Source organism: Silene latifolia, chromosome 4, assembly GCF_048544455.1.
Source record: "Silene latifolia isolate original U9 population chromosome 4, ASM4854445v1, whole genome shotgun sequence".
Lineage (NCBI taxonomy): Eukaryota > Viridiplantae > Streptophyta > Magnoliopsida > Caryophyllales > Caryophyllaceae > Silene > Silene latifolia.
The window spans coordinates 14,279,081-14,351,169 of NC_133529.1; the positions used below are offsets into that span (position 1 = coordinate 14,279,081).

Below are 72,089 nucleotides of genomic sequence, written 5' to 3' on the forward strand. Positions count from 1 at the left end.
AATCATAAACAATGAATGGATGTTGTCAGTAATGGTGCACAAATATTATGTTGCGTATAATTGTTTTTACGAGCCGAGAATTTGGTAGGGCTTTAATGAAATACTAAAATAGTATAAGTGGGATATTGGATGCACAATACTATATGTTAGTTTTGAAGATTACGGCTGTAATCTAATCGGGGTTAATTACATAGGAAAGTAATAATGAAAAAGAAGCAACTACATTGAAATTGAAACGTATGAATCTATCTATGACTCTACCACCATGTTAATTTGAGTTTGCAGGCCACGATGGAATTTTCCGTCTGTTAAGAAGATGGAATTTTTTGTCCGTTAAGCAGATGGAATTTTTCATCTATTAACCTGAGTTTCGGTCTTCGAGTTTCTTATGACCTTTTGCTCCTCATCTACTGACACGTATTCTTCTGTGCAATTTACTGAGCTATTACTTTCAATGTATAGTATCTTTTAGTTAGTATGTAAGAATGTTGAAATTACATAAAAGATGTAGAGCTGTTGTATAAAGATTACGAGTTTTCATACAAAGATTTTCAGTTTACAATTTAATACTACAAACTAGTTTTGTGTTACTTTTATATCCTAATTGGTTTTGTCTATTCTTTTTATTAGACCTTTGAAAAGGTCAAAAAAATGATGAAGAAGAACACACTAACGACGACAGTGATATGGAAATGTTCCCTCGCTTAGAGACAAGGATGTCTCCGGCAAAAGTAGTGAAACTGATCAACAATTTATCTCTCACTCAAAAAGAAAGTTTGTCGGCTACACCTTTTAGTCATTTCCTAAATTTAAAGCTGGCCCAGATACCCACCAAATTAGCTCACTATGTAGTGGCTAATTACAACTTCAGAGACGGGAAATTATCACCATTGGATGGGAGGACTAATTGTAAGGCTATGGTGTACTTTAGACATAAATGGGTTTTTATGTCGTCACATACTAAGAATCTATCATTGTAATTGTGTTGACGAGATACCTAATGTTTATGGTCTTAAGCGTTGGACGAAGGATGCAAAACCAAAAGATGATGTCATTGAAGGGTCTAAAGGAAAGGTTGCAGGCCCTGTGTGGAGATTGGATATGCAACGCCATTTTCATAAGCTCATTATTGCTAGCAGTGAAAATGAGATCACAAGGGGCATTGTTAATGATTACTTTGAGAAGGTAAGGAAAGAGGTTGAGGCTGTATTAAGTGGCATCCAATTCTCGGACGTTGAAGTTGACGATGTTGATATAATACAAAATCCAAAGGGGAGGACAAAGAAGGGGGAAAGGTTTACTAGGAAGAGGAGTTTGATAGATATCCAAGCTAGTCGAGCTCGTGGGAAATTCAAAGCCGCTAAGACTCGTGCACGTAAAAAGGCAGCAAATGATGTAGAGAAAGAGGGAGATAGAGTTGGAGGTGTGCCTCCTACTAGTAATCTTGGTACTAGTCACATAGGTTTTAGGGATATTTTGATGACTTCGGAGAATTATAATGTATAGTTTTCTTAACATTGTAAATTAGCACTCTACTTGCTTATGTAGTAGTTCTGGTTTAATTTGAAACTAGTGTAGAGCCCGTGCGAATGCACGGTATTTTAGATGGTCATGTGTAGAGAACTTAATAATTAGAGCTAATAATAGTATATAAATTAACTTTGAATTTTATTTTTAATTATCTACAATTGTTAATGTGCAAAATACTAAGAATTAAAATAGAGAGAATCTTAAAATTCATTGTTAGTTTAAGGTCTAGGGTTTCCTAGGGCTCCGTCTGAATTTTCTTTGCGCTCTCCTCCTCTTCGAGGCTCTTCTCACGTCTACGTGAGATTGGGCTATCTAGGTTTCTCTGTTCGTTTCCTTTGATTTTCTTTTGTTCTCTTTGTTGTGCAGGTGCTGATGGAAGACGGACCTCTGGGGCCACGCCGGGACGGGAAGGAGCCAATGGGGGGTGATGAGGGACTCTTCGATTGGGATGATGATGGTCAGACGTCGGCGGAAGGAGGCAAAATTCTTCTTGTTGGGAAATTATGGGCTTCTAGGGCTATTAATGTTAAAGCGGCGGTGGATACGATGGTTAAATTGTGGAATCCGTCGAAACCAATCCTGGGTAATGTGGTGGACACGAAAGAGAAGACATTCATCTTTCGATTTGAGTCTGAGAGGGATAGGGCTAAGGTTTTGGAGGGCCAACCATGGCATTTTGAGAAATTTCTATGGTGCTTCGACGAACCAAATCAATCAGGTAAGGTCACGGATACCTCGCTATTTCGATTTCCTATTTGGACAAGAATATACGACCTCCCTATATCAGGAAGAACTAGTTCATCGAATGCCAAGAGATTAGGGGATAGCCTGGGTTCATTCATCCAGTTTGAGCACGGGCCAAATCCTGAACTTGATAGAGCAGTTCGAGTTCGAGTATTGTATGATATCCGCATGCCTCTGAAAACTTCGATCCCTATCCGGATGAAGGATGGGAGAACCGTTAATTTTAGCGTGAAATATGAGCGGCTACCGACCTTTTGCTATGGGTGTGGATTGATTGGGCATGGCGAAAAGGATTGTGATGACGGACCATATGAAGATGAGGATTTGAACTTTGGGGACTGGTTGCGGGCCTCACCGTGGAAGGTCGTGAAAACAGTGAAAGAGGGGTCAATGAAGGCTGCTCGGGACCTTAGAGCGAGATTTGATGAGGTTAATAAAGCTGAAACTGAGGAATGTATTTCGAGAATGATTGATAAACTCCAAAATATTGCACTAGACCTCCGGAAAAAGAAGATATGGACTAACTCTATGGGTCGAAGTGAAGAGGATAATCAAGGTAGCAGCGTGGGGGGAGAGCATGTTTGGAGGGAGAATGGGGATGAAGTCAGTAACGGTAATGGGAGTAAGGTAGGGGGTGAAGGGAGCAGGGAGGAGAATAATGGTGGGAAGGGCAGGAGAAGTGAGGTGGGGGAAGAGGGAGTGCTTACATCCATGGCAGTTCTGAGTGCGGGAGTGGAAGGGAGGCAGTCGGTGGAGAGAAATGATGATGGTGGTAAGCATGGGGTGGTGGCAGGAGGACAGAGTAGGCACTGGAAGAAAGTGGCGAGGGCGGTGGGAAAGGAGATGGGGCAGGTACGGGTCAGGGAGATGGAGCTCTGTACCGGTAAGAGGGGGAGGGAGGAGGGGTCTGCTTGTGAGGGCCAGAAAAAATTAAAAACAAATGTAGACGGGGGCGTCTTAATACCCGAGGCGGAGGTTGACGGTGGTCAACCCCGCCGGGCTCAATGAATCTCCTAAGCATTAACTGTCGGGGCTTGGGCAACCCCGATACAGTTTGTTCTCTCCGAGCTCTGGTTCGGAGAGAGGCCCCGGCCATACTTTTTCTTTGTGAAACGAAATTGTGTGGTCGTGAGATGAGGAGGGTGAGGGAGAGGTTTGATGGTTATTTTGGGATCGAGGTGGATAGTGTTGGGAGGTCGGGAGGATTAGCTATGTTATGGAGAAAGGAGATCGATTGCACTTTTGTTTCGGCCTCTGTACACCACATGGACTTCACGGTCCGAGGAGAGAGTGGGGAGTGGAGGTTGACGGGTTTCTATGGGTGGCCGGCAGTGGCAGATAGACGCCTTTCGTGGGAGCTTCTTAGGTTACTTAATGGACAGTCTTCCCTACCTTGGGTTTGTATAGGAGATTTCAACGAAATCCTCTTATCTACGGAGATGAAGGGGGGTAGCCGTCCACAATGGCAGATGAATAATTTTCGAGCTGCTGTTGATGATTGTGGGTTGCGGGATGTTCCTTGGGAGGGCTATAACTTCTCCTTCGACAACGGCCAAATTGGTGAGGCAAATAGGCAATGTATGTTAGACCGGGCACTTTGTACGTCGACATGGACTGATATTTTCCCCTATGCTCGGCTAATATATCTGAATAGAGAATGGTCGGACCACGCGCCTATTAAACTTATTCTCAACAGACATGATAATATCGAGAGACGGCAACGTGGGTTTAAGTTTGAGCAGGTGTGGGTTGGTGAAGTGGGCTGTTGCGAAGCTATTGAGCGAGGTATGGAGAAGGGAGGGGGTAGGCTGGTTGCGGTGCTTGAGGAGTGTGCGAGGGAGCTTAGAGCGTGGAAGGGCTCAAATATTTCCAAGATAGGCCGGAGTATTGGGCAAAAATTAAAACAATTGGGCAAGCTAAATACTAGTGAGAGGACGGAAGGAAATGTGCAGAGGAGACGAAAGCTGGTTGCGGAATTGGGTTCTTTGAGGCGTCAGGAGGAACAGTATTGGCGCCAACGATCACGGGCTCTTTGGCTTAAAGATGGGGATAAGAACACAAAATTTTTCCATACACGGGCTGCTGACAGGAAACAAAAGAATCACATTGCGAAACTGGTTGATGATGATGGGATTACTCGCCAAGGGGATGAAGGTGTGGCTATAGTGGCTAATTCCTATTTCCAACATTTGTTCTCGACTTCGAACCCGACCATTCCGGATGATATCCTTACGGGAGTTGAGCAGCGTGTTACAGGGGAGATGAATGCCGGCTTGCGGGCTGATTATACGGGTGAAGAAGTCCTAGAAGCTCTCCAACAAATGCATCCTCTTAAGGCGCCGGGGCCAGACGGTATGAATGGTTTATTTTACCAGACATACTGGAGTTCTGTGGGACCGATGGTGGTGGATAATGTGTTGGCTATTCTTCGTGGAGAGGCCTCACCGAGGGAACTCAATACGACAAACATTGTGTTGATCCCCAAGAAGAAGGCACCTGACAAAATTAGAGACTTTCGCCCAATAAGCCTTTGCAACGTGGCTTACAAACTCGTCTCTAAAGTCCTTGCTAATCGGCTTAAACGCTTCCTCGGCGATATCGTGTCGGATAACCAAAGTGCTTTTACTCCCGGGCGTGCTATTTCTGATAACGTGATGATTGCTTTTGAGGTATTCCATTATATGAAGATGTCGAGAACTAGTGATGGATATATGGCTATAAAACTTGATATGGCGAAGGCCTATGATAGAGTTGAGTGGAGCTTTCTGGAACGGGTTTTGCTTGCTATGGGCTTCGATTGTGGGTGGGTAAATAGGGTCATGGCTTGTGTGACCACTGTCTCGTTTGCAGTCCTGATCAATGGGAATCCATCAGAAGAATTTCGACCGACTAGAGGTATTCGGCAAGGCGATCCCCTGTCACCTTACTTATTCATTCTTTGTGCGGAAGTCTTGTCGAGTTTGCTAAAACGGGCTGTTGAGATAAATAGCCTACATGGAATTCGCATAACACCGACTGCACCTGTAATCTCTCATTTGCTTTTCGCCGATGATAGTATTGTTTTTGTGAGAGCAAGTATGGAAGAGGCAGCGGAGGTTATGAATGTTTTGAGGAGGTATGAAAATGCTTCGGGTCAGCTAGTTAATCTTGACAAAACGACTGTTTCTTTTAGCAAAGGGATACCGATACAGAAGCGCAGCAATCTGGCTACTAGGTTGGGGATTGTGGAAGTGGCGGAGCAGGAGCGTTATCTTGGGCTTCCTACGGTTATAGGCAGATCGAAGAAGGTGCTCACGGATATTCTTCGGGATAAATTAAGCAAAAGGCTCAGTGGCTGGCGCGGAAAAATCTGGTCTAGAGCGGGTAAGGAGGTATTAATAAAGGCAATTGCCAATTCACTCCCTACCTATGTTATGAGCATTTTTAAAATTCCCGGCAATTTTTGCGATGAACTCCGAAGTATGATATCCAAGTTTTGGTGGGGACATGACGAGAATAGAAGAGGTATTAGCTGGGTTTCGTGGAGGAAACTATGTCGACCCAAAGGGCGGGGTGGTATTGGCTTTCGGGATTTCCACCTTTTTAACATGGCCTTAGTTGGGAAGCAGGTGTGGCGTCTTATGACGGTGACGGGAGGTTTGTGGGCTCGGCTTATGAAGGCTCGGTATTACTCGGATGGGAATGTGATGTCGGCTAGATTGGGGAACTGCCCGAGCTATGTGTGGAGGGGAATTGTGGAAGCTAGGGAGGTTCTGCGAGGAGGGTGGAGGCGGAGGATAGGAGACGGGTTAACAACCAAGGTGTGGCACGATGCGTGGGTACCGGGTACGCAGTTGGGTCGGGTCATCTCGCCTCCTCTTCAGGGACATGAGGAAATGGTTGTGGCTGATCTCATTAATCCGAATGGGGATGGGTGAAATAACGATTTACTGAATATGTTGTTCCTACCCTTCGAACGCGAGCGCATAGCTAATATCCGCCTAAGCGCCAATAGACCGAGTGACATGTGGTATTGGGTTGCGGAGAAGGATTGACTTTATACTGTGAAATCGGCCTATAGACGTCTTGCGGGGGAGAAGGAGGACTTGGAAGTGAGGGGATCTTCGAGCTGGGAGCGCGAAAAATGGCTGTGGAGCAGGCTCTGGAAAGTCCCGGTATGGCCCCGAGTGAAGCTCTTCTTTTGGCAGCTGTGCAGCGAGGCGTTGGCAACGAAAGCGAACATTGCGACCCGGATACGAGGTGAGTGTGATTTTTGCCCTTTATGTAATTCCAACTTTGAGTCGAGTCGTCATTTGTTTTGTGATTGTGTTCTTGCTAAACGGGTATGGGAGGAGTTGGGCTTGGCCGAGGAGGAGAGTGTGGAGGGTGGGAGTGTTCGGGACTGGGTTGAAGCCAAGTGGAGGGTATCGCTGGAACGGGAGCAGGTCTGGAAGGTGTTAAGGAAGCTGCGAGGAGAGGCCATGATAAGGTCATCCTGGAGAGCGATTGTCTCACAGTCATTGAAGCGTTAAAGAAGGATTCCACGGGAAGAAAGAGTTTTTCTTTAGTTGTAGATGATATTTTAGCTTTTCGTTCTGCTTTTAATTCTATTTCTTGGTCATACACTCGTCGTACAAACAATAGTGTGGCGCACGCTTTAGCTCATATTTCGCCTAGATTAGTTGGTCGTGTTGTATGGTCGGATGGGTTACCTCCGGCTGCGGATAGTTTGGTTGCTTTTGATTTAATCTCAATGCAGTAAGCCTTCGGGCTTTCTTTTTCAAAAAAAAAAAATAGAGAGAATCTTTTATTTTTACTTGGAATAAGTTTATGATTAAAAAAATAAGATTATTTACAAAACTTATGCTTATTTTTACGTATTTGAAGCATATAACTATTTTTGTAATTTTTGTTACTACATACGGAGTAACAATTTAAACGGAGTAAAAAATTTAAAGAATAAAAAAGTGAAAAGCACACACTGATTTTAATAAAATGATTAAAATCTGCATACGTTTTAAATATAATATTTACGACATTTAAGAAAGATATATTGGACAAATGAGATAATAATCAATAAAACACATTTAGCCCAACTATAAAAGTTGCGGTGTTTGATAAGATACTCTGAGTCTGTGACACATAAAGGCCACATATTAGGTCCAATACATATCTAGATAAAGTTAGGCCCAAATTCTAGCTAATAGCATTTAGGCGGGAAAATTTTCAATTTTCTTATTCTCTTAGTATAAGGGGGGATTTTTTACATATAGGTTATCAAGGCTTATTGCAATTTTATCGTTATTTTTTACAAGCAGCTGGAGATTTCCTAGCTCGGGAAATATCATAATAAGCTCGGAAAGTTTACTGCGTAGCTCGGAATATAGCCTTGACTACCTAAATATATCTGTAAAAGCTCGGAACCTTTACTTACAAAAGCAAGAAAAGAAAAACAAGGCAAAGAAAATTATGGAACTCGGGAAGTTTACTCGATAGCTCAAACTCTATCACAAAAAACTCGAAAGCTATAAAGCGTAAAAAAAATGTATCGACATATTACATTTTGATAGAATTACCGTTCATCGTCTATTTACGATACTAACGAATTATGATTTACTGAGCTATCAAATAAATTTTCCGAGCTAAGTCCAAAATTATGTACGCAAAACAATTCGAGCAATACAAATAACTTACCGAGCTGTTCAAATAATGTATTGAGCAAACCAAAATTTATTGATAAGAAGCTCGGAAAGTTTACTTCGTAGCTCGGAATGTATCTGTAAAAGCTCGGAACCCTTGCTTACGAAAGCAGAAAGAGAAATACAAGGCTAAGAAAATTATGGAACTTGGGAAGTTTACTCGATAGCTCAAAATGTATCATAAAAACTCGAAAGCTAAAAAGTGTCCAAAAATACACCATAGCCTTACAATTAATCCTCCCATCCAACTTTGTATATTTTACCCACGATTCCCTTATCAGACTTAGTACCTTGTTTGCAACAACAAAATTCTTTCCCAATAATATCAACATTGGTAGCTCTCCTTATGGTAGAATGTCTAACACCAAAACACTTAACAAACGAATATCTAAGATAAGCTTCGTAAGCATCATCCTCTGAATCAAATACACGTCCAATCAACTCCGATTGTTCAGCTTCAACACAAGAAAAAGAATTGTTCGCACCTGGAAAAAAAAAATATCAACAACATATTACATTTTGATAAAATTACCGTTCATCGTCCATTTATGATACTAACAAATTATGATTTAATGAGCTATCATTTAATTTTCCGAGCAATGTTAAAAATAAATAGTTGTACGCAAAACAATTCGAGCAAGACAAATAACTTATTGAGCTGCTCAATAAAAGTATTGAGCAAAACAACATATTACATTTTGATAAAATTACCGTTCCTCGTCTATTTACGATACTAACTAATAGGAATATTTATAATAGTTGTGCCTCAAGCATCACCTTAAGGTTTTGGTTGAGATGGTTCATCTATCATGGTATCTCAACCATTATAAATATTACTATTACTAACAAATTATGATTTACTGAGCTATCATTTAAATTTTCCGAGCAATGTTAAAAATAAATAGTTGTACGCAAAACAATTCGAGCAAGACAGATAACTTATTGAGCTGTTCAGTAAAATTATTGAGCAAAACAACATATTACATTTTGATAAAATTACCGTTCATCGTCTATTTACGATACTAACAAATTATGATTTGATGAGCTATCATTTCAATTTTCCGAGCAAAGTTACAAATAATTATTTGTACGCAAAACAATTCGAGCAACACAAATAACTTATTGAGCTGTTCAATAAAAGTATTGAGCAAACAAACAATTATTGATTTTTACCTTTATGAGGAGCTATAACTTTATGTTGTTTCTCTGGATTCGTTGATATCGACTCCAACAATACGATTTCCATTGACGTATTAATTCCCTTAGAAGTCTCGTGACGTTGGTGATGCTAAATCTATTGTTTCATCTACCAAAAAATATTCGTCCACAACTGATTCTTGAGGATACAAGATGCAAAAACAGTGAGAATTACTATATCTTATTCAATGTTTGATGCAAAAACTATGAAACCAGTTGCAATAACCACCAACCCACTGAGTTATCGTGTAATTTTCCCGAGCAAAAGGAAAATCGTCATGTACACAAAAAAACAGGAGCACAACTTTTAACTTATTGAGTTGTTGTGTAAATTTTTCGAGCAAAGGTAAAATCGGCATGTATATAAACAATCAAGATCACAACTAGTAACTTATCGAGCTATCATGTAAATTTTCCGAGCAAAAGTAATAGCGTCATTTATATCAATAAATCAGGAGCACAACTAGTAACTTAATGAGTTGTGGTGTAAATTTTCCGAGCAAAAGTAAAATCTCCATGTATATCAAACAATCAGAGCACAACTACTAACCTATTGAGCTGTCATGTAAATTTTCCGAGCAAAATTAAATTTAAATGTATAACAGAGAAATGGAGCAAAACTCATAATCTTTATGAGCTATACAACAGGCTTATCGAGCCACATATATTCAAAGTCAGAAAATAACAAGCCTTGTAACATGGACGAAAAGCATGTCTTATATAACAAAATATTGCCAAAATTGATGACTTTACCAATGAAAATTATATCTTCCAGAATACATTGATGTAGTCATGTAACACATAAAACTAACAATAATTACCTTGACAAGGATATTTTTCATCTCGTTGTCTTTCCAAACTCATTGATACTTGATTAAATGCAACAATTTCCATTGACGTTCCAATTCCCTTAGAAACTCCATCGCCCATTGCTGATGATAAATTTGTAACATTCGTTGTAGAAGCTTCATCATCCATAGATTGTAATTCTTATATAGATTTTTGATTCTGATTAAAGATTATGCTTTAATGAAGATGAAAAAATAATATTGAAGGAATAGCAAATTGAGAAACTGCATAATTGTTAATCAGTTAGATAAATTAGGAGAAAAAGAGAGATAAGGGGGAGAAATTTCTTGACTACGTTGAATATTCAGTTACTGAATATTGAAATTAGGGGAAAAAAATTAGGGAAACAAAAATTAAAGAGGAATTGACTAAATTACCCTTAGTTGTATAATAACACTATACCACATGACGTATAGTCTACTAATTGTCAATTTTCGGCCCTTGAAGTATGGTTAATTTTTTTTTTGGGTGAAGAAAGAAGGTTCTGGGTTGAAAATTTGTGGGAAATCTGAATTTATAGTCGTATTTATAAAGTATAATACTGACAATTTACGGTGATGTACGGAGTAGTAGTTTTTGAGTCAAAATCCTCACTATTTCCTAAAAAAAACGGAAAAATAAGTTTTTTTTAACGGTCTAGATTGCATCTTGTCAATATTAAACGGTTGCACATTTTCGAGCGATATTAATGGTCCATAATTCGTAAACTATCAAAAGAAAAAATAAATTGGTATTATTGTCAAATAAATAAATTATATAATAAGATAATGCAGATTACTACCTAGAATAAATATAAATTTTAATAATTTAATTAATAAAGAACTTTGATAGATTTTGAGAGGTATACAAATTATATGGAGATATCATCATATCCAAAGTGACGGATACGTGCGTGCCGTCTTCAATGAGATTTTGTGCATCATATATAAGGTGGTAACGATTCTAGGATTTTATTCTGCCTTTTTTCCCGTACCCCAAGATAGACCAGTTAATAGATCCTACAACCAGTTGTATGGTTGTACCCACCAGTTGTATGCTCTAGAACTCGAGCTATATAATAAAGTTTTTGAGTTTTGTTTTAAAGAAGTCGAGCTATCAATCAATACTATATATTAAATCCAGAAACCAAGGGACTTCAATGTAATTAAAGAAAGTTATACAAATTAATTATACTATATAGTTTTAAATCAATAGTACCGTGTGATGGACCCGATTAAGGGATCTCAATGCAAATATTATATAGTTTGGGTTAAAATTAAATTATATAGAAGCTTGGTAATTTTCCTAAACACGGTCAATTTCCTTAAAATAAAATAATTAATTAAGATGGTCAATTTCCTTAAAATATTTATAGAAGACTAGAAGATGGTCAATTTTCTAAATATTTATAGAAGACTAGAAGATGGTCAATTTTCTTAAAATAAAATAATTAATTAGTATAAACATGCACACTTATGGTATTAATTATTATCATCATAAAATTATATATTAAATTTAAAATTTATGTAATTTTATTAAACTTTATAGTTTATTAGATGTATAGAGATGATAATTATTTAACATACAAAAATATAATAAGTAGGTTATAAATAATTCAAGTTAGATTCCATAATATATAATATTGCATAATTCTTTCGATTTGATTTAATGCATATATGTAATATATTTATATAAATATATAATTCTCTTTCAATGTAATTAAAGAAAGTTATACAAATTAATTATACTATATAGTTTTAAATCAATAGTACCGTGTGATGGACCCGATTAAGGGATCTCAATGCAAATATTATATAGTTTGGGTTAAAATTAAATTATATAGAAGCTTGGTAATTTTCCTAAACATGGTCAGTTTCCTTAAAATAAAATAATTAATTAAGATGGTCAATTTCCTTAAAATATTTATAGAAGACTAGAAGATGGTCAATTTTCTAAATATTTATAGAAGACTAGAAGATGGTCAATTTCCTTAAAATAAAATAATTAATTAGTATAAACATGCACACTTATGGTATTAATTATTATCATCATAAAATTATATATTAAATTTAAAATTTATGTAATTTTATTAAACTTTATAGTTTATTAGATGTATAGAGATGTTAATTATTTAACATACAAAAATATAATAAGTAGGTTATAAATAATTCAAGTTAGATTCCATAATATATAATATTGCATAATTCTTTCGATTTGATTTAATGCATATATGTAATATATTTATATAAATATATAATTCTCTTAAAATTGCATGCCTAAGTAGTAAAAGTAATTTCGTCAGTAAAGAAAAGAATTGTAATAACATTGGATATAGTTATATGATAGTAATCACTCATTTGAATAGTAAAAGTAACAATATTATCAACGAGATTAGTGAGAGTGGTAGAAACAATAACGGGAGTAGTGAAATAATCAATATTAATGGGGGAATAGTGAAAGTAACAATAATTACGGCGTGAGTAGTGAAATTATCAATATTAATGAGGGAGTAGTGACAGTAACAATAATTACGGCGGGAGTAGTGAAAGTAACAATGATTACGGGCAACTGCCAACTGGGCAAGTAATGGAATGTTATTTCTATTGTTTCATTAATAAGATTAAAATATTAATAGCGGGAGTAGTGAATTTGTCTCAAAATTTATTTCATCATAATTTTAGGATATATAAATTTATGGGTTATGCAACTTAAAGTAATTTTATTTAATGGAAAAAAAAATTAATGGTAACTAGAGGTAGCCCGGACGAAGTCGGGCACCAATACTAGTACTATAAAATATCTCAACTCATTCACAAACATAAAAAAAAAATTAAAAAAATTACACATAAGCTCGATAAAATATAACTTGGTTGTATGACAATAAGTGGAGGTATAATGTTATTTACCGAAAATTGATAGCTTCTATAACCGAGAACCGTCAACCGAAGGTACCACAAATTTTGATTATCATCGTTATTCGTTTCACGTTTGGTGATACTTCTAATTCTAATGCTTTTATTTTTTATTTTTATTTTTATTTTTATTTTGCCTTATTTTTGTTATTGTTCATGTTACCAAATTCGATGGTGTTAGATCGGTAGGATTGAAACAATTAGTCTTGTTTGAGACGGTTTTATACATAGATAGGGGTCGTTTGGTTCGTTATAGGAACTATAATTCTAGGGAATTTGTAATTAGAAATTCACATGATTATTAGCTTCACGTGAATTGGGAAAAAATCGTTTGGTTAGAATGCGGGACTTCCTCCAGAATGGAGGAATTGGAGTTTCTATGGAACTTTAATTCGTGGGATTTTAGAAGGGTAACATGGGATTGCAAAATTGGTGAGTTGTTTGTTTACCCCAATTCCCATGAATTAGAAGGAGGTGAGATTTACTACTAACTAGCTAGAGAACTTCTGTCTTCAACAATCGCAAACATAGACAACCACAATAAACATCCAATTTCTGCCCTTGTATTCTATCACGAATTATTTATCCCATTTATATAACTTCTAGTTTCACTTTCTTGGTTTCGGGATTGACTAGTGGAGCATAATGAATTTGTTAATATTATAAGACGAGATATAACTGAATGAGGTGATCATTATTGACTGAAACGATTACAATATATAGGGGTCGTTTGGTTGCCCACTAAATTACACAGGAACTTTAATTCATGTGAATTGCAAAATGGGTAGGTTGTTTGGTTACCCCAATTCACATGAATTGGAACTTCCCATGAATTCCAATTCCTCCATAATGGAGGAAGTTGCTTACCTAGATCCCCCTAGGTAAGTGGGAATGCCTACATGAATTACAATGTCTACATGTAACCAAACAACATTTTCTAATTCACATGAATTCTAAAATCATGTGATATGACACTTCCTAGGCATTGTAAGTTCCCGTATGTAACCAAACGACTCCATAGTAGAATGCCTTGGGGAATAATCCAAGTATATTCCACATGAATAATATCCTAACAAATATATTATCTTAACCATAATATATTTTCCTAATATTCCTAATATAATATTATACCTAATATTCTCTAATACACCCCCTCAGTCAAAACGGTAGATAACGAACGTTTTGACTGGACCAAAAATAGTTGTTGAGACCGTTGTAGATGAGCCAAGTTGATCATTGTCGACGCGGTACCGGATTTTGATTGCCTTGCGTATGTCAGGATCATGCCATTTGAAAAGCCACCTATAACAGGAATAAAACTAATTGTGCACGAGAGTCGAAACTACTCGTGAGACACAAACTAATTGGACGTCAAGGTGCACGAGGGCCGTAGCAGCTCATGAAACACCGACTAAATAAAAAACAAAATAAATTGTGCACGAGGGCCGAAGCAAACTCGTGAAACACCGAAACTGTGAGGGCCGAAGCAAACTCAACAGTGTGATTAAATTAAAAAAAAAAAAACAATAAAACTAAACCAAGAACACAACACACGTCCATGCTCTTCGATACGGCGACAGTACGGCCGAATGTCATGCCACCCGGCTTTTTGGCAGGGGTGGTTGCTGGGCGAACCCGAGGCGGACAAGGAGAAGGCGATGACGAGACGTGGCGGAGGTTTAGCACGGCGGCGGTTGCCGGAGCAACAAGGCAGAGAAGGTTGTTTGAGCAACCAGAGACAACAACAAGTATGACATATGGCGGCCCGACGTGGACGGAATCAGCGGCGGCGGCATCTGCGGAGGGACAACAAGGTGGAAAACGGAGGAGGCAGAGAAATTATTTATTCCTAATATAATATGCTAGGCTTAGGGACGGTGGTGGTGTGGAGGCTGGCTGTGGGGTGGTTGTCGATGGGGATGTGGTTGTGGGTTTGTTGGGTAATGGATTTGGTGACGGGCTCACGGGCAGGTGGTGACTAATGAAGACGAAGGATATGAAGATTGGCTAATGAAGACGAAGGGTTATGTAGGGATTCATCGGGAAAGTGTGAATGGTATTTGGCAGGGGTGGGGTTTGGTTTTGCCTAGTATTACCTTATTGGACAAAAACAAAAATAATAGAACTAATGAAAGGTGTATAGGGCTTTATGAACGGGATACCCGCCGGAGATGGTATAAGACGACCATCTCCGGCCGGCGGATTAACCACGAGATTGTAGGCAAGCGGAAGTGTTTTTGAGAAGATCGATTTTTAGGCTGATACCATGTTAATATTATAAGACGAGATATAACTGAATGAGGTGATCATTATTGACTGAAACGATTACAATATATATTAGAATGCCTTGGGGATTAATCCAAGTATATTCCACATAAATAATATCCTAACAAATATATTATCTTAACCATAATATATTTTCCTAATATTCCTAATCTAATATTATACCTAATATTCTAATGTTCATCGAGATAATATGTTGTTAATATGAATTTTCCCCTGGCAGTTATATTAAATGGCGTTTGTGGTTATTTATGTACAGATCAGAGCCAGAGAATAATGAAGTGCGAGCCAATAGTTCGGGAAATGCGGTTAAGTTTCCACCTTCTGTACAGTTTTTGTTGGTTTCTTGAATTCTGGCAGTACTTACTTCCGAGCTTCATAATAAATAAATAAATTATTAATAGGAACTTTATTTATAAAATGGGGTTAAGTTTACACAATTCAGTATATTTCACTTGTTTTTTGAATGTTTATAGTACTAACTCCCATTAGCGTAACACAATGCATTGTTATTATGTTCTTGTTTTGTTAATGAGGCTAATTTTTGCGCATTTTTCCGCTCATTTCATGATTCCTGACCATAGCTCTCTATTTTTCTTTATTTTTCTTTGTTTGGGTCCAGACTAACATGTTCTTGTTTTTTTACTCTCTTGGACCATGGCAGGGCTGAGCTTATTCGACAACTGAAGTTACTTACGAAGGAAGAGCTCAAACTAGTGTTATTTTGGCTAATGTAAGGCTGTATATTAATTTTCTAGTTCAGATCATATTAGCAATGGCCAATTCTTTGCATACTAGTGATAGGCTGAAATCAAAACGCAAACATGATGCATTTTCGTATTATAAGAACTGAAATCCCACTGATTCGTCTTTTTGTACCTGCATTGCTCAGGGTGGATGTTGCAACTATATTAGGAATTCTCTTTGCTTTGTTCGTATTTTATCAACCACTTCTTACGGACCTCTACAATTGCGGTATTTCCTTTTCTTTCATTTTTGGATTTTGTAATTCTCAGTGAATTGTCTAATGAATTAATGTGGCTTGTTATTGATTTTCAGATATAAGGGATCCATTTAATCTACAAGAAGGGTGGCTCTTGTGGGCTATAATTGGTGTCATTTTTGCCAATACCGCTACATTCGGGACAACGTTTGCCACAAAATACTTCTCTAAAAGATTGTCTCAGCCCAAGGTTAAACTTATACAAAACACTTGATCTGGTTTGATCATCTTTTTATGCTTTAGTACTTGAATTATATTATGGACTTGGACTGATTGCTGGCTTTCATGCTTGATTTCAGACTAAATACTCGATTGATACCGGGCATGGTGAACAAGATCGATTGACTGGATCACCAAAACGCAGGTAAAGATGTCAGTAACAATGTCAATAACAATACTTGTGTATGAAAAATATTTCTTTGAAGCGTTGGGCACATCTAGTGAAGAAGCGAAGGGAACTAGCATTGGCTTCCGCCCTCATAAGAAATTTAAAATTTTCGAATGTTTTGCCAAGTTGCTTCTCTAATATATTGCATTACAACATCATTCGTCTTAAAACTTTCTAGTTAAATTTTTTAGAAAAAGTTTCATATTGTAGTTTGTCGTGCCGCTAAGTTGAGGTGCTAAGACACGCGACACATTTTCAAAGAGATCAAGTCTCGAGGCAAAATAATTTTCTATGATTTCCGCAAAGATATATTTGACGGAGCCCATTCTTCCTATCTGCAGGATACTGATGTGGTCGGTAATGGTAGCACTTTTACTTCTTCAGGTGGTTGAAGAATATGTATATAGGGGATATCTGATGGCATTGTTGACCAAATGGTACGTAACATAACCGAACACTCAACTATTAAATAGTTTTTCCTTGTTTAGACTTGAGTAAGTTTTGGTAGGGTTTGGTGCAGGCTAGTAACAACAATTGTTGTGGTGATTTGCTCTTTTATAATTGCATTTGTTCACTGGAAATTGGAACAAGTGTCCCATCTCTTTACTGGTGGTATGGAATGTTACTTAATTTGCTTCGAAATTTTTAATAATGCTTTATAATAATTTTTAGCATTAGTAATAGCACTTGCTCACCGGAATCCGGAACAATTGCCCATCTCTTTGAAGGCCATTATTAATTATGATAAGGCGAAAGCTTGAATGTTATTTTGCTAAGTATTTGTACCCTCCCAAACAGATGCTTCACAGGGGTTTTAACCCTAATTAGACTTGACAAAAGAGAGGTCGGGTCATTTTGTGTGTGGCATTAACAAGTCCTTTAGATACGGTTTCGGTATAGATGAAAGTGGGCCCTTGGGGTCGCACCCCCTGTGACACCCTCATTTATCGCGGAAAAGTAAACACGTAATTCTAGAATAAAACAGCATGGATATGTTTGTGATAGGTTCATTTGGATAAAAACCTGTAATTTTTAAAACCTGAACCTGTTATAAAGATATCCAAATTGGAAGGTGTCAAAACATACAATGTCTAAATAGAAGTTTCGCAACATAACCATTACTAAAGTCGCGAATAGCAAAGTTATACAACCAAATGTAAAGAGGGAGACACATGTCCCTAAAATGTATGTGACATAAAAAGTGTTTAAGGGTCACAATAAAATAAAGCCAGTCTAGGTCCCAAGGTTACTTTGCTCGCTAGCTCGTCCATGTATCCCATATATGCATCACCAACCTGTCAATCGCATTTTATACAAATACGAAAGCCACAGTCAGTGGGGAGTAACTCCGAGTCCTCCCAGCCACGAAATGTCATAATTAATATAACATGTAAACATAAGAATATGAATATGAATAACACATAGCCTTAGCATATAGATGCTAGACAATCGTGCTTATCATGTGAACAACAATATAACAACACATAGTCCTAGCATGCGAATACTAGACCGACTCATACTACACTATCATGTGAATCACATAACATCCAGGAATCCAAACTCTATCAACCATAGCCGGCTTGCATCTCACCTTCTATGATTCATAGAATCATCAAACAAGAAAGGACAATATATCTAGAGACATGCATAAGTTCCTAGTACAGTCAATAGTCACTTTGTAACTCGAGTGTATACCACGAGGTAGGGAAGCTAGTATTTTGGCTCAGAGGTTAATATGAATAAAACATGGCCAAAACACCTAGTATCTTGGCTCAGAGGTTACATTTAAAACATGGCCAAGATACGACTCAACCCTAATCCTAGATCTGCATGAGACCTAGAGAAATGCGGATAAAACCACCGCACCCAAGACTCATGATAAAACCACATGAGTACCCTAAGGAGTCCACCAAAGGGTTGGCTAGTACTTAAGTTGACCATCTCCTCACAAAATAGGCAGAAAGGTCATGCCTGACTTGGATATAAACCCACCAAGCCAGGAACACAAAGGCTATTAAGTCGTGAACATACACTCGTCAAAGACTGTAATGACCTATCTATGATGAAGGCCGAAATACTCACCTAGGACCTAGTCCCACTAGTCCCACTTGAATACTTTAGCCCACACCACACAAGACAAGTAGGATACCCAATTAACCATAAAAGGGACAAAGAGTCCAAACTTGTACACACAAAAGATCATACACACCCTAGTATATGAAAGGTTACGCAAGAGCATATTCAGCTGACAATCCAACAAAATCTCCAATATCAATAATAATCCAAATTCCAGCTAACCGTTAATCTCATAATTCATGAGAACAAGTTAAAATGGCAACAAGACAAGAAGACTGAAGTATAAGGCAACCAATTCATCCAACAACCAACATGTGAAATGATAGTCACAAATATTAAGGCATCAACGTAAAACATCCAATCTCACCTCAAAGACAAACCCTCGGCCCGAGTCCCATGACGGGTCATCGGTCAAATCGAGGTCGACGGTTTAAACCTAGTTTGACCAAACTCGTTCGGTCAATCTGGCCCAGCTCAGAGTCTTGGCCTACTTTGGCCCAAATCACAAATTTTATCGCAATATTATTCTCATGCTATTTCCAATTTCTATCATGTGAAAAACGAAAGTAACACATTATCAATCACCTAAACACTTAACAAACACCAAACACAACATCAATTACTAATGTGACATTAATTCGTCGAGTAACTCGGAATAGTTACCTTAAGCTAGCAAAGAGACAAGCAATAAACTTGAGAAAGCTTCTAAAACCCAAAATTACTCTTCATCTTCAACCACATATGAGGCACCTAAAATAATTATGTGAAAGGACGATATTAACGAATTATCTTTATATAAAATATGAGACGGAAATTAATTTAATTATATTTTAAATAAACCAAACTAGCGTCAAAACAATTTATAGACACGGCTCAAAAGTTATTATGACAACCTCAAACTCGGCCTAACCACCAACTACACATGGCCTCAAACTCGTGACTTAGCTAGGCCACTGCCTAGGCCACGGCCAGGCCACTGCTAAGCTACAGCCAGACCACAACTAGGCCACTGCAGGCTACGACCAAAACAACCAGCTACTACTCCACCTAATGGACCACCCAACCATAAACAAAGGAAAGGAACAAAGGGGAAAAACAGGGGTATGAGTACCCCGTGTCCAACCCAACACCACCCCGTTCAACTCTCCCTCCCCCCTGGCCGCTAAGCGACCAAAGAACCATCCCTACCAACACCTATTATGGTGACCAGACAGGCCATTTCTACCGCCTTCCACCATCCCAAAACAGTCCTAGCAATGTATACAACCATCTCCAAGTCTCAACCAATATTCATCCCAAAACAATCCCTGCATGTCAGTATACACCGTCTTAAATATACCACTTACTAACTAGCATCCCAAATGATCCCTAGAGGTCAGTATACACCGTCTCAATCATCTCCACATATCAGTATACACCGTCTCAACTATACAACTGACTAATTAACATCCATAATGATCCCTATATATAATTATACACCGTCTCAACTATAAAACAGACTAACCAACATTCTAAATAAACATATTTTACAAGTAATATTGAGTAACCTATCATTGTTACCTTTTTCCGATTGAACTAATCATTTATGACTAACAAATCTTCTACCAGCCCGTCTATCTTAGCATCTACAACCGTCTTATAATAAATAAAGCTGAAAGTATAAATTGGGTTTGTAGAAATACATAACGAAAATGAATGTTACTTACATCGGAATGACGAGAACGACGAGAGGAGCGCTATGGAACAAAAATAGTTGAAAACGGATAAGGAACGAAGCATCGACGTCGATTAACAGATCAAATTTTGAAAAGGAAAGAGAACTCTCCAGAAGAAGAAAACAAAGAACAAAGAAGAAGAAAAGAGACTTGCGTTTTCTGAAATGAGACAGCAGCCTGCTAGCCTGCTATTTATTATACGTATCTTTCTTCATCGTTAAGTAATTTCGCTCGTTTTTAAAACCGTCTTGAGTTAATAAAATCGGTTTTAGTAAAAGTTTCAGTAATAAAACGGAATCAATAATAAATAAATTTAGTGAGTGAAAATAAAATAAACTCAGCTAGTTAACGTAAATAATACAATATCACTTGAATCGAATTATTAGCGATTTTTACGAAACTAACGGATATTAATAAAAATTGCTAATTTAGTGAAATAAGCTCAAAATAGCTAATTGGACGGTTTTGTTCCCAAAATCCATCTCGGGTTCACTTAAAACAACTTTCATAAGGACTCGTAAAGAAACGGAAATTATTAAATAAATAAACTCGAACTAACTTCAATAAATTCGAACTAACTTTAAATAAACTTATTAATGATTATTAAAATTAACGTATCGAATTATGATGAAATTAATTAATTAGCTAAGCATATATATATAAATCGTTAAATGATGTAATTAAATTCAAAATAGCAATTAAAAGAATTTTATCCAACTTAATAAAATACGGGGTGTTACACCCCCAGCAAGGCCCATGACCTATTTTAGCACGACAGGGGATTGACACGACCCAACATGACACGGTGAGCCCATGCAAGCGACAAGGATCTTCGTACTAGTGAGGGATCGCCCACTAGCACGATACTCGGGTCTTGGGTCGGTGTGTGTCGGGAATCCTAGTCACGATTATCAAGTCCGACACACGAAAGAAATAAAAGTAAGCAATACGATTATTGAAAGCAAGCAACAAGCAACAACAAGCTTTTGGATGAGAAGCGGTTTTTCATTGACTAGCACCTCTCAAAGAGGCAAATTTGATTATTTGGTCCTGGTAGCAGGATACATTGAATTTACAAGTTTAGTTCAGAATAGCGATATACCTATTTATGGAAACCTATTCTAAAACTACTAAGAAAATACTTACTACAAATGTACAAGGAAAATGAAATTACATAAGTATAGATAAATCTAAGGGCTCGAGTGTGCGGATTGTCACACTCTCCCCCACCTAATCTGTTGCCGCCCTCGGCAACACAAAAATCTTGAATGGTGCTTCCGTGAGACATCCTCGGTGAGCTCGACATTGTCCATGCGGTGTTGGGGTTGGCTTGTACAACTCGGCTTGAATCTGCGCTTCATCCCAAACAATGACTGGCATCTTCGTCCCTTCAAGGATAGGCTGGAGTTCCTTGACATAGAAGCTGCCGAACATCATGTTCTCCAAGTCCACCACATGCTCCTTGTCTCTCGGGAAAGTCCACTTTGCCGCTGCTTGAAAAGAACTCTTTCGGGCTTTCTCCAAGTACTGGCTCCAACGGACTTTCATCTTGTCTCTCGTCACTTCAACACCTGCATTCAAGGGAATGTGAGTCCTCCGGACGAATCGAATCGCATTTCGGCGCGGCCCCACGATGGTACGAGGCCTTCTCTTTTGGGTCGAGTGACCATGAAAACCAGACGTCGATTCAAAGCACATCGACGCGGCCCCCGATGGTACGAGGCCTACTTCTTTGGGCATCTCTGCCCTCATTGTCTACTCCTCGGTGAGGGGGTAGACTCTTCTTTCGTCCCCCAGGCCACTTAGCATCGTAGTTAGCCTGGGTCTTGTTCGCCCTCGGCTCCACCGAACCTTTAGGCATTCTCCAAGGTCGCATCCCTTGTTTCGGCATCGGTATCACCCTCATAGCCGAAATTCGATGCTGCCCCTTGTCTTCGTCGCCATCTACCGTATTCACTACGATAGACCCCATTAGTAGCATCGATCCGTCACTTGGTTTCAATACTACCAATGCTTTCTGAAAGAACTGCATCCCGAGTACTAACTTGAAGTCATCTAGCGGAACGGTGGTGAAGTCGAGCTCCCCTGCCCACTCACCCACTTGGACCGCGACCTTCTTAGCCACTCCTTGGACGCGTCTCATTTTCCCATTGACTGGTTTCAGGCAGCTGTTAGCATCCCGCAGAACTAGCCCCAACCGATCCGCTTCCTCTTTCGTAACAAAGTTATGGGAGGCGCCCGAGTCGATCAAGGCTCGTGCTTGCTTCCCATTCACCATCAAGTCCACGTACATGAGCCCGTTGGATTTCTTGGCGGAGGAATCTTCGTACTTCCCCATCGCGCTAATCCTTTGAAGTGAGCCCATCCGTGGTTGGTTTTCACCATCACTCGAGTCTTCGTTACACTCTTGGTGATAGTCGGCCAACGCCCCATCAAGACGTTCTTGAGCCCCTTTCGGCATCTTCTTGAACATGGCATTGAACTCCGCTTGGTTCGGACAATCAGCCATCTTGTGAGGACCCTTGCACACAAAACACGCGAACGGTCTCTTCGTTGTGGAAGCAGTAGAGTTTCCCGCCTTCGAAGACGAGCTTGAGGGCGAGTTTGTAGTGCTCACCGATTGGGCTTGACTTCCTTGCGAGCGGAACCGACTGTTCCCAACTGAAATGGCGCTGTTTTGTGGCCTTTGTCCATTATACCCACTTTGTGACGTACCAACATTCCCCGTTGGTGCCACCACTCTTGGTGCCTCTCGCTCCCCGTGAAAGTCGAGCAGGCGCTCCGCGGCGATATGGCCAAGACGAGTTTTGGGATTACGCCTCATGACCTCTGTTGTGCCCACCTCTTCAACCCGTCAATGAACTCGAATGTCCTATCCGTCTCGGACATTTCGCTAATCTCGAGCATGCACGCTGAGAATTCCCTCACATATTCTCGGATTGATTTGGTGTGCTTGATTTCCTTCAACTTCTTCCGAGCAACAAACTCCGTGTTCTCGGGGTAGAAGTGATCCTTCAAGATCCTCTTGAAGTCGGCCCACGATGTCACCGTAATCGTGCCCGCATCGATTTCCTTGTACCTAGCCCTCCACCACATCTTGGCATCGTCGACTAGATACATGCTTGCCGTGACAACTTCCGCGTCTTCGTCGAGCCCACTTACTCGGAAGTATTGCTCCATATCGAAGATAAAGTTATCGACCGCTTTCGAATCCCTCGCCCCATCGTAGGCACGAGGTGGAGGGGCCTTCACCTTATGGCTCCCCACGATTTCCGTCATTGGCCACCGCTTTCACGAGCGTAGCACACGTGTTCTCTAACATCTCAACCTTTCGATGCAGATGATTGATCTCTTCCTCCCGATCGTCGGGGATCGCACCACCGATCGCTTGGATGCGGGTATCCATCCCGTCTACCTTCGTCTCAAGGTCACAAACCGTCTTTTGCAACTCCTCGAGGCTCGCAGCCATCCGCATAACGATGCTCTCGAGTTTGGGAAGCTTGACGTCGATTGTGTCCATTAAGGCATCCACTCGGTCCTCGATTGTTTCGCCAATTTTCTCGATCTCGATGAACAAATGCGGCTTGCAGACGCCCGTCCGAAGACCGGCTCGTGCAAATGTCACGGTCCGCTACTTTTGCCGGACCGTGGCGCGCACTGCCTGCCCGTCTCAAGGCAAGATGCAAGCGACAAGGATCTTCGTACTAGTGAGGGATCGCCCACTAGCACGATACTCGGGTCTTGGGTCGGTGTGTGTCGGGAATCCTAGTCACGATTATCAAGTCCGACACACGAAAGCAATAAAAGTAAGCAATACGATTATTGAAAGCAAGCAACAAGCAACAACAAGCTTTTGGATGAGAAGCGGTTTTTCATTGACTAGCACCTCTCAAAGAGGCAAATTTGATTATTTGGTCCTGGTAGCAGGATACATTGAATTTACAAGTTTAGTTCAGAATAGCGATATACCTATTTATGGAAACCTATTCTAAAACTACTAAGAAAATACTTACTACAAATGTACAAGAAAAATGAAATTACATAAGCATAGATAAATCTAAGGGCTCGAGTGTGCGGATCGTCACACCTAGGCACAGCACACTTTGGGAGTTCAAAATGCAAAGAAATAAGGCTCTAAGGGGAGGAATTGCTTGGGCACGCCCAAGCACCGCACGCCATGGGCAGCCATTTCCATTTCTGGCACAACACGACACAAAGTCCACCTTCTCGTGCTTAGGTCGTGCCATTTTCTTCTCCTAACACGGTGGGGAGGCATGAGTGCACGACCGAGCACGGTCCACTTTCATCTTTAGGTTTGGGTTCGGTTAGGGCAGGTCGAGTGTTGTCGGTAGCTTAATGTGTTCCATGATCGAGAGATACCACTCATTTTGAGTGATGTTTACTTTTTCATATTAGGACTGAATTTCAGACTTCTGACTCAGGGATGTAATATTATTTTTTTTGTTACTTCAGTATTAGCTTTTGGGTTAACATATGCTAAAACTCATAATCCGATGACCGCGGTGGCAATGCATTTTCTCTTGAGTATTGTACATTTGTCCGTAACCTTTATCACCTTTATGAGGTAAACCTCCTTCTTTCAAGGCTTTCAGTAACTTCTTTTCGGGCTACTTCTTTTCAGTAACATTTTTTGTTGTTGTTTTAAGGCGATCATTCAGTCGAGGGATCGTGCTCTTGCAGCCGGCTAAGGAGGTCAGCTATCGGGCTCGCAGGTGAGCTGCGTTTTCTCTTTTTTTTTTTTATGTTCTCATTAGGACATAGGGGGCGTTTGTTTCGTGCATGGGTATGAGGTTGGAACTTGATTCTTCATACCTTATGTTTGTTTCAATTGGTTTGAAACTAAATTGAGGTTAAAAAGTGTAAATAAAATAATTTTTAATAATATAAAATCATGAGAATACTTTTTAAGTCAAATATGTAAAAGTGGCCCAGATGCTGAGTTAGGATTCAAAGTGAGGCTCTGAGATTAGTAATGCAATGCAATAGTTGCAACTGACAAAGGAACATTAAAACCTTATAACTTATAAGTTTCAACCCAAAGGTTCTACTCCCTCCGAGTCACTCATTTGTTCCTTTTTTCTTTTAGGCATAAGAATTATGGAAATGAATTTGGACCACGCAAAGTTTTCCGAAAAAGGAAAGAGGGTAATCACAAATGTTGCAATTCAGGCTGAGATCACTTGGCGCTTGCTCTTAATTCAAATATGGAAGATAATCAAAAAAGAGGATTCCATGCCGTTGCCGCACATGAAGGAACTAGCAGAATTTGAGTCTTAATTTATCTTATTCCAATCTGTTATAGAGGATAGAATTTGGTTTTATTTATTACAAGCCTATATGAACAGCTGTTTATTGTAACTAGCTTTTCAACCCGTGCCCGTACGGATTATCTTCAAAAATCGCATTTTAAAATTAAATAAATTATTGTAATAATATGGCGTAATTGTTTTCATCTTAATTTATAAGGGGACGTTTTACTACACATATTAGCAAATCAACACATTTTCCAACTTTTCCCTCTCATTTGCTATACACAAATGACAAAATAAGCAAGGCAACAAAAAAAAAAAAAAAAAAAAAACCTTAACGATCACCTTCACTAACTTGGAATGGACATTTATATTTCATTGTTAATCCTTGTACAAAATGTCTAAATTAATAGTAAAAGATGATGTGAAGTACAAAATATCTAAAATTAATACATTTCATTTACTTAAAATGGACATTTATATTTCATTGGTAATCCTTGTAAAATTGATCCAATTTGATAAGGGTCAGCTAAGAATATAAATTTTAGTGCTTATACTTATAAATTACCTAACCTAACCCAGTCACGGCCTCAAATGTTTTACACCTGTGACCACCTTATCCTCCTTTAAATTTTTTGTCAAATAAAAAGTAAATTGAACTCGTTTTAATTTGATTATTAACACGAAAATGACGACCCATATACCTGAGATGACTCGATCAAAAATAATTCATAATCTGAAATGACCAGACAACAACACATACAAACTACATTGAAAAGATCAGATGACTGAGTTCGACCAAATATGAGTAACAAATACAATATGAACCCACCGAAATTTACTGACTCAAGCTGAACATGAATAACCTAATTATCAAACAACATCCATTGTTACTTTGTTAGTGACAACTATAAAAGTGAGAAGACTTATATTAGTATATTCAATTAAAAAACATCACCAAATTTGTTAATGTTTTTTTTTTTTTGACAACAAGCAAAGAATAGCTTACATTATTCCAAATGTTACATAGTAGGCTATTCGACTAAGTAGCACCAGAAACCTGACGACCGAATCTAGTACTACCAAGCCATTCCTAAAGATAACATAAAAATTAACAACGATAAAAACTACCACAAGACAACCTAAAACTAGAGCATCGAGGGCGTGTTGGTGAAGGAAGGAGGAATAGCCACAGGCCATAGAACAAGCTTCATACACACGAAAGACCTCCAAATACCGTCGATACATACGAGCCGCAGAGTGACAATAGCAAGGTGTACTTACACTCTTGCGAAAAGAGCGTAGAAAGACAAAGTGGTAAGCAAGACTACAAGGTCCGCCACCGGCGGAGATAAATCTCCTACACCTTAGAGATCGAACCCTACGATCGTAGGACCAACAGATCAAGAACTCCGACCAGAGGCGGCTATGACGGGGGTGCAGGGGATTCATCCGCACCCCCTTTGTCAAAAATAAATATAAATTTGATTGGTAAAAGAGCATATTAATTATGGTGGTCTAGTGGTTTGTGATATGTTTTCTTACCTCAAAAGGTCATGGGTTCAATCTTTCAATTGAGCAAATTTTTTTAATGCTCTTTCACCATACATTTTGCCCAATTAAATAAGATTTTTTAATATATAACTCGATTTTCGTTGTAAAAATTTTTTACGCACCCCCATCTATCAAGTTTTAGAATCGCCCCTGACTCCGACATGCTGTAGACACCTCGTTTCTGCACCCCTCGCAAACCACTCGGTAATGATTGGGCCGCATGTTTGGTACGCGGAATGATTTGTGACAGTTCGTAAGTTTATCGTCAAGTGATTGCTCAAACATTAATGTCTACCTCTTAGTTGTCATCTACGTGCCGATACGTTCGTTTTGGCAGTAATTAGAGTACATTTGGAGTCCGGGCCTAAAACCGTCTTCATTTTCTGATAACCGTTAAATCTCGAGTCAGAATGTTCTGGAATGTTCCGGATATTTCTATTCCATATTTTATAAATATTTCACAATCTTTATTCTTTGGTAAACAATTTCCCGTAATATTCATACAAAATATTAAGGAAAACCGAATTATCCCTTTATTCCATAATTTAAATGCGGAAATCTTTCTTTCGCAGGAGGAAACCACTTGGGAACAGACGCAGCAGGTGCTGCGCCTCTTCCAAGAGACGCAGTGACTGCTGCGCCTCTTCCTAGGTCCTTTTCTGCGTAATTCTCGTATCTTTTATATATCTTTCCGAGATTCACTTCCAAAGACTCTCCGAAACCCTAATTCCTTCACGTGATTAGTATAAATAGGAGCCTTCGCTCCTCATATTTCTCACGCGAGTGTCCGCCCTTCTCTTCTCCCTTTTGCATTCTAGACCTTTGTTCTTACTTTTTGGCGTCTACGTGCTTGAACATTCGACCACGTAAGCTCGGATCCTTCTGAGTTCCAGCCTCGTTTGCATGACCGACCAATTTGACCAACTCCACAATTAATCAACTTAATCAATCTAATCGTTTTCCTCCTACGAGGGCACTTTCATATTTGCGTTATAGTTCGAGTCGAGCATCACTAATCGATAACTTAGTCCTTCTCGTTTCGTCAAACATGTAAGTCTGAGGGTGTATAATCCTTATTTATTTATTGTTATTTACTTTTTGTATCACTAATGTAAGGTTTATGTCGAAAATACCTCTTAAAACCGATTTCTAAAACCATATTTAAAACCTCTTTTTACGGATTTTCAGAAGATAAACCGTCGAGAAAGGACGCAAGAATCGCTGCGCCTCTCTTGAAAGGAGCGCGATTTCTGCCGCGCCTCTTGAGGGCCGCGCAGATTCTCGCTTCCTTTCTTCTTCCTTCGTCCTCTGTAATTCGTCAATCTTTGCTTGTTTTCGTTTGTTCTTCAGTTCTTTGGTACAATAGCATATTAATTTCACATGTATGTTAATTCATTCATTAACACGTTTTATTCATCATTAAAATCCGACTTAAATCCCTTATAATCCCATATTTGCGGGTTTTCGTTATTAAAATTCAATCCGGGTTGTAGAAATTCAATTTGTTCATATCGAGTTTCTGGAATTCGATCTTTGATATATTTTCATCTGTCTTTCGTCGTATTCGTCATTAATTTGTCGTTAATTCATCATGTTTAGCCTATTTTATTCACCCATGTCACTAATTAATCGTTTAATCATGTAATAATTCGTTCTAATTCCATCTCATCCATGTTTATTGCTTTTATGACTCATTCACATGTAAATAACCCATTAATCACTTCCATCCGAGTAAATAGATTAATCAATCATTAAATTTACCAATTAATATTAACGATTTGCAGTTCCGGCTTCACAGCCAGAACTCACCCTTGGAACAGACGCAGCGTCTCACGCGCCTCAGGGCGCGATCTGCTGCGCTGTTCGAGATGAGTTCTGTTTCTGAACTCCATTGTTGCTTGACCTAGTTTAATTAGCTTACGTATAATTAACTATTAATCGCATTGTCACCTTCTTATTTGTTCGTTAATTCTTTCTTTTATTCGCTTTCTCAAATTATCCGTTTTAAAGGTATTTTCGACATAAATCAATGAACCCATTGTAATTATTGTAATTTTCATTATTGTAATTTTCTTTTATTGTATTTATCATATTTCTTGTATCATTTGTATGCCTTCCCATATAATTGAGCATTAAATCCTACTTTGACCCAATTGCATGATTAAATTACGTGTTCACCGACTTAGTCTAATCTTCACATGCTAGGATTAAAGCTCGGAATATAGCCTTGACTACCTAAATATATCTGTAAAAGCTCGGAACCTTTACTTACAAAAGCAAGAAAAGAAAAACAAGGCAAAGAAAATTATGGAACTCGGGAAGTTTACTCGATAGCTCAAACTGTATCACAAAAAACTCGAAAGCTATAAAGCGTAAAAAAAATGTATCGACATATTACATTTTGATAGAATTACCGTTCATCGTCTATTTACGATACTAACGAATTATGATTTACTGAGCTATCAAATAAATTTTCCGAGCTAAGTCCAAAATTATGTACGCAAAACAATTCGAGCAATACAAATAACTTACCGAGCTGTTCAAATAATGTATTGAGCAAACCAAAATTTATTGATAAGAAGCTCGGAAAGTTTACTTCGTAGCTCGGAATGTATCTGTAAAAGCTCGGAACCCTTGCTTACGAAAGCAGAAAGAGAAATACAAGGCTAAGAAAATTATGGAACTTGGGAAGTTTACTCGATAGCTCAAAATGTATCATAAAAACTCGAAAGCTAAAAAGTGTCCAAAAATACACCATAGCCTTACAATTAATCCTCCCATCCAACTTTGTATATTTTACCCACGATTCCCTTATCAGACTTAGTACCTTGTTTGCAACAACAGAATTCTTTCCCAATAATATCACCATTGGTAGCTCTCCTCATGGTAGAATGTCTAACACCAAAACACTTAACAAACGAATATCTAAGATAAGCTTCGTAAGCATCATCCTCTGAATCAAATACACGTCCAATCAACTCCGATTGTTCAGCTTCAACACAAGAAAAAGAATTGTTCGCACCTGGAAAAAAAAATATCAACAACATATTACATTTTGATAAAATTACCGTTCATCGTCCATTTATGATACTAACAAATTATGATTTAATGAGCTATCATTTAATTTTCCGAGCAATGTTAAAAATAAATAGTTGTACGCAAAACAATTCGAGCAAGACAAATAACTTATTGAGCTGCTCAATAAAAGTATTGAGCAAAACAACATATTACATTTTGATAAAATTACCGTTCCTCGTCTATTTACGATACTAACTAATAGGAATATTTATAATAGTTGGGCCTCAACCATCACCTTAAGGTTTTGGTTGAGATGGTTCATCTATCATGGTATCTCAACCATTATAAATATTACTATTACTAACAAATTATGATTTACTGAGCTATCATTTAAATTTTCCGAGCAATGTTAAAAATAAATAGTTGTACGCAAAACAATTCGAGCAAGACAGATAACTTATTGAGCTGTTCAGTAAAATTATTGAGCAAAACAACATATTACATTTTGATAAAATTACCGTTCATCGTCTATTTACGATACTAACAAATTATGATTTGATGAGCTATCATTTCAATTTTCCGAGCAAAGTTAAAAATAATTATTTGTACGCAAAACAATTCGAGCAACACAAATAACTTATTGAGCTGTTCAATAAAAGTATTGAGCAAACAAACAATTATTGATTTTTACCTTTATGAGGAGCTATAACTTTATGTTGTTTCTCTGGATTCGTTGATATCGACTCCAACAATACGATTTCCATTGACGTATTAATTCCCTTAGAAGTCTCGCTGACCGTTGGTGATGCTAAATCTATTGTTTCATCTACCAAAAAATATTCGTCCACAACTGATTCTTGAGGATACAAGATGCAAAAACAGTGAGAATTACTATATCTTATTCAATGTTTGATGCAAACACTATGAAACCAGTTGCAATAACCACCAACCCACTGAGTTATCGTGTAATTTTCCCGAGCAAAAGGAAAATCGTCATGTACACAAAAAAACAGGAGCACATCTTTTAACTTATTGAGTTGTCGTGTAAATTTTCCGAGCAAAGGTAAAATCGGCATGTATATAAACAATCAAGATCACAACTAGTAACTTATCGAGCTATCATGTAAATTTTCCGAGCAAAAGTAATAGCGTCATTTATATCAATAAATCAGGAGCACAACTAGTAACTTAATGAGTTGTGGTGTAAATTTTCCGAGCAAAACTAAAATCTTCATGTATATCAAACAATCAGAGCACAACTACTAACCTATTGAGCTGTCATGTAAATTTTCCGAGCAAAATTAAATTTAAATGTATAACAGAGAAATGGAGCAAAACTCATAATCTTTATGAGCTATACAACAGGCTTATCGAGCCACATATATTCAAAGTCAGAAAATAACAAGCCTTGTAACATGGACGAAAAGCATGTCTTATATAACAAAATATTGCCAAAATTGATGACTTTACCAATGAAAATTATATCTTCCAGAATACATTGATGTAGTCATGTAACACATAAAACTAACAATAATTACCTTGACAAGGATATTTTTCATCTCGTTGTCTTTCCAAACTCATTGATACTTGATTAAATGCAACAATTTCCATTGACGTTCCAATTCCCTTAGAAACTCCATCGCCCATTGCTGATGATAAATTTGTAACATTCGTTGTAGAAGCTTCATCATTCATAGATTGTAATTCTTATATAGATTTTTGATTCTGATTAAAGATTATGCTTTAATGAAGATGAAAAAATAATATTGAAGGAATAGCAAATTGAGAAACTGCATAATTGTTAATCAGTTAGATAAATTAGGACAAAAAGAGAGATAAGGGGAGAAATTTCTTGACTACGTTGAATATTCAGTTACTGAATATTGAAATTAGGGGAAAAAAATTAGGGAAACAAAAATTAAAGAGGAATTGACTAAATTACCCTTAGTTGTATAATAACACTATACCACAGGAGGTATAGTCTACTAATTGTAACTACCCTTTGTCGTAAAAAAAAGAATTGAAAAGAGTTCTCCCTCCCTTCTCTCTCTTAAAACCTAATCAATTTGTTAATAGTTCGATGATTGTGCATTGAAATTCACAATTATCACATGTAATTTTTCCATTTTATCAACAATTATATTAATACCGTCTTTTTTAATCGATTTAATTGTTGTTGTTTTTAATTGAAAAGAGGATTTTTGCAATTAGGGTTTGGATTGACTTTAATTACGATTAAAGTTGGGTTGTTCACAGGTGGTTTCGTCACATGTAATGTTGACGGCAGCAGCTTGTCCACCACTCATTCAATTCCTGTCAAAAGGTCCGATTTAGGCGCATAAACTGATGAGAAATTGGGAATTGTATTATGTTTCTCTAATTAATGAACAGTCGAGCAAAGGGGACAATATTAGTACAAATAACTAAAGTTTGTTATCAATTTCATGAAATTATGTGATAAATCTTGTTGATTGGGAGGAGGACGAGGCATGGTGTGTTTTCTTATTTTTCTGGTTTTTGATGTTTGGTGTGGGTAAAAAATGGGAGGGGTAAACTTGGAATAAGACAGAAAAATGTGTGGGATTAAGTAAAATTGTATGCGGGATTTAGCAAATCATTTATTTACCTTTTAGAAAAATTCTTGGGTACACCCGGTGTACAAGATTATCGTACACCCTAGCCAATAATAAACCTTTAATTATATTTCACTTAGATTTTGCTTTATTATTTATGTAGAGTATGGGTAATTCTAATATTTTTATTGGCTAGGGTGTACGGTGACGTAGTACACCCGGTGTAAGGTTATTTAAGATAAACAAATGGTTTAGACGAAATGAGTACTTATTAATGATCCCGAATGCTAATCGTAATCTAAAATTATCTTATAAAGCCCATATCCGACTTTTTTTAGTTATGTACAATTTGAATTTTACAGTCACATATAGACACAAATTATAACGATACCATACCATTTGAATGTGCATGATTATTTACTTGTTGCGTTTATCATGATTTAACGACCTCTACTCATCTACAATAGGTAGGTATTAGAAGGAAAATTATGATATAACGACCTCTTACCAAAAACATCACAATTATTTACCTATTAAATCATAATTTTATGATTATGTTCCTTTTTTTTCGACTTTATATCTTATTTTCGTATGTGTGTGTTTGTATATATAGATATATGGTATTAACCGAGTCACTCAAATCACAATCATCGGTACCTAACACGATTAATATGGCCTCTTACCAAACCATCATTTTCATACCATTGTTATCCATTCTATCAATCTTTATTATCGAAAGTCAAGCAAACAACGATACGCTCATACACCAACTATGCGACTCAACCTACGCTCCGACTAACTGCACATCATGCATCGCCAACACGAAATTCCCGGTAAACATTAAGCTTAACGTTATTAAGGCGTTACTAACATGCGCGTCCGACGATTTTGAAAAACTCTACGACGACGTTAATAAAATCCTCGGCGATGTAAACATTAGTACTGCCTTAAAAGATACAATGAACAAATTCATTGATACAATCCTAGATATCGTAGGCAACGATGCCTTCGCATTAGCCGCTAGAAAGAGATTCGGCGAAGCCAAGGATTATGTTGATAATAATACAATTAAGAAGCTTAAGGATTGTGATTCGATACTTTCGAGCTCCGGAGTTACGATTCCGTCAGTTGTTACGTCGGGGATGTCTAAACTTGAAGATGACTATAAACTTGTTTCTCAAGTCCTTGGTCACCTAGAAGATAGCTTATGATCCAAAACTTTGTACTCTCGTACTCCCTCTGTTTTTTTATATATATTTGATGTTTAAGTTAGTGGATCGGAGTTTTATACTCCCTCGGTTTTTTATATATTTTAGATGTAGATTAGTGATATAAACATTTGGAAATGTATTGTCCATTAATTATTAAATTATGATCACTAATTAATTCAATCAAGCATGTTAATGTGGCCTATCATATCCAGTCCAGTCCCCTCGGACGTTACCATCCGCGAGGGCCGAGGTCAGGGGCGTCTTGTAACAAACGGAGGCACGGGGTACCGCAAAAAAATGAGGCCCCAAATATGAATGTACAAGTGTACTACACTTCGATGTTTATATTGAATTTCATCAATAAAGCTTAGAAATTCTGTGTCCAAAATCGGAGGCCCAATACCTCCGTCCGTGGTTGCCGGGGTCTTGAACACCCCTGGCTGAGGCATTGCTCAAATGTGCTATGGACGACATGTTGGAAAATATTGTGATTTAAGAATTAAATATGGATTTTTATTATTTGACCAAGTAATAAATATAAATATAAATATTTTGAATGAGTATTTAACATCACAATTATGACATTGTGATTTTGGCCGTTGCTTATATTCTCTCTAAATGACATGAGTAAGTATGTGATTTAAGGGCTTAGTTATATGGTAATTATGATGGGATCAAATGCTAGCCGTTTTGTTGATTTGCTTTTAATGGAAATAATTAAGATTTGCTCTTTATCTTTAATTTTTGACATATATATAAATGTCAGTGAGTTGGCTAAGTGGACAAGTGAGATTACATTGTCTTTGGTTCACACATACGAATGCAACTTTTGTTTAATAATCTACAACACAAATATTATTGAGTTATATCCTACCATTTTTTATAATCTTGTATACCAATTATTACTTTAAAATATTATTGAGCATTGGGCGATCGTCGGTTCGGGGATTCCTCTTGCTGCTACCGAAGGAGTCCAACGGGTTGTCGTATCTTGGGAGAGGAACGTATTATTTTGGTAACCAGTGCAGTGGAGGCGTTATCTCTCTTAGGAAAACGCCTAGCGTGCTTCGACCCAGGCCACTTTCTCTTAACTCTCTTTTTATATTATAATAATATATTTCTTGTATATCAGTCTTATTATATTTGTTATTTTACCGTTACTATTAAACATCTATCTATAATTTCTGTATCGTTATTATTATTATTTTTATAATTGTGTTTTTTACCCATATTTTCTAACAATCTAAGAGAGATAAGGTAGAACAAGAAGTACAATATTGTGTTAATTCACCGTTGAAATATATAACTAATTGTCTCATCCACTAAATCGTAAAATTGGTGTCACGCTGTGTTATTTGTGTCAGTATAATTGTAATGCTATTAAATCACAAGTATATGCAATATTAAGTAGGAACTTTTTTGTCTTATTTGTGATCTTGTTTTTGTGTCATTTTGTTTATACTTACTGCACTTCGTTGTAATACCATTGTCTGATTTTGGATTGCACGGCTTATTATATACATAACTGATATTGATAGTTATTTACATTCTTTTTTCTCCTAAGTGTTAATGGACTTTGTTAATGTGGGGGCTGTTTCCGACCTACAAGTTTTTATGACCTATGATTCAAATGATTGGTGGATTGACTCGGGCGCTAATGTTCATGTTTGTGCTAATAAGAATTTATTTAATACGTATGAAAAATTGGAGTCAAAAACTGTTAGTATGGGTAATGGTACTCCCGCATTTGTTTTAGGTTTTGGATCGGTTAAACTAGAATTATCATCTGGTAAGTCTATTACTTTAGAGTCGGTTTATCATGTTCCCGATATTAAAAAAAAATCTTGTTAGTACATCTTTGTTGGTCCAACGTGGTTTTAAAGTTATGTTTGAATCTAACAAAGTGGTTATAACTAGATATGGTTCTTTTGTTTGTAAAGGTTATTTGTGTGATGGATTGTTTAAGCTTAATGTTGTGACTCATAAGGTTAATTATGATGAAGCTAATATGTCATTGTTTGTTTCTAATGTTGAAAGTTCCAATACTTGGCATGGTAGACTTGGTCATGTTAATTTGCAAACTATTAGACGTATGATGCATTTAAATCTTATTCCCTCATCCAGTGTTAATTTGAAAGAAAGATGTCAAATTTGTGTTCAAGCTAAGGAACCTAGAAAAGCTTTTAAACCCGTGGGTGGAAAAGACACTAAATTGTTAGAGTTGATTCATAGCGATATTTGTGATAACAATAATGTTTTGACTCGTGGTGGTAAAAGATATTTTATCACTTTTATTGATGATTACTCCAAATATTGTTATGTATATTTGATTAATGCTAAGAGTGAACTTTTGTGGGTTTAAGGCTTATAAAGCGAGGTTGAAAATCAGCTAGAAAAGAAGATAAAAATTGTTCGTTCGACAGTGGGGCGGTGAATATGAACTCACCGAGATGAATGAATTTTGTGAGACACATGGTATTATACATCGGAGTTACGCCGCTTATGGTCCCCAATCTAATGGGGTTCTTTGAAAGAAAAATCGGACTTTGTTGGATATGATTAATGCAATGTTGATTAGTTCTGGTTTACCTAAAAATATGTGGGGAGAAGCTTTATTATCTGCATGTCATGTTTTAAATAGAGTCCCATATAAGAGTTTTGATAAAACCCCATATGAGTTATTTAAGGATAAAAAGCCTAATTTACAATATTTAAAAGTGTGGGGGTGTTTGGCTAAAGTGCATGTTCCTATTACAAAACAAAAGAAACTTGGCCCTAAAACTGTTGATTGTGTGTTTGTTGGTTATTCTCCACATAGTACTACATATAGGTGTCTTGTTTTTAATTCTACTATTCCTCAAATTTCTAATAATACTATTATTGAGTCGCGTGATGTTGTTTTCTTTGAAAATATTTTTCCTATGATAGATAAAATTTCTAAATCCATTTCAGATGCCTCTACTTCTTTAAATTTTGGTAAGTCTTCTACACAAGTTTTAAATAATAAGCCCGATGATTGCGATGAGCCTAGAAGGAGCAAAAGGGCTAGAATTGCTAAAAGTTTTGGACCAGATTTTCAAACAAATTTAGTAGAGGATGATCCAAAAACTTTTAAAGAAGCCATGTTATCCGTTGATGCTCCATTTTGGAGACAAGCGGTAAATGACGAAATGGAGTCTATTTCTTCTAATAAAACTTGGATTTTAACCGATCTTCCTCATGGTTCAAAAACTATTGGTTGTAAATGGGTTTTTAGAAAGAAATTGAGAACCGATGGTTCGATTGATAAATATAAAGCTAGACTTGTTGCAAAAGGTTTTACACAACAAGAGGGAGTTGATTTCTTTGATACTTATTCACCCGTTTCTAAAATTTCGACTATAAGAGTTTTAATTGCTATTGCATCTATTTTTAAATTAGAAGTTCATCAAATGGATGTGAAAACCGCATTTTTAAATGGTGATTTAGAAGAAGAGATTTACATGGACCAACCGGAAGGTTTTATTTCTCAAGGTCAAGAGAACAAAGTTTGTAAACTTGTTAAAAGTCTTTATGGTTTAAAACAAGCTCCTATGCAATGGCATGAAAAATTTGATTCTACCATGATTTCCGATGGTTTTCAAATTAATAGTGGTGACAAGTGTGTTTATTTTAAAAAGATTGATGATACATATGTCATTCTTTGTTTATATGTTGATGATATTTTGATTTTCGGTAGTAATATGAATGTTATTAACAAGACTAAAGCATTTTTGTCCAAAAATTTTGATATGAAAGATCTTGGTCAAGCTGACGTGATATTGGGTATTAAATTAGTAAAAACCGATAATGGTATTGCATTAACCCAAAGTCATTATGTTGAAAAGATGTTGCGTAAGTTTGGTTATTTTGATACAAGTCCAGTGGCTACACCGTTTGATTCATCTGTTAAATTGAGGAAAAATGTGGGGGATAGTGTATCCCAACATAAGTATTCACAAATTATTGGATCATTGTTGCATCTTACTAATTTTTCAAGACCAGATATTGCATATGCAGTTTGCAGGTTGGCTAGATATACACATAATCCTAGCACCACCCATTGGAATGCTCTTGAAAGAGTATTTAGGTACCTTAAGGGTACTATGAATTATGCTATCCACTATTGTGGTTTTCCAAGTGTACTTGAAGGGTACAGTGATGCTAGTTGGATAGCTGATATTGATGAGACTAAAGCCACAAGTGGCTATGTATTTTTACTTGGTGGAGGTGCGGTATCATGGAGGTCTGCAAAGCAGACTATTATTTCTCGTTCAACTATGGAAGCTGAACTTATTGCTATGGATACCGCTAGCATGGAAGCCGAATGGCTTAAAAATTTGTTATCTGATATACCTATTTTGTCTCAGCCTATTCCTCCTATATCTTTATTATGTGATAGTGAGGCTGCTTTAGCTAAGGCTAATAGCAAAAAGTTTAATGAGAAAAGGAGACATTTGATGGTGAGACATAAATCTTTGAGACATATGATTTCTCATGGTGTTATTTCTTTGAATTTTGTCAGGTCTCAAAGCAATGTTGCGGATCCGCTTACAAAAGGACTGGCGCGCCAGCAAGTACTTGAATCGTCGAGGGGAATGGGACTTATGCCCATGTGATAGCCATCGCAGTTGAAACCCGTCTTCAAAGATTGGAGATCCCATGAAAGAAGTTCAACGGGTAATAACGAAGCTGTGGGTGGGCTAAGTAAGGAGAGCACCATTTATTTGGCGGAATTTTGTGTCCGCGTCCCATTCCTATGGCTAAGTGAGATTATATTTTGTGATATTGAGGTGCTCTCATGGATTTGAGTTTGTTGTGACGGTTTGAGGTTGAGCTTTGACTCTTAATGAATCCGAAGGCATAATTTTTTGCGGGGTGGAGGTCACACCTACCCTTGGAGGATTCACCTAGTGGGTGTTCGTAGTGTGGTCGCTACTATGGGACGTGGGCAACTCCCTAGAGACACTCATGACACAAGATACCTGCGCATGACCATTAACGCGCACCACTGATAGAACCTGATCGATTGCCCATATCGTGTGTGTGGTGAGTCCAAGCTTGATTTAAGGGACCTAGTTCAAAGTATTTATACTACTATGGTTCTTTCGAGTGCAAGCTCACTTACACTAAGTGTTGGTTCAAACCCGAAAGGTACCTACACCTATTACACGGTATTGTATGCTCATTATTATAACTATTTTCATAAAATAATAATTTTTTTTTTTTTTTTTTTTTTTTTTGGGTTATTTGATATTTTAATATTTATTTCGAATTCTTAAATCATGTGGGGGATTGTTGGAAAATATTGTGATTTAAGAATTAAATATGGATTTTTATTATTTGACCAAGTAATAAATATAAATATAAATATTTTGAATGAGTATTTAACATCACAATTATGACATTGTGATTTTGGCCGTTGCTTATATTCTCTCTAAATGACATGAGTAAGTATGTGATTTAAGGGCTTAGTTATATGGTAATTATGATGGGATCAAATGCTAGCCGTTTTGTTGATTTGCTTTTAATGGAAATAATTAAGATTTGCTCTTTATCTTTAATTTTTGACATATATATAAATGTCAGTGAGTTGGCTAAGTGGACAAGTGAGATTACATTGTCTTTGGTTCACACATACGAATGCAACTTTTGTTTAATAATCTACAACACAAATATTATTGACTTATATCCTACCATTTTTTATAATCTTGTATACCAATTATTACTTTAAAATATTATTGAGCATTGGGCGATCGTCGGTTCGGGGATTCCTCTTGCTGCTACCGAAGGAGTCCAACGGGTTGTCGTATCTTGGGAGAGGAACGTATTATTTTGGTAACCAGTGCAGTGGAGGCGTTATCTCTCTTAGGAAAACGCCTAGCGTGCTTCGACCCAGGCCACTTTCTCTTAACTCTCTTTTTATATTATAATAATATATTTCTTGTATATCAGTCTTATTATATTTGTTATTTTACCGTTACTATTAAACATCTATCTATAATTTCTGTATCGTTATTATTATTATTTTTATAATTGTGTTTTTTACCCATATTTTCTAACACGACACCCAAAAAGTCAACCTATACGCGGATGATATTAACCGAAACTCAAGTACAACTAGACCCGTAAAAAGCGCAGTCGAACAATGGAAAAAAAATTATTAATTCAATCGATATTTATGCAAGGAATTAGTCGATCAAAGGAAGTTTAGGCGCGGTTTGGCTGTAATACCCGTCCTTTTAGGGACCCGTTGACCAACATTGACCGACCTTTGGGGCAGGTGTTAGCCTTTAGGAATGAGTGCCAGAGTGCCTTGTGTCTTGTTAGACTTTGGGTGATGAGTGGTACTCGATAGAGTAGAGGCTACTCGATCGAGTAGCTTGGGTACTCGATCGAGTAGGTGCCACTCGATCGAGTAAGTTGGTTACTCGATCGAGTAAGTTGGTTACTCGATCGAGTAGCGTCTTTACAGCGGGGATTTATAATCGTGTTTTGATAAAACCGCATATCATTTCCGCCTCCTTCCTTCAACCCTAAATGTCGCCTTCCTCCTTTCCTTTCACCAAAATTCCTTCCATGGGAGCCTTAGAGGATGCTAGTGCCATGAGGATGAGTTGCTTGAGTCGGGTAACGGTCTTAACACGATATGCTATGCGTAGGTATGTCATCATCATCATCTTTGTCATTGTTGTTCCTTGTAGGATTGTGGTGGTAGTAATAGGTGTTTGTACTGTTGGTATAGGGGTTTTGCTTGCTTGGTTGATGTCATGTGGTTGAGCAAGGAATCGCTGTGATTGGCTAAAGGTAGGTTCGCCTACTCAGTTTCTGTTGGTTGTTTAGTGTGACGGTCATTGTATTGCTTGTAGTGTCGCTGTGTTTGATTGTGGTAATCGGTTGGTGTTGTGCTGTTTCGTTGGTTGTTGTTGTAGTGCAGCTGATGGTGACTGATTGTCTGTGGTTCTCGAGGTGCGTCCTCGGCTGAGTGGAGTCACTTGCGGGAGTGGTTTCACGCCCTAGTTTCGCCCTCCGTGGAACCCGCCACGGGAGGGGATGTGCACATTAATGGGACAAGGTTATCGCTCGGTATGATGAGCGGGGATTTGGTGGGTACGGTTGCGGTCCCCCACCGGCAGGGCTGGTCCAGTGGACAGTCGTGATGGTGATCGATCGGAGGGGAGATGGCTTGTGCGTTTATTGTTGTTTTCATATTGTTATGCCTGTGGTTAGCGTGTGTCTTCAGTTACTGACCTTGTGTGGTTGTTTCTTGTTTGTTTCTGTTGTGTCTGCCGTGATCCCTTATGGTGAGCAGTCAGTCTTAGTAGGTGTTGTCTTGGATGGTTGCTGGAGTCTTGGCGGGATTAGTCTTCACGAGTAATGACAGAAGTAGTTTTATGTAGTGTTGACGAGTTGTATCTTTTATAGCAGTAGTTTGGTTATATCACTTGTAAAATAATTATAAATGTTCTTTTATCGACTTTTGATGATTACTTTCCTCGGGCAACCGAGATGGTAATGCCCTTATATGCCAGGGAAGGTCTTGTTAAGGCTCCTTGGTATATGGGGGTGTTACATTGGCATACCTTTTCATGTACTTGTTTTAACTAAAGTTATCTTTTTTGTCAAAATTTTCAGGTAGTTTATTCTTTTGGCGGTGTTTGACAAGTAGAAATAAGCTACCTGAAATGAAATGCTACGCAGGGTAGCATTTTAGATTTCAGGTACCTGATTCTAGGTTATATTATTACCTTTTTACCCTTCAATCTATAATTTAGTAAATAATTATTACTCACTCCGTCCCGGTCAATTGTTGCCCTTTGGTTTTGGCACAAAGATCAAGGAAAGAGAAATAAGTCAATTAATAAATGACAAGTGGAACAAATTGAGTGTGAATGAATAATCAAATTACTCATCAAGTTCATTCTTAAAATAGAAAGGACAACAAATGATTGAGACACCTCAATATGAAAAAAGGACAACAAATGACCGAGATAGGGGGAGTATTTCATTTTACGTCTGTCACCAAAATAAGCTACATTTTCAGTTAGTTTGCCAATTTTTTTATATAATTAGTCAGTTTATCAGCTCCTAATTTTCAGCTACCTTATAAGCTTCATTTTCAGTTTGCTTTCAGTTTTCACTTTTCAGGAACCTTTTCGGATTTCGAGTATCATTTTTAGCTCGTTTACCAAACAAAGCCTTAGCGAAGCCATGAATTATGTTGACTATTATATATAATTCAAAGGCTTATAGACGACGTTGCAAATCCTTTCTAATTAGAGCTCGTACAACAACTCCACATGCTTTGCATACTGCCGTGTCTCAACTTCAAACGGAATTCATACTTGCTCTTGAAGTTCTTCAAGTTTTAAGCTCTAAAAAAAATTGGGATACCGGTTTTAAAATGGTGTCACATCTCCTATCTTATGTAACAATAATGTTCAATTCCGACATATTATTAACCAAATTAATTATACACCGTTAATTATTTGAGTGTAACGATTTGAATAAAAATGTTAGTTAAAAAATAGTGTACTCCTACATTTTATGATACGAAGATAGCTTATGATATGAAACATTCTTCCCGAAGTTAACTAATTATAAATTCCTATAAATATCTCACTATTCAGTAGTATTCACCAATTAATGGTAAAAGGCTATCCAAGCTGCTAAGAGAAGGCACCGAGACCTTAACCTTAAGCTAAGGTCTCGACCATCTACCAATACCGTATTGACTTAGCTTAGGCATCGGAGAGGGACCCCTAGCTAGGAAACCCATGAGACCCTGTTTGCTACGTGAGCAGGAACTTCCGAAAAGGGTACATCAGTCCAAGGCATCATCCTAAAGGAACGCGTTGACCCAAAACCCAAGTTCGAGCAACGCTTAAAAAACTTGTGAAGACGTTTAATTAAGAGTATTTTATTTGTTGAACACTACCTAAATTTAGGTTACTTTGCGAGGAACTACCTAAAGTTTTATTTTTTTGTTAAACACTACCTAAAGTTTAGATTTTGTTTGTCAAACACACCAAAATCACTATTCAGGCATGAAAATGTGAAAATAAGCGATTTTAAATTGCCGATATCATAGCCTTGGAATTTATTTTGCAAAACTGTACTAATGTTTATCCTAAGTTACTAAGTTTCATCCTATTTTCCTCAAAACGTTTTTAATTATCGTCGACCTAATCATCCATAATTACCATCACATCCTAGTGAAACGAGTCTATATTTTTAGAGAAGAGGTTAATCATTAGTATAATTTAGCAAAATGAAGTTCACGACTATGATATCAGCAAGTTAAAATCGTTAATTTTAAACTTTTCATGCGTGAATAGTGATTTTGGTAGTTTTTGACAAAAAAAAAAAATCTAAACTTTAGATAGTGTTTGACAGAAAATAAAACTTTAGGTAGTTCTTCACAAAGTGACCTAAATTAAGTAGTGTTCGACCAAAAAAAATCTTTAATTAATCAGTTATAGTACGAAGTAATAAATATATGTAACACTAAAACTTGGGAGAGACGGTCTCTCACTAAGTTATTGAGAGACCAATATTTCGTACCCTTTTATTTATATTTCGTACCCTTTTTATTGTTGATCGTGACATAGTAATTTCGTACCTATTTACATAATAAATGTACCCATTTTATCATTAATGATGATTTGTACCTATTTTATTACCTTTAGTACCACTTTTTCTTAAAATTGTACAATGATCTCTCAATAAAGCTTATTAAGAGACCGTCTCTCAGGAGACCTACTCTGTATGTAAATTATTTAATTCTATATCTAGCCTCAAAATTATGGTAAATCAAGTCTTCCTAGGCTCGAAATTATGGTAAATATATTATGCACCTTGTGTATATTTATATATATACCCAAATTCTTGTTTGCATTCATTATAAACAAGAATAATTTATAACGTCTACACAATTACCATGTCTAACCACAGAAACATCATAATTCTTGTAGCAATTTAACTTATAGCAGCATGTGTACAAGGCAATAACAATAATACGCTTACAAGCCAACTATGTGCCCAAACCTCCCAACCCGACCTATGCACCTCATGCGTCAACCTCACCTCAGGTCCGGTCACCTCGGAAATTACCATCGTTCAGGCATTACTCACATGTGCAATACTCGACACTCAAAAAGTCTTCCTTGACGCGAATAAAATTATCCGAAACTCAAGTACAAGTGAACCTGTAAAACTCGTCATCCAACAATGTCAAAAAATATTTATTAAGGTTATTGTTGAATTATGACAATTAATGGACTAAGGTTACAATCTAATTACAATAAGAAACTTCCTACATTACTACATGGAGGTTTTGTAAGTGTCATGGTAAATGTCACTAGAGTTACAAGTCATAGGTTTAATGTAGAGGGAGTTTTAGTCTTCTTCCTTAAAGCCTTGTGGAAGTTATAGGTCTTCCATCTAGTATAAATAGCTAATGTATTAGCTTGTTTTGACATAGAAAATACAACACAAAATATTCTATCAATATATTTCTCTCCTTGTTTGATTATATTGCCCCTAAAAACCATCAGGTGGTATCAGAGCATTTTTTATCTTTCGGGACCAAAAATCAAAAACACCCACATAAAAAAAAACAAAACAAAAAAACATATATATAGAAGCATGGCTTCATCAAGTTCAGCAATGCCTTCCGCACCAATTTTCGTAGGTGAAAATTATGATTATTGGTGTATCAAGATGAAGGCTTTGTTAACTGCTCTAGATTTATGGGAGATTATCGAACAAGGGTTTAAACTACCCGAATCAACAGTTGAACAAAAGATATCAGCTGATGAACAAAAGGTAGTAAAAGAGAAGACGACGAAGAATGCAAGAGCAATTGCATACTTACATTCTGCAATTGGAGAGGCGATTTTTCCAAGGATCGTCAATGCAACTTCGGCAAAAGAAATATGGGACATTCTTAAGGTGGAGTTTCAAGGCTCACAAAAAGTAAGAGCTATTAAACTCCAAAACTTGAGAAGAGATTTTGAAAACTTGAAAATGAAACCATCTGAATCAATGAAGGAGTATACGTCTCGAATCATTGATACAGTAAACCAAATGAAAATTTATGGCGACGATATTTCCGACAAGAGGATAGTCAACAAAACTCTTTGTAGTCTCGACAACAAATTCAATTTCATTGTTACCGCTATAGAAGAGTCGAAAGATGTTGATACATTGTCTCCGCAAGAATTATTTGGGTCTTTACAAGCCCATGAGTCAAAGGTGTCCGGTAGAAACGAAGGTTCATCGGAAGGAGCTTTTCAAGCAAAACATAAACAAAAGTCCCAAAATTTCAAACATAACAAAAATAAGCAAAAGTCCAAAGACAAGTCGAGTACTAATGGTACCGAAAAGAAAGGAAGATTTCCACCTTGTGGAATCTGCAAAAAGACTAATCACATGGAGAAAAATTGTTGGAACAAAGATAAAACACCATGTGATATTTGTAAAAAGTTTGGACATGAACAAAAAGATTGTTGGTCTAAAGATCAACAAGCAAAGGCTAATGTTTCCGAAAGCGGAATCTTTGAAGATCATCTATTTGTTCTTTGGTCAAGCCTCGACTTAAAAGCAATAAAGATGTGTGGCTAGTTGATAGTGGTTGCACAAATCACATGACAAACAATGAAAGTATATTCACTCATATCGATACTTCATTGAAGACTCCGGTAAGGATGGGCGATGGTTCCATTATAGAGGCAAAAGGCAAAGGAACTATAGTCGTTCAAACAAAGAAAGGAACGCACTACATTAGCAATGTCTTGTTAGTTCCTAATCTTGCCACAAATTTGCTAAGTGTCCCCCAGATGATGCAAAATGGTTACAATGTCAACTTTGAAGGAAATACATGTAACATTTATGATCATCATGGAAAAGAGATTGCTCGAATTGAAATGAAGAACAAAAGTTTTCCTCTTTCATGGACGTACCCAAAAGAAATTGTTGCCCGAGTAGAAGATAATGACTCTTGGCTATGGCATAAAAGGCTTGGTCATTACAACTTTCATGCTTTACAAACTCTCCACAAAAAGGATATGCTAAGAGATTTGCCTTTTGTGAATCTTGAAAAAGACGTGTGTGAAGGTTGTCAATTGGGGAAAATGCATAGAGATTCTTTTCCACAAGATCAAGCATGGAGAGCTAAAGAGAAACTCGAGTTAGTGCATACTGATGTTTGTGGCCCCATGCGAACACTAACTGATGAGAGAAATAGGTATTTCATTCTTTTTATTGATGATCTTACAAGAATGACATGGGTCTACTTTCTTCGAGAACGCTCAGAAGTTCCCACCGTTTTCAAGAAGTTCAAGGCTATGGCTGAAAACCAAAGTGGTTGTAGCATGAAAAGAATCAGATCCGACAGAGGCACGGAATATACATCAAACGAGTTTGATAAATTTTGTGAAGATGAAGGTATAACACATCAGCTTACCGTTGGTTATACACCACAACAAAATGGTGTGTCTGAAAGGAAAAATAGAACTGTTATGGAGATGGCGCGATGCATGCTATTTGAGAAGAAAATGCCTAAAAGATTTTGGGCTGAGGCTGTAAACACAGTTGTATATCTTCTTAATAGGTGTCCAACCAAGGCTGTGACAGATAAAACACCTTTTGAAGCATGGACAGATCACAAGCCTACTGTGAAACACCTTAGAGTATTTGGCTCTTTGTGTTACATACATGTTCCTGCAATAAATAGGCACAAGTTGCAAGAGAAGGCTGAACAAGGCATCTTTTTGGGTTATAGCTCCCAATCTAAAGGCTATCGACTTTTCAACTTGAAGACTCAAAAGTTGGTCATAAGTAGAGATATCGAAGTTGATGAAAATTCTTATTGGAATTGGAAAGAAGATAAGGTGGAGAAACAACTACCAACACCTTGGAATTTTATGCAGGAAGATGAAAATTCACAAGGCCAAAATCAACAAGAAGATGTTTTTCAATATGTGTCCCCACCAAATTCTCCTAGAACACCACAAAATTCACCTTCAACTCCGAGAGAGGTATACAGAGATCAAGAAAGTTCTTCTAGGAATGAAGTTGAATCTTCTCCAGATTCTCAAAATGCTACGGGGCCTAGAGGTAAAAGACTAGTAGCTGATTTGTATGACAATAATGTTGCAATACAAGAGAATCCATTTGAATCATGTTTTGTTGCGGTTTATGAACCTAACAACTATCATGAAGCCTCTAAATATCAAGAATGGAGAGATGCAATGGAGGAGGAGCTTAAGATGATTGAAAAGAATCATACTTGGGATCTCACAGGAAGACCAAAACATAAGGATGTTGTTGGAGTCAAGTGGGTCTTTAGAACCAAATTCAATCCAGATGGTTCAGTTCAAAAGTACAAAGCAAGGCTCGTCGTGAAAGGTTATTCTCAACAGTATGGTACTGATTACACTGAGACGTTTGCCCCTGTTGCAAGACATGATACAATACGAACCTTAATTGCTTTGGCTGCTCAACATAAGTGGAACATCTATCAAATGGATGTAAAGTCAGCATTCTTGAATGGTTATCTCCAAGAAGAGATATATGTTGACCAACCAGAAGGATATGTCATAAAAGGGAAGGAAAATCAAGTTTATAGGCTCAAGAAAGCCCTTTATGGGCTGAAGCAAGCTCCACGAGCCTGGTACAGTCGAATTGATGAGTATTTACTAAAGTTTGGTTTTGAAAGAAGTCCAAGTGAGCCAACCTTATATGTTAAGAAAACAAAATCAGACTTGATGATCCTTTCTCTATATGTTGACGACTTGATTATAACCGGAAACAATCAAGCTATGATTAGTGAATTCAAGAAGAATATGAAAAAGGAATTTGAGATGACTGATCTAGGCTTGATGAGTTTTTTCCTCGGTTTAGAAGTTAAGCAAGCATCGGAAGGCATCTTTATTTCACAAAAGAAATATGCAGAAGCTATTCTTAAGAGATTCAAGATGGATAATTGCAAGGCTATGTCAACACCACTTGGAGTAAATGAAAAGCTTTCTAAAGATGATGGGGCGAGAAAAGGCGGACCCTACCACTTATAGAGGTATAGTTGGATGTTTGCTTTATCTAATGACTTCAAGACCGATCTAATGTTCTCGGCAAGTCTTTTATCAAGGTTTATGCAAAACCCGAGTCAACTTCACTACACCGCTGCGAAGAGAGTTTTAAGGTACATTCGAGGAAGTACACATTTGGGTCTTTGGTACAAACCAACTCAAAACTCGAACTTGTCGCATATCTTGATAGTGATTGGGGTGGTTCTATTGATGACATGAGAAGTACATCCGGATATGCATATACTCTAGGAAGTGGAATATTTTCATGGCAATCACAAAAGCAAGATAATGTTGCTCGTCTCTGGTGAAGCGCAGAATACACATAGCAAAGCATGTGCAGCTGTAAATCAAGCGATCTGGTTGCGGAAAGTTCTCAAAGATATGGGAAAGGAGCAATTTAGTCCAACCAAATTACTTTGTGATAACCAGTCAGCTATTGCCATTGCAAAGAATCCAGTGTGTCATAAGAGGACCAAGCACTTCAAGATTAAGTACCATTTTGTGAGAGACACACAAAGAGAAGGTGAAATCAACCTCGAGTATTGTCCTACACAAGATCAACTTGCTGATATTTTCACTAAGGCATTACCTAAGCAAAAGTTTGAAGAATTGAGGTATCGCCTAGGAATGTCAGAATTAATTGTCAAGGAGGAGTGTTGAATTATGACAATTAATGGACTAAGGTTACAATCTAATTACAATAAGAAACTTCCTACATTACTACATGGAGGTTTTGTAAGTGTCATGGTAAATGTCACTAGAGTTACAAGTCATAGGTTTAATGTAGAGGGAGTTTTAGTCTTCTTCCTTAAAGCCTTGTGGAAGTTATAGGTCTTCCATCTAGTATAAATAGCTAATGTATTAGCTTGTTTTGACATAGAAAATACAACACAAAATATTCTATCAATATATTTCTCTCCTTGTTTGATTATATTGCCCCTAAAAACCATCAGTTATAAACGATGATGGCGTGGCTTATAAGTTGGCTCATCGAAGGAAGTTTATTGAAGCTGCAAATTATGTTGATAATTACATAATACAATGGCTTAGACGACGTTGCGAATCGTACCTTATTAAAGCCGGGAAATATGAACTACGTGATTTTATTACTTCTGTGTCTCGGCTTCAAACGGACTTCACACTTGTTTATGAAGTCCTAGGGTTCTTAAGCTTTTCAAATTAATCGATTTTTTTTATATTCTAATGTTGTGTTAAGTTTCTTTCCAATTTAATTGTTTTTATGACTGGCTTTATAATCGTTGTTTTTAATGTATCGTACTCGTATTTAATAAATCATGTTTTTAGCTCGTTCCTTTTCTTCAATAATTTTTGTGTAAGACTATCTCATACAAAAAAAAAATGAAAAAAAAAAAAAACTAATTATACATCTGATGAAACTATACCAATAACAGTTGACCCTAATGATAAAAAGTTCAATTTCTAATCTCGACGTGAGGTATTCGATTCTTACAGCGTTAAAATATAGCCTTGTTGATAGACGATCTGTAAACAACTAAACACCACTCTAAACCCTCAAAAAGACTGGTGGACTGTACTGACCTTGGATTGCAGTAAGGTCTTGTTCTTTTGGACTGAAATTGTCTGAACTGAACCGGACTTAATGGAGCTGAACTGAACTGAACTTATTAGAGCTGAGCTGAACTGAAGTGAACTGAACTGACCTAAAAATAAAAGATTATGATAATAATAAAATTAATACCAATAATAATAATAAATATTATAACATTATTATTATTATTATTATTATTATTATTATATTAATATATAATATAATACTAATCTAATAATATATTTAAAAAAAATAGTAATATAATAATAAATATAGTAGTAATAATAATAATATAATAGTAATATAAATGATAAAATTATTAATAATAATATAATATTAAATAATACAATATATTAATTATAATAACTAAAAAATAAATATGATAAGTATAATATAATATAAATATTACAAATAATTTTAACAATTAATAATAATAATAATAATAATAATAATAATAATAATAATAATAATAATAATAATAATAATAATAATAATAATAATAATAATAATAATAATAATAATAATAATAATGTTATTAATCATATCAATCAAAATGAATATATTAATAAATAATAAATATAATACAACAACAACAACAATAATAATAAATATTATTACTTTATACTACTAATATTTCCATTAATCATAATAATATATTAGTAAATAAATATATTAAATATAAAAAAATAAAATAAAAACAATAGTAATATAAAAATATAAAAAATATGTATTAATATAATAATAAAAATATTAAATAGATTAATATAATAATATTGATAACACTAAGAATAAAATAAGAATAGTATTACTAATGTTGAATCGAATCGAATGAATCGAATGATCTAAATCGAATCGAATCAATCGAATCAATTGAATCGAATTGAATCGAATTGAACTTAATAGAGCTGAAATGAACTGAACTGAACTTATAAGAACTGAAATTAAGTCTAAAAGAACAAGGTCTAAGTAGACTATACAACACAACTGGTTGTATAGAAATGAATCCGAACTTTATAAAGCGTTACTTGAGCTTACACATACAAATTTTGAGCTTTATTTGGAAGAATCCGAGTTTATTATAAAAATATTGAACTTAAAAAATTATAATGAAACTCAAAAATAATATATGTAGACTCAATTAGATTTTAAATTTTGATATCAAAAAATTAAAATTAAGATCAAAACTTATAAAAGCTCGAGAAAAACACACATAAGCTCTATGGTTAAAACTTATACATATAATTATACTCTTATACGAATACAACCAGTTATATGTATTTGTGTTTAGAGAGTGTAAAGCTTACATTTGACCTAAACTTTTAATGTACTCAAAAAGACAGTTCATAAAACGGTCTCAAATATAAGACCTACTTATAAAACCGCTTCCAATTTAATAAAACATTTTAAAGTTATTTATTGATTTAGTAGGTGCATTTACTTGCACCATATGGAGCATTTTCTAGGTCTCGAGCGTTTTCTTTCTTCTTATGTAAGACATGCAAACTCATTTGATCTTATAAAATCCTAATAACATAATTTCAATCCGTCACTATCAAAAACGCCCTTGTAACGTTTACAAAAAAAAAACATAATTCCAAAAATTACGATGGCATCCTACCAAAACAACATCATCCTAACATTAATCTCAATTTTCTTAGTAACCCTACTAGTACAAGCAAATAACGATAAACTCATAAACAAACTATGTGGTGCAACATACGCACCGGCCGTATGCACCTCATGCATCAAAACCCTAACCCAACCCGTGACCACAGACCTTCACGTCCTCAAGGCGTTAAACAATTGCACTTCTTCCGAGATTCGACGACTTGAAACCGACACGAGTGATATTGTTAAGGATTCACACATTAACTAGTTTTAATCCCGTGCAAAAAATGCACGGGTATTTTTAATAATGAATTTTACTAAGAAACGTGGAAAGAGTAAACATCACGTTCATAAATACACTAAGCTAGATATAAAAAATACATATATAAATTTGTAAAACTAAACGTACATAAGAAAAGAATTGAAATTAATTAATTTGTTTTTTCAAATGGGGCCTATCACTAACAAAACAAATGCATATTTTCTTAAAATCTCTTGACCAATCAGAAAGCTTAAAAAAACTCAACTTTTATACTATTTAGATAAGGCTACAAGAAGTGCAATTGAGCAATGTCAACCTTTTATTATAGATTTCGCGTATTATGATGGCTTGATTTTGTTCTTAGCTACTAAAAGAAATTTTGGAGAAACTAAGAATTATATTAATTTTTATATATTTGATAAGCTTCGTTTTTGTAATACAATTCTTGCTAGCCATGATGGGGTTATTATTCCACCTAAGTTTTTTTCTGGGATGTTTAATGTTGAAGCTTATTTCAAAATTATTTATCAAATTATTAGTATTCTTTAGGTTCTAGTAGATATAGTTAGTTTGGGTATAACAATACTAGTATGGCATGTTATAGCACGTTATTAGCACCTGTCTCGAAATATTGCTACATGATGTAGAAGATGAGATGCCATTGTTATTTTGTAAGTCATATTGAAAATGGATATCGACATGAATTATGAAAGACTCATATTGTTATGCCTTGTTCTTTTGATCTTAATTTCAGTTCAACTTAAATAAGTTTAGTACTATTCAATTTTTTATATTTTATAAGTTTAGTTCAGATCAGTTCAATTTAAATGAGCCCCATTCAATTCGATGAAGTCAATTTCAGTCCAAAAAACAGGGCATTAGTACGAAATATTACAAATCATTTTCACATTTTCATATTACTTTGAGTATCTCTCAAAAATCAAAATATATAAATTATCTTATCAAGGTTTAGGAATGAAATAGTCTTATTCTCAATTTCCAATAAAAAAATCCACTAATATTTTTTTAGATTTACATTCTTTTAATATCCGGTTTTATAACTTGTGTTCTAGGGTACACATTGAAGCCTAAATAAAGAAATAATCAAACGAATATTGCACAAAATATTGTATCTCAATTCCCAATTAAAAAAAGACCCACGAATATTTTTTCAGATTTACATTCTTTTAAGTCCGGTTTTCATAATAACAATTTCCCTCAAAAAATAAATATCATAATCTTAATTGCGTATATATATGTTGGAAATATTGTGTAAATATTTCTTCTTAGTAATTGTTTGCATTATTGTCTTTTCTTATTTCATGTGTATTATTGTGTCAATATTCTAGGCTTGCATATTTCCATATTTCCGTTCTTAGTTTAGGTAATTATGTAATTAGGTTTCTTCTTCTCCAATGCATTGTATTAGTATATAAGGACCTCTATGTAATCATTGTAATAATTCATAAATACAATTCAATCTTTCATAAATTTTATAACCCTAATCAAAATGGCTTCCAACAACCAAAACACCATAATCATATTAACACTTCTCTCAATTCTCTCAATCTCCCTAGTAGAAATACACGCTAATAACAACGATATCGTAAACCGACTATGTGGTGCAACTTACGTACCGGCCGTATGCAACTCATGCATTCATTCTCAGTCGAGTCAAGTCACTTCGGATCTTGATGTAATCGAGTTATTGTTCAAATGTGCTAATTTGGACAGTCAAAAACTCAACATCGACACAAATAACCTCGTCGAAGATCCGAACACAGACGGGTCCGTAAAAGGTGTACTAGACAAATGCCAACCATTATTCCAAAGAGTAGGTCTCCTGAAAGACGGTCTCTTAATAAGCTTTATTGAGAGATCATTGTACAATTTTAAGAAAAAGTGGTACAAAAGGTAATAAAATAAGTACAAATCATGATTAATGATAAAATGGGTACATTTATTATGTAAATAGGTACGAAATTACTATGTTACGATCAACAACAAAAGGGGTACGAAATATAAATAAAAGGGTACGAAAGATTGGTCTCTCAATAACTTAGTGAGAGACCGTCTCTCCCAAGTTTTAGTGTATTCCAAAACATTATAACATCACAAGGCATGGCATTGAGTTTAGCCGCAGAGCAAAAGAATTATCCGGCTGCCAAGGATTTTATTAATTCGCGTATAATTAATGATTTACATGATTGTAATTTTTTCTTTGGTAACTCTAAAGTTACTGTGCCACCTAAAGTTTTTTCAGGGATGTTTAACGTTGAGTCTGACTTCAAAATGATTGTTCAAGTCCTTAATGTTGCTAAGCACTAAAAAGTACTTAGAATTAGAATAGGTCTTAGTACGTTACTATCGACTCGGTTCGTTCAAATATAATTTGAGTCGGATTGAGTTGAGTTATTTTTGTTTATTTAGTTTTATACGGAGTATGATCTAAAAGTAGGTGATAGTTCTTGATAGCATATCTATTGGTACTTATACGTACTTCTATATTTCAATTAATGAATTTTGGTATTTTATATTTTATATATGCATTTTATTAAATCATTGTGTTGTTTCTTATTTCGTATTATAAGTCATTTTACATTTCCATACAAGCAACCGCTATCATAGCCTTGGAATTTTTGTAGTTTGTCAAAATGTTAAGATTATGGGGGGAGAATTGCATAAATGATTTGTATTATTGATATGGTGACTTACATATTATGGTGAGGGTATTTATAATACCACTCATCCTAGAACTTAACCCTAATTTGGCTAACCCTAATGGTAGCCGGGCCTAGTATAGGCCCAATCTCCTAATACCCTCCCGCAATCGTAAAGGCAGTACGTAATTCGTACGAACTTTACGATTGGAGAATTACAAAGAAAAAAAATAACATAAAAAAAAAAGGAAATCTTCAATCTTCATCTTCTTCTCCGTCTTCATTATCCATCTCCGTCTTCGCAAGGTTGGTAAAATAAACGAGTATTAAGACTCGCTAGAAAATTTCTCGAACAAGAACGTTAATTTTTTCGGACTTGTCGAAAATATGAGTCAATTTGCAGGAACCCTAATCGAACCTGACAAATATCAATAAAACGGAAAATTATCCGTTACTTTCAAGATTTGGAGAACGCTAAGTTTTTCGGACTCCAAATTGATTTGAACCACCATCGTGGTGATTTTAATTGCGTAACTCGCCAGTCAATTTTTAGACTACCTTGAACGAATTCGAAAAATTAATAATGAAATTTCAAAGAAAGACGGTCAGAAAGATCAATCATGGTCTTAAAATCCCGTGGAAATCAATTCACCCTCCATAAAATTTCCACACCATTGATGTAAGGGAACAAATAGAGAAAACGATAAAACACGTAGTGCTGCACCATTTTTTTTATTTTTTTATTTTTTTATTTCAAAACAGAAAGTATTATGTGGTTGAAAATCCTACCGGTGGGTGTAAATTTCCGGCCACCCACCGGTAAGAATGCGGAAGCGGTTTATAGAGACCTCAAGATCGAGGCTCTGATACCATGTTAAGATTATGGGGAGAGAATTGCATAAATGATTTGTATTATTGATATGGTGACTTACATATTATGGTGAGGGTATTTATAATACCACTCATCCTAGAACTTAACCCTAATTTGGCTAACCCTAATGGTAGCCGGGCTTAGTATAGGCCCAATCTCCTAATACAAAAACTACCAAAATCACTATTCAGGCATGAAAATGTGAAAATAAGCGATTTTAACTTGCCGATATCATAAGCTTGGAATTTATTTTGCAAAACTATACTAATGTTTAACTTAAGTTAAAGTTTCAACCTATTTTCCTCATCGTCCATATTTACCTTCACATCCTAGTGAAACGAGTCTATATTTTTAGAGAAGAGGTTAATCATTAGTATAATTTAGCAAAATGAATTTCACGACTATGATATATATCAGCAAGTTAAAATCTAAACATTAGATAGTTTTTGACAAAAATATAAAACTTTAGGTAGTTCTTGGAAAAATTACCTAAATTATAGGTAGTGTTTGACAAAAAAAAAAAGAAAACTTTAATTAATCAAAATTATAGTTCGAAGTAGTAAATGTATGTAAATTATTTGATTCTATATCTAGCCTCAAAATTATGGTAAATCAAGTCTTCCTAGGCTCGAAATTATGGTAAATATATTGTGCACCTTGTATATATAAATATATACCCAAATTCTTATTTGCATCCGTTATAAACAAGAATAATTTACAACGTCTACACAATTACCATGTCTAACCACAGAAACACCATAATTCTTGTAGCAATTTCCCTTATAGCATGTGTACAAGGCAATAACAATAATATGGTTACGAGCCAACTATGTGCCCAAACCTCCCAACCCGACGTATGCACCTCATGCGTCAACCTCACCTCAGGTCCGGTCACCTCGGAAATTACCATCGTTCAGGCATTACTCACATGTGCAATACTCGACACTCAAAAAGTCTTCCTTGACGCGAATAAAATTATCCGAAACTCAAGTACAAGTGAACCTGTAAAACTCGTCATCCAACAATGTCAAAAAATATTTATGAAGGTTATAAACGATGATGGCGTGGCTTATAAGTTGGCTCATCGAAGGAAGTTTATTGAAGCTGCAAATTATGTTGATAATTACATAATACAATGGCTTAGACGACGTTGCGAATCGTACCTTATTAAATCTGGGAAATATGAACTAAGTGATTTTATTACTTCTGTGTCTCGGCTTCAAACGGACTTCACACTTGCTTATAAAGTCCTAGGGTTCTTAGGCTTTTCAAATTAATCGATTTTTTCTTTTATATTTTAATGTCGAGTTAGGTTTCTTTTTAATTTAATTATGATTGGCTTTATAAATAATAATAGTTGTTTTTATTTAATGTATCGTACTCGTATTTATAAAATCTGCGTTTTTATCTCGTTCCTTTTCTTCGATATTTTTTTGTGTAAAACTATCTCACACACAAAAAAATGAAAAATATAATAAACTAATTATACATTTAATGAAACTTACCAATAACGGTTGACCCCAATGACAAAAAGTTCAGCTTCTAATCTCGACGTGAGGAATTCGATTCTCATAGGTTAAAATATAGTCTTGTTGATAGACGATCTGTAAACACCACTTTAAGCCCTCAAAAAGACCGTTGGTCTGTACTAAGACTAGTGACCTTGGATTGCAGTAAGTAGACTATACAACTAGTTGTACTAGATGCATAGAAAATAATATGAACTTTATAATAAAGCCATTACTTGATCTTACACTTACAAATTTTGAGCTTTATTTGAAAGAATTCGAACTCCAATATAAAAGTATTGAACTTAAAACATTATAATGAAACTCAAAAATAATATATGTAAACTTAATTAGATTTTAATTTTTGACATCAAAAAATTGAAATATAAATCAAAAATTATAAAAATTCGAGAAAAATACACATAAGCTCGTTTAAATTTATCATGATTATACAATACTCTTGTTCAACCAGTTGTATAATACAGTAATATCTTACCCTTTGACCTTAAACTTTAATGCACCGAAAAAACAGTTGATAAAACGGTCTCAAATATAAGACCTACTTATAAAACCGCTTCCAATTTAATAAAACATTTAAGTTATTTATTGATTTATTAGGTGCATTTACAGATTTACTTGCACTATATGGAGCATTTTCTAGGTCTCGAGCGTTTTCTTTCTTCTTATGTAACGCATGCAAACTCGTTTGATCTTATAAAATCCTAATAACATAATTCCAATCCCGTCAGTAACAAAAACGCCCTTGTAAACTCCGTTTACACCAAATCAAATATCATAATTCCGAAAATTACCATGGCATCCTACCAAAACAACATCATCCTAACAATAATCTCAATCTTCTCAGTAACCCTAATCGTACAAGCAAATAACGATAAACTCATAAACAAACTATGTGGTGCAACATACGCACCGGTCGTATGCACCTCATGCATCAAAACCCTAACCCAACCCGTGACCACAGACCTTCACGTCCTCAAGGCGTTAAACAATTGCACTTCTTCCGAGATTCGACGACTTGAAACCGACACGAGTGAGATTGTTAAGGATTCACACATTAATAAGGCCACAAGAAGTGCAATTGAGCAATGTCAACCTTTTATTATAGATTTCGCGTATTATGATGGCTTGATTTTGTTCTTAGCTACTAAAAGAAATTTTGGAGAAGCTAAGAATTATATTAATTTTTATATATTTGATAAGCTTCGTTTTTGTAATACAATTCTTGGTAGCCGTGATGGGGTTATTATTCCACCTAAGTTTTTTTCTGGGATGTTTAATGTTGAAGCTTATTTCAAAATTATTTATCAAATTATTAGTATTCTTTAGGTTCTAGTAGATATAGTTAGTTTGGGTATAACAATCACAATACTAGTATGGCATGCTATAGCACGTTATTAGCACTTGTCTCGAAATATTGCTACATGATGTAGAAGATGAGACACCATTGTTATTTTGTAAGTCGTATTGAAAATGGATATCGACGTGAATTATGAAAGACTCATATTGTTATGCCTTGTTCTTTTGATCTTAATTTCAGTTCAACTTAAATGAGTTTAGTACTATTCAATTTTTTATATTTTATAAGTTCAATTCAATTCAAAGGAGCCCCATTCAATTTGGTGAAGTCAATTTCAGTCCAAAAAACAGGGCATTAGTACGAAATATTACAAATCATTTTCACATTTTCATATTACTTTGAGTATCTCTCAAAAATCAAAATACATAAATTATTTTATCAAGGTTTAGGAATGAAATAGTCTTATTCTCAATTTCCAATTAAAAAAAATCCACGAATATTTTTTTAGATTTACATTCTTTTAATGTCCGGTTTTATAACATGTGTTCTAGGTACACATTAAAAGCCTAAATAAAGAAATAATCTTACCAATATTGCACAAAATATTGTATCTCAATTTCCAATAAAAAAAAAACCCACGAATATTATTTTAGATTTACATTCTTTTATGTCTGGTTTTCATAATAATAATTTCCCTCAAAAAAATATCATAATCTTAATTGTGTATATATATGTTAGAAATATTGTGTAAATATTTCTTAGCAATTGTTTGCATTATTGTCTTTCCTTATTTCATGTGTATTATTGTGTCAATATTCTAGGCTTGCATATTTCCATATTTCCGATCTTAGTTTAGGTAATTATGTAATTAGGTTCTTCTTCTCCAATGCATTGTATTAATATATAAGGACCTCTATGTAATCATTGTAATTCATTAAATACAATTCAATCTTTCTTAACTTTTATACCGCTAATTAATCAAAATGGCTTCCAACAACCAAAACACCATAATCATATTAACAATTCTCTCAATTCTATCAATCTCCCTAGTAGAAATACAAGCTAATAACAACGATATCGTAAACCGGCTATGTGGTGCAACCTACGTACCGGCCGTATGCAACTCATGCATTCATTCTCAATCGAGTCAAGTCACTTCGGATCTTGATGTTATCGAGTTATTGTTCAAATGCGCCAATTTGGACAGTCAAACACTCAACATCGACACAAATAACCTCGTCGAAGATCCGAACACAGACGGGTCCGTAAAAGGTGTACTAGAAAAATGCCAACCATTATTCCAAAACATTATAACATCACAAGGCATGGCATTGAGTTTAGCCGCAGAGCAAAAGAATTATCCGGCTGCCAAGGATTTTATTAATTCGCTTATAATTAATGATTTACATGATTGTAATTTTTTCTTTGGTAACTCTAAAGTTACTGTGCCACCTAAAATTTTTTCAGGGATGTTTAACGTTGAGTCCGACTTTAAAATGATTGTTCAAGTCCTTAATGTTGCTAAGCACTAAAAAGTACGTAGAATAGGTCTTAGTATGTTACTATTGATTCGGTTAGTTCAAATATAATTTGAGTCGGATTGAGTCGAGTTATTTTTGTTTATTTAGTTTTATACGGACTATGATCTAAAAGTAGGTGATAGTTCTTGATAGCATATCTATTGGTACTTATGTCTTATACGTACTTATATATTTCAAATAATGAATTTTGGTATTTGATATTTTATATATGCATTTTATTAAATCCTTGTGTTATTTCTTGTTTCGTATTATAAGTCATTTTAACATTTCCATGCAAGCAACCGCTATCATAGCCTTGGAATTTTGGTAGTTTGTCAAAAACTACCAAAATCACTATTCAGGCATGAAAATATGAAAATAAGCGATTTTAACTTGCTGATATCATAAGCTTGTAATTTATTTTGCAAAACTATACTAATGTTTAACTTAAGTTAAAGTTTCATCCTATTTTCCTCGAAATGGTTTTAGTTATCGTTGACCTCATCATCCATAATTACCTTCACATCCTAGTGAAACGAGTCTATATTTTTAGAGAAGAGGTTAATCATTAGTATAATTTAGCAAAATGAATTTCACGACTATGATATATATCAGCAAGTTAAAATCTTTAGTTTTAAACTTTTCCTGCGTGAATAGTGATTTTGGTAGTTTTTGACAAAAAAAAAATCTAAACTGTAGATAGTTTTTGACAAAAAATAAAACTTTAGGTAGTTCTTGGAAAAGTTACCTAAATTATAGGTAGTGTTTGACAAAAAAAAAAAAAAACTTTAATTAATCAATTATAGTTCGAAGTAGTAAATGTATGTAAATTATTTGATTCTATATCTAGCCTCAAAATTATGGTAAATCAAGTCTTCCTAGGCTCGAAATTATGGTAAATATATTGTGCACCTTATATATATAAATATATACCCAAATTCTTATTTGCATCCGTTATAAACAAGAATAATTTACAACGTCTACACAATTACCATGTCTAACCACAGAAACATTATAATTCTTGTAGCAATTTCCCTTATAGCATGTGTACAAGGCAATAACAATAACAATAATACGGTTACAAGCCAACTATGTGCCCAAACCTCCCAACCCGACGTATGCACCTCATGCGTCAACCTCACCTCAGGTCCGGTCACCTCGGAAATTACCATCGTTGAGGCATTACTCACATGTGCTATACTCAACACTCAAAAAGTCTTCCTTGACTTGACGCTAATAAAATTTTCCGAAATTCTAGTATAAGTGAACGACCCTTAAAAAGCGCTGTCCAAGAATGTAAGCAAATATTTATTAAGGTTATAAACAATGATGGCGTGGCTTATAAGTTGGCTCATCGAAGGAAGTTTATCGAAGCTGCAAATTATGTTGATAATTACATAATACAATGGCTTAGACGACGTTGCGTATCGTACCTTATTAAAGCCGGGAAATATGAACTACGTGATTTTATTACTTCTGTGTCTCGGCTTCAAACGGACTTCACACTTGCTTATGAAGTCCTAGGGTTCTTAGGCTTTTCAAATTAATCGATTTTTTTTTATATTCTAATGTCGAGTTAGGTTTCTTTTCAATTTAATTATGATTGGCTTTATAAATAATAATAGTTGTTTTTATTTAATGTATCGTACTCGTATTTATAAAATCTGCGTTTTTATCTCGTTCCTTTTCTTCGATATTTTTTTGTGTAAAACTATCTCACACACAAAAAAATGAAAAATATAATAAATTAATTATACATTTAATGAAACTATACCAATAACGGTTGACCCCAATGATAAAAAGTTCAGCTTCTAATCTCGACGTGAGGAATTCGATTCTCATAGGTTAAAATATAGTCTTGTACTCTTGTTGATAGACGATCTGTAAAAACCACTTTAAGCCCTCAAAAAGACCGTTGGTCTGTACTGAGACTAGTGACCTTGGATTGCAGTAAGTAAACTATACAACTAGTTGTACTAGATGTATAGAAAATAATACGAACTTTATAATAAAGCCATTACTTGATCTTACACTTGCAAATTTTGAGCTTTATTTGAAAGAATTCGAACTCCAATATAAAAGTATTGAACTTAAAACATTATAATGAAACTCAAAAATAATATATGTAAACTTAATTAGATTTTAATTTTTGACATTAAAAAATTAAAATATAAATCAAAAATTATAAAAACTCGAGAAAAATACACATAAGCTCATTTAAATTTATCATGATTATACAATGCTCTTGTTCAACCAGTTTACTTGGACCTAAACTTTAATGCACCGAAAAAACAGTTGATGAGACGGTCTCAAATATAAGACCTACTTATAAAACCGCTTCCAATTTAATAAAACATTTAAGTTATTTATTTATTTATTAGGTGCATTTACTTGCACCATGTGGTGCATTTTCTAGGTCTCGAGCGTTTTCTTTCTTCATATGTAACGCATGCAAACTCGTTGGATCTTATAAAATCCTAATAACAAGAATCGGAACTTTATAAAGCGTTACTAGAGCTTACACTTACAAATTTTTAGCTTTATTTGAAAAAATCCGAGCTCTATTATAAAAATATTGAACTTTTATAATCATAACTCGGTATAGACCCCTGTTTAATTGAACAGGATTTATGGTGTATTTTATTTCACTAGTAAATATTTCATGATATATCCAATGTTGTAAGAAAACATTCTACTTTTAAGTCATTTATTGTTAAAATATGTTAACAAAAATTTATGTTAAAAAAAACATATCACTAAGAGCCTTTAGATAAAGAAAAATTGTTGTTCATCATCTCATTTTCTAAAATTTATACGCAAATTATATATGAGATTGTTAAAAAATTAAAAAGTATTATAATAGGATGGCGGAATCTAATCGTTGAGTCATACGGTCATGTTATGATTTATGATTAAATTTTTTTAAAATAAACTGGATCATAAAATCCAAAATACTGAAGATTCTAGCTAGGATCAGAATCGGTCATGACGTTTTGGATCATAGAATCGTAAGAGCAAATCGGATTTTCAAAAACCAATTAATATATATCTTCATAGCGTTATTAATAATTTTGAAAATATTTTTTAATTAATACTCCCTCCGTACCAGACCAAAGGTAACACTTACTATAAACGGACGTACTACACCAAAGGTAACATTCCTTATTTGGCCCACAACATTACCAACTTATCCTTATACTCATTTGATATTTACACAAAATGTCATTACATACCCCACCTACCAACCCACAATTAAAACTACAATTACATACCCCACCTATTTTTTCCCTCTTTACCCTTACTTTTTCCACTTTTTCTTAAATCAACTCAATAATAGGACTTAAATCAACTCAATAAGGCTTATTATGGTATCAGAGCTAATAGGCAGCTCATCACTTTGTATATAAACAAACTATTGGTTTCTTATCTCTTCGATGTGGGACTTGATTTCAATAACTTGACATCTTACGCGTTGAACAAATAGTATGATCTTCTTTCATAAATAGGTTATGTTGAATCGTTATCATCTTAATCAAATTAATTTCCGTGGGTTGGGTTCCTTCACAGAATTTCTTGTCTTTCCAACTGATTATGTTCACATTATATTCATCATTCAAAATATAATCAATACTCCTTATACATTACTATGCTAATTCAAAAATACTTAAGGCCTCATCATGACAACACCCACAGTACCCTAGTGTCTTAATAACCCCACAAATAACAGCATAAGGTGACATCGTACATAATAGGTCTATCCTTTTAATTGTTAACAATTTTTTTTTTGACAACAATTAACTTCCATAGATAAAAAAAAACTACTACATAGAGTTACTTATATTACAAACAAAGGGGCATTAAAGCCCCTAAATTACTCGATATCCTAGTGACGGAAGAAAAGTTACACGAAGCCATAACTAGAAGAAAATACGACATTTCTTAAAAGGAGGATGGTAATGAGTATCAAATTCGATTGAGTGAACCTCCTTTCTCTTTAACCTCATAAACGTAGCGATAGGGTGATTGTACCTGCACAAAGAAGTTGAAACCTCGACATAAACCAAAGACGTTTTCTTCAATGTAGTAGTAGCCCGTTTTATACGACCCATTTAAAATTAAGGGGGGTTTAGATCGTAAAAAGGTAAAAGATGAACATACGAGAGACGAGACTCTCATTATCTTATTAAAATCACTTTTTTTATACCTCTTTAAATGTTTTTTGTGACTCTTCTATTATTGATCGTGGGCACTCTATTTATAGTGGATTTGATCCTTCAATATTAAATCCAAAATTATAAAAGTTCGAGAAAAATACACAAGCTTCATTTAGATTTGTCATAATTATTGTACAACCAGTTGTATAATAGTATTTGTCCTTGGACAGGGTAATGCTTATCTTTGACCTAAACTTTAATGTACCGAAAAAAACAGTTGATAAAACGGTCTCAAATATAAGACCTACTTATAAAACCGCTTCCAATTTAATAAAACATTTAAGTTATTTATTGATTTATTAGGTGCATTTACTAGCACCATATGGAGCATTTTCTAGGTCTCGAGCGTTTTCTTTCTTCTTATGTAATGCATGCAAACTCGTTTGATCTTATAAAATCCTAATAACATAATTCCAATCTCGTCAGTATCAAAAACGCCCTTGTAAACTCCTTTTACACCAAATCAAATATCATAATTCCGAAAATTACCATGGCATCCTACCAAAACAACATCATCCTAACAATAATCTCAATTTTCTCAGTAACCCTAGTCGTACAAGCAAATAACGATAAACTCATAAACAAACTATGTGGTGCAACATACGCACCGGTCGTATGCACCTCATGCATCAAAACCCTAACCCAACCCGTGACCACTGACCTTCACGTCCTCAAGGCGTTAAACAATTGCACTTCTTCCGAGATTCGACGACTTGAAACCGACACGAGTGAGATTGTTAAGGATTCACACATTAATAAGGCCACAAGAAGTGCAATTGAGCAATGTCACCCTTTTATTATAGATTTCGCGTATTATGATGGCTTGATTTTGTTCTTAGCTACTAAAAGAAATTTTGGAGAAGCTAAGAATTATATTAATTTTTATATATTTGATAAGCTTCGTTTTTGTAATACAATTCTTGGTAGCCGTGATGGGGTTATTATTCCACCTAAGTTTTTTTCTGGGATGTTTAATGTTGAAGCTTATTTCAAAATTATTTATCAAATTATTAGTATTCTTTAGGTTCTAGTAGATATAGTTAGTTTGGGTATAACAATACTAGTATGGTATGCTATAGCACGTTATTAGCACCTGTCTCGAAATATTGCTACATGATGTAGAAGATGAGACACCATTGTTATTTTGTAAGTCGTATTGAAAATGGATATGGACATGAATTATGAAAGACTCATATTGTTCAGATAAGTTTAGTACTGTTCAATTTTTTATTTCTTATAAGTGTAGTTCAATTCAAATGAGCTCTATTTAATTCGTTGCAGTCAATTTCAGTCCAAATTGGTGGGACTAGGACCGTGAATCTTGCGGGCCTTGCTCATGGGCCGTATATGACGACTCGTGCGGATGACGAAAGTCATACCCTGCTGGCACAAGAGCGCCTAAAAGAGGAGTTGTACGTGATAGAGAGAATAGATTGGCTTTACAGAGCAACTGACCATCTCTCATTTGCACGTAACTCCCACTTACGGGCCTTGGTGTGGCGAGAGCCACCCCGACCATTCCATTGATGGCTATATCCCATGAACCACCTCTTTTAAGACCGAAGATGTCTTAATCTAGTGGTTAAGAGGGACCTATTGTGGATAATAGGTGTCAGGTTCGAAGGGAATCTCCCTTCCCCTTTATTGTAATGCGACATGTGCACGCTTCGTAAGACCCAAAAAAAAAAAAAATCGATCTATACTTTTATTTATTTCTCCAATCGAAATACATCAAGGAGAAACATGAAAAAAAGAGTGAATTGTCAATTTAAATTCTATAAACAATATACTAGAAAGTAAATTTTATAAATACCGTGCGCATATTGCACGGAGTTTATATTAGTAATTGTATAAATACCGCGCATTATTGCGCGGGATTTAAACTAGTTTTCATATTAGTTTGAGTATCTCTCAAAAATCAAAACACATAAATATTTTATCAAGATTTAGGAATGAAATAGTCTTATTCTCAATTTCCCAAAAAAAAAATCCACCAATATTTTTTTAGATTTACAATCTTTTAATGTCCGGTTTTATAAAGTGTGTTCTAGGGTACCCATTAATAGCCTAAATAAAGAAATAATCAAATGAATATTGCACAAAATATTATATTTCTTATGCTATCTTCCCTCAAAAAAAGCCATTAATGAGGCTTGATCCTACAACCTATTGGTTTAAAAACCCTTACTATTACCACTATGACATATCCATCTTGTTGTCATTTTTGCATATATTTTGATATATATCTTTATTAAAACATGATTTAAAACAATATGTACATATAATAATTATTGATTCTACTTCTAACTTATATTCAATGTACCCTCAGTATTAAATCAATGTACATGCTTGATTAGTTAAATGTACTTGATAAAAATTAAACTAAATATTTTATATACATATGGTAATTATTATTTGTAATTATAATTTAGATAATTAATATAAAATTTACATTCTATAACATATTATTATAACGAAAAATATATGTACGTAAAATATATTTATGTCAAAGGTACATCTTATATACCTATATGACATACATGTCATGTATATTCCAATTAATATCAAGTGTATATGTATAGTATATATAAGGGGTACATATGTAGATTTGGGATCCGGTGAGAACCACTAAGATAATGAGAACCGTGAAAACTCTCCTTTTGTAGACACCTCGTTTCTGCACCCCTCGCAAACCACCCGGTGATGATTGGGCCGCATGTTTGATTCGCGGAACGATTTGTGACAGTTCGTAAGATTATCGTCAAGTGATTGCTCAAATATTAATGTCAACCTCTTAAAAGTCATCTACGTCCCGATACGGTCGTTTTTGATAATTAGAGTACATTGAGTCCGGGTCAAAAACCGTCTCCATTTTCTCGATAGTTGTTAAATCCCGAGTCGAGAATGTTGGAATGTTAGGATATTTCTATTCCATATTTCTCAAATTTTATCTTTTGGCAAATAATATCCCGTAATATTTACATAAGATATTAAAGATAATCGAATTAATTTCGTCCTACCATAACTTAAACACGGAGATCTTTCTTAGCGGGAGGAAACCTCACGGGAATAGACGCAGCAGTCTTTGCGCCTCTTCCAAGAGACGCGGTGGGCGCGCCTCTTCCCAGGCCCTTCTTTGCATGATTTACGTATCTTTTTTCATATCTTTCCGAGATTCACTTCCAAAGAGTCTCCGAAACCCTATTCCTTCACGTGATTAGTATAAATAGGAGCTTTCGTTCCTCATATTTCTTACGCGAGTGTCCGCCCTTCTCTTCTCCCTTTGCATTCTAGAATTCGTTCTTACTAATTGGCGCCTACGTGCTTGGACTTCCGACCACGTAAGCTCGGATCTTCCGGTACCGACCTCTCCGTTGCATGACCGACCAATTTGACCACTACACTCAATCAATCTAATTAATCAATCTTGTTAAATCGTTTTCCTCTTTCGAGGGCACTCTTTCCTTGCATTCGCGTCGAGCATCACTAATCGATCTTCTTAGTTCTTCTCGTTCCGTCAACATGTAAGTCTGAGGGTGTATTAATCTCTCTTTTACTTATTGTATTTTAATTATTGTATAACAATTGTAAGGTTTATGTCGAAAGTACCTCATTAAAACCGATTTCTAAAACCGTCTTTAAAACCTTTTTGGATTTCCAGTAGATGACGTCGAGAAAAGACGCAGCAACCGCTGCGCCTCTTCGAAGGAGCGCACACTCTGCGCCTCTTCGTGATTTCTTGCCATGATTCTCGCTTCTTTTCTTCTTCCTCCGTCCTCTCGTAATTCGTATCAAATTTATTTCTTTTGTTTTGTTAAATCATTAATTCGTTCACATGATAGTTTAATAATTCATATGTATATTGACCATCATCATTAACATGTTTAAATCGTCATAAATCCGACTTAAATCCCTAATAATCAATATTTGCGGGTTTTCGTCATTAAATTCAATTCGGGTTTTAGAGATTCAATTCGTTCATGTTGGGTTTCTGGGATTCATTGTTGATATATTCTCACCTGTTTGTTCATTAATCCGTCGTCATTCATCATGTTTAGTTAATAATTCGTTTAGTTAGTTAGTTTAATTAATCATTAACATCGACCCTTCACATAATTAATCCGTCTTATTTCCGTCTTAATCATGTTTCTTGTTTTATGACCTCAATCATATGTAAATAATCGCTAATAACTTTCATCCGAGTCTAAAATCGTAATCAATCCATTAATTTACCAATTAACATTAACGGTTTTGCGATTAAGCTTCACGACGAGTTCACCCTTGGAGCAGACGCAAAGAATCGCCGCGCTCTTCCAAAGGGCGCGATTCTATTGCTTTGTTCGAATGAGTTTCGTCTCGAACTCCTTTTTCGCCTTGACCTAGTTTAATTAGTAAGCGTATTAATCAACTAATAATCGTATTATCACCTTCTGACTTGTTCGTATTTCTTCGTTTTATTCTTTTATTCTTTTTTATCAAATCATCCGTTTTAAAGGTATTTTCGACATAAATCGCTTTGTTCAATGTAATTATTGTAATTTATATTTATTTATTATTGTATTTTGTATCATTTGTATGTCTTCACATGTAAATCAATATTAAATCCTACTTGACCAATTGTTTGCTAATTACATGTCAACCGACTTAGTCTAATTCTCACATGCTAGGATTAATCTATGGATGTTGCATTGCATGCATATAGCCGACGATATATCAAGTACGAATAACTTCCCTAATCATTAGTAGAGGCCGCTATCGAGGCGGGCGGGATTAGGTGTTCGGTCAAAAGAGCTTCCTAATACGTACCCTCACCCCTTACTCCGGATCTCGTGAGCACCCGTGTTCATTGGCATCCACGAGAGTCATTCTAGACATAGAATGCTAAGGGTAACGATTGCTTAGTGTTCATGTCACTACTTTGTGTCTTGACATGACACGAGGTATTCGAACGGTTCCAATTTCCCATAAAAATTGGTGGCGACTCCATACAAAATGCAAACGCTTGTTTTTCGACCTTCACCAAGCGCCCCCGTGGGCGGCCCGCTGTCCACAGTTTGGCGACTCCGCTGGGGAATACACTTACGTGTAGCTAAGGGTGAAACTTGAACAAGGTTAGGGAATAAGTTTGTACAAGACAATTGTCGGTTTTCATAACTCGGTCTTCCTAGACCGTTTAAATCGGCCTTCCTAGGCCCAACCCAACCCATTCGACCAATCGTCCCGTCTAAACGGTCCTAATTCTTATTTGGGCCTAAGGATGGATAGCGATTGACGTCATCCATACCATGATGCTTACTCTTGTTTGTATCAAGGGCCTTCACTACTTGAGGAAATGGACTAGGAATCGGCCTTACTCTTGTTTGGCACGAGCCTCTCCACAGACTTCGGGTTTGATGGTTCGGTATGGCAACCCACCCTTTAAACCAAAACCCTTCTAAATGCACTCAGCATCCCGTTATAATGCTTGTATAAATATGTAAACCTTACGTGATCACCATTTCAAAACAAATCATGACAAATTTTCAAAAATCAAAACCCAATTTCAATCAAGAATTTCGAAATAGGGCCTTTAATTAGCACAAAATCCGGTCAAAACTCTGTCCGTTCGTCGTGTCAAAATTCGGGCCACAAGCCCATTTCAAACCTCACTTCGAGTCCACTCCTACAACTACACTACAGTTGACTAGGACACACATTTTCAAAGACCTGGTCTTTCTTCAAAACTCACTCAACACAAGTGGCACACACCCACTTCACGAGTCAAAACTTTTCCTCTTTTAGCAAGTGTGATAGAATGGTCGATCGTGTTTTGATTCGTCGCCGATCTCTTATCCAGTTTCCAAGATGCCTGGGTCAAGTGATGAAACGAACCTCCAACAAATTCAAGAGAGTAATGATCGAATCCTAGCCGCGATAGCCCAAATGCAAATTACCCAAGAACAAACCTATGACCGCCTTGAGCTTATCGAAGGCCGTATCTTTGATGTAGAGGGAAAGCTACCTCCCCCTAAAGGTAGAGTGCTACAATTTTCCGATGACGAATCTAAAGATGAGAATCCTGTCCTAGGAACAACCGCATGGTGAGAAAAGACTCCAATACCTAGAGGAGCAATTGATGTACCTTAAGGGGGATGACATTTACAGGGAGAACAATCGTAAGTATGAAGCCGTCAATTCCAAATTGCCCACTAACTTTAGCATGACGGATATCCCTAAGTTTAAAGGACATGAGAACCCTTTGAACCACATCCGCGCCTTCAAGGACTACATGTCTATCAAAGGCATCAAACCCGAGATGTTCTTAAGGATCTTTCCTTCATCTCTTGACACCATCCCAAAGCAATGGTTCTACACTTTAGATCACAAAAAGGTCGCTACTTGGGAGGACGCCGCCATCGAGTTCTCGAAACAATACGCGGATAATGCCGAGATCCAAGTCAACATGCGCACTCTAGAGGTTCTTACCCAAAATGACAAGGAAGGATTCACCGACTTTCTAAGTAGGTGGAGGAAGACTAGTACCCAACTAGTTGAACGCCCGGATGAGGCTACTCTTGTAGAAAAGTTTGTGGACAATCTCAAGCCCATATATGCCAACCATTTGAGATATCAAAACATCAAGACCTTCAAGGACTTAACTGTACTAGGGACACGAATTGAAGACGACATCCGTAAAGGACTCTTGTCCAAAACGGTAGGTCGAGGATACCAAGGGTCCACGAGTCGTTCATACGGCTCTACTAGCAAGACCGACGAAGTTAACCTTCTCGAGCCATCCAAGAAAACTAGCCCACCAAGGAAGTTCACAAACCTTGGAGATACGTACTCCAACGCTCTAAAAAGACTAATGAAGCAAGGTAAACTCCAACCCATTGGGCCTACTCCCGAACCTGAAAGGAAGTCCAAATTCTGGGATGAAAATTCCTACTGTGAATACCATAGGGGCAAGGGGCACGACACAGAAAAATGCTACAAATTGAAACATGTGCTTCAAGATATGATTGAAGATGGTCGACTTCCAATCCCACCAGGAGGTAAGCCCAACAACACTGAGAATCCTCTTGGAGTTCTAGTGATTACAAGTGACGAATCTACCTTAGATTGCTCACACCTCATCTCTCCCACCGAAAACGAAATCCATGCAATTGAGAAAGAAAAGCTTTACTCCACTATCTCCCCTGCAATCTCCGACTTCATCGCATGGGCAAGGAGTGTAGATAGGCAAGTGTGGGAACTAGAAAACATGGTAATAGTCTTACGCAATCCCAATGCAACACCTAAAGAACGCGTACCATTGATCTTCTCTCCAAATGCCACTATGCAAGAAGTAGTCACCGTGGTCGATAAACTAGTCGATCAAATCATACGACTAGAAAGCGATATCATGAGAATGAGGGAACTAGCTGCAGTTAATGGGGTTTGGGCCGATGACGACGAGGACGAGTATCTCATCGAAAACTCTTTAGTCAAAGAAATAGTCCAAAATGGTGAAGACCAAGATGTGGATCACCTAACTCGTTCGGGTCGCCCATATCAAAGCACCACTCAAAACGGTCCAACCAACGTCATCACACCAAATGACAACGAAGACGACCCCACTGATCATTTGCTCAAGCAATTACAGAAAACCAAGGCTGATCTTTCAGTCTGGCAACTAGTGGCAAGCTCATTTCCGCATCGCCAAGCTTTACTGCAAGCTTTGGCCAAATTGAATGTAGCGCATAACTCTACTCCTGAAGATGTAGTCAACTTGGTCTTCCAAGAATCACCCAAGCTAAGTAATCCTATTACTTTCTCAGACGAAGACTTGCCACCTTTCGGCGCCAGTCACAACCTTGCTCTATACATCTTTGTCATCCGTCTAAAGAAAAATGTGCCAATGACCTTGGTAGATGATGGCTCCGCGGTCAACGTCATACCCCTCAAAACGGCATACAAACTAGGCATGAAAGAGTCGGACTGGACCCCTACAAATCAAGGTGTACGTGCATATGACGGTACGCGACGAAAAGTGGTAGGACTTGCTAACCTAACCATAGCAACGGGACCAATCGAACGAAAGGTTAACTTCCAAATAGTGGACATCGAAGCTTCATTCAACATACTTCTGGGAAGGCCTTGGATTCATGCTTCCAAAGCAGTAACATCCACCCTTCATCAAAAGATCAAGATCCCACTAAATGGCAAAGTTGTGACGATTACTTCATCACCCATCAAGGCCATAATCGAGAAGCAATCAAATAATCAAGTCCTTGCGGATCCCATATACGAACTTGGGGGCTTCCAAAGTGTAAATGTCATAGAAAGTGAGTTGGCGCCCTTGTACTATAATCCCTACTCCAACTTAGTGGTCAACCACATACTCAAGAATCAGGGATACTTCCCTGGAATGCCTTTAAACCCAGTTCGGAAGAACACCTTTGCACCATACAAGAAAGGCAACTCATCGAGAATACCACTTGGACTAGGG

General features: G+C 36.0%; 2 protein-coding genes and 1 long non-coding RNA gene across 7 annotated transcripts; 1 reads left to right on the forward strand and 2 right to left on the reverse strand.

Moving 5' to 3' along the window:
• The first annotated feature begins 6,430 nt into the window (after window positions 1-6,430).
• LOC141653057 (uncharacterized) lies at window positions 6,431-25,797 on the forward strand. 3 transcript variants are annotated; one of them, XM_074460695.1, is made up of 11 exons: window positions 6,431-6,513; window positions 15,432-15,480; window positions 15,837-15,905; window positions 16,065-16,147; window positions 16,232-16,365; window positions 16,475-16,539; window positions 16,905-17,000; window positions 17,084-17,175; window positions 24,828-24,939; window positions 25,022-25,087; window positions 25,462-25,632. In XM_074460695.1, the coding sequence occupies exons 2-11, from the start codon at window positions 15,449-15,451 to the stop codon at window positions 25,547-25,549; spliced, it is 837 nt and encodes a 278-aa protein (XP_074316796.1). In that variant the 5' UTR covers window positions 6,431-6,513; window positions 15,432-15,448; the 3' UTR covers window positions 25,550-25,632. The 3 variants fall into 3 exon arrangements, with proteins under 3 accessions (XP_074316796.1, XP_074316798.1, XP_074316797.1); XM_074460696.1 differs by lacking the exon at window positions 6,431-6,513 and adding an exon at window positions 12,814-12,925; XM_074460697.1 differs by lacking the exon at window positions 24,828-24,939 and having other exon boundaries at window positions 25,462-25,797.
• LOC141652098 (uncharacterized) lies at window positions 7,893-10,235 on the reverse strand. The gene is made up of 3 exons (XR_012546969.1): window positions 9,971-10,235; window positions 9,126-9,282; window positions 7,893-8,437 (listed from the first exon to the last, which is right to left on the reverse strand). It is a non-coding gene; the product is annotated as an uncharacterized LOC141652098 (long non-coding RNA).
• A 3,729-nt stretch (window positions 25,798-29,526) lies between the features above and the next one.
• LOC141652099 (uncharacterized) lies at window positions 29,527-32,081 on the reverse strand. 3 transcript variants are annotated; one of them, XM_074459741.1, is made up of 3 exons: window positions 31,735-32,081; window positions 30,888-31,022; window positions 29,527-30,170 (listed from the first exon to the last, which is right to left on the reverse strand). In XM_074459741.1, exons 1-3 carry the CDS (start codon window positions 31,889-31,891, stop codon window positions 29,947-29,949), a joined length of 516 nt encoding a protein of 171 aa, XP_074315842.1. In that variant the 5' UTR covers window positions 31,892-32,081; the 3' UTR covers window positions 29,527-29,946. The 3 variants fall into 3 exon arrangements, with proteins under 3 accessions (XP_074315842.1, XP_074315839.1, XP_074315840.1); XM_074459738.1 differs by having other exon boundaries at window positions 29,527-30,200; window positions 30,888-31,052; window positions 31,735-32,058; XM_074459739.1 differs by having other exon boundaries at window positions 29,527-30,200; window positions 31,735-31,993.
• Window positions 32,082-72,089: the final 40,008 nt, after the last annotated feature.

Excerpts from the sequence above, each read along its gene's own strand:
- LOC141652099 (XM_074459738.1), bottom strand. The coding sequence starts at position 31,891 with ATGAATGATGAAGCTTCTACAACGAATGTTACAAATTTATCATCAGCA. Across the intron at positions 31,053-31,734 it reads TGAAAAATATCCTTGTCAAG|AATCAGTTGTGGACGAATAT; the intron begins GTAATTATTGTT and ends TGTATCCTCAAG. Across the intron at positions 30,201-30,887 it reads AGTTATAGCTCCTCATAAAG|GTGCGAACAATTCTTTTTCT; the intron begins GTAAAAATCAAT and ends TTTTTTTTCCAG.
- LOC141653057 (XM_074460695.1), top strand. The coding sequence starts at position 15,449 with ATGAAGTGCGAGCCAATAGTTCGGGAAATGCG. Across the intron at positions 16,366-16,474 it reads AAAGATTGTCTCAGCCCAAG|ACTAAATACTCGATTGATAC; the intron begins GTTAAACTTATA and ends GCTTGATTTCAG. Across the intron at positions 16,540-16,904 it reads ACTGGATCACCAAAACGCAG|GATACTGATGTGGTCGGTAA; the intron begins GTAAAGATGTCA and ends TCCTATCTGCAG.